The 72,089-nt window shown below is 39.5% G+C and overlaps 2 protein-coding genes across 5 annotated transcripts in view; one reads left to right on the top strand and one right to left on the bottom strand.

The window, feature by feature from the left end:
• trappc2 (trafficking protein particle complex subunit 2) overlaps positions 1 to 10,998 on the top strand; it is a 12,520-nt gene extending 1,522 nt beyond the window's left edge. For both annotated transcript variants that reach the window (XM_051927287.1, XM_051927288.1), the window contains exons 2-5: positions 5,516 to 5,617; positions 6,658 to 6,806; positions 7,893 to 7,974; positions 8,370 to 10,998. In XM_051927287.1, the coding sequence (XP_051783247.1) occupies positions 5,525 to 5,617; positions 6,658 to 6,806; positions 7,893 to 7,974; positions 8,370 to 8,468 (423 nt within the window). In that variant the 5' untranslated portion in view covers positions 5,516 to 5,524 and the 3' untranslated portion in view covers positions 8,469 to 10,998. The remainder of the gene's footprint in view (positions 1 to 5,515; positions 5,618 to 6,657; positions 6,807 to 7,892; positions 7,975 to 8,369) is intronic.
• Positions 10,999 to 22,366: 11,368 nt separating this feature from the next.
• rab9a (RAB9A, member RAS oncogene family) lies at positions 22,367 to 66,857 on the bottom strand. Of its 3 annotated transcripts, none has more exons than XM_028800833.2 (3): positions 66,737 to 66,857; positions 26,674 to 26,704; positions 22,367 to 23,646 (listed from the first exon to the last, which is right to left on the bottom strand). In XM_028800833.2, the coding sequence occupies exon 3, from the start codon at positions 23,605 to 23,607 to the stop codon at positions 23,002 to 23,004; it is 606 nt and encodes a 201-aa protein (XP_028656666.1). In that variant the 5' UTR covers positions 23,608 to 23,646; positions 26,674 to 26,704; positions 66,737 to 66,857; the 3' UTR covers positions 22,367 to 23,001. The 3 variants fall into 3 exon arrangements, with proteins under 3 accessions (XP_028656666.1, XP_028656667.1, XP_051783244.1); XM_028800834.2 differs by lacking the exon at positions 66,737 to 66,857 and adding an exon at positions 65,981 to 66,692; XM_051927284.1 differs by lacking the exon at positions 66,737 to 66,857 and adding an exon at positions 63,206 to 63,229.
• Positions 66,858 to 72,089: the final 5,232 nt, after the last annotated feature.

The raw sequence follows: 72,089 nt of genomic DNA, 5'->3' as shown, positions 1-72,089 counted from the left end.
GGTGTCACCTCTTCTAGCAGCTTTGCGTAGTCTGGCAAACAAGGAGGCAGCTGCAGGAATTAAGACTCGCCAAATAATGCTACGCACAAACTAACGACCACTTTCCAGGCCCTTACTTTATATGGTCCCAAAACACTCAATTACATATCACCTTTTACCACAAAGTGGCATAACCCTTTCAAAAATATTTCATCAGTGTCCATTAACTGCAGTATAAGAGCAAAAATTGAATTCCAGCAGATGAAATGCTGCACTCATCAGTTAATTACATTCATTGCAGTGCACAAATGAGCAAGACAGGCGGGTGAAGTTTACCCGATATAAAGCTTTGGAACTTCTACTTTAATTCCCGTACCCGATTTATTATTTCCATATGTGATGTTCATAATTTGAGATTATATGCGTGTACCTGGTGCGGGTGTCTTCGGTAGAGGTAGTGAGGTGGGCTTGATCCCACCTTGACATGATCACAGTTAAATCACAGTTGCTTGAGCAGCAGAGGTACTTGGCATTTATTGTGTCCGAACTTGTTAATAAACTTGAACCGTTCATTCTTATGCTTAAGAATGTTAGTTAGTGAACACATCACGCACGACCAAATAAACATGCATGTGTAATGCACACTTAAAAACACATAATGAATGGATATGATGTTTAGTAAACTAAAATTTAAAAGATTGGTTACTTACCGACTGAAAAAATGAACTGCATTTTGTTGGTGACAGAAGGGAATGGCGGAGGGGCAGTTACAGTCTTTTTGCTCACGTTTTTGGTAAACATTTTTCATTTAGTAATAGGGCAAAAAATCAAACGCAGAACACTTTTAAACAATGAGAGCACCAAACATTTTACATTTTTTTAAGATACAAATTCAGAATAGCGGGTTTTGATATGAATAGTGAACTATGGATGCAAATATAACAATAGTTCTTGGATATAGTTACTACAAATTGCAAATCATTAGTGTACAGTTAAGCGGTAAAAGCCCGCAATGCAAAGTAAAAGTTGAACCCGCAGTGTAATGAACTCTTTCAGGGCTGAATATTTTTTCGGCAGGAATGTGCCGCAGAGCAGCTGCCGGCCACCTGAGCTAAAAGCGGATCTGGCGAGAGAGCGAGGCGAATGCGCAAAGCAAAATTCTCCGTAGACAACGTTTTGCGCGTTCTCGATGAATCGGATTTATCGCACTCCGATTTTGATGCAAATGAGCTGGCAATCGAAAACAAAAGTGATGTACCAGCATCGTCTGATCGGTCCCCAGCTGATCGTAGTGTCGAATGTGTTCGTGTAGCGGCCAGCAGCTGCGTGAAGACCTTACCATACGCCATTATAATTCGACACCGCCTCGAAAGAGTTAATAGTTGGTCATGGTAATTCCTGTACAGATCCACTAACGCAAAGACAATACTGAAAAAAAGAATGTAACCTGGATTTCCCCCCTTCATCCCACGCTGACACGTATGCACATGATTAAAACAGACATAAAATACAATACCATTATGGTGGCACAGTAGTAGCTGCGTTACACATCCCGTGTGCTGGGTGGCTGTCCTTGTCCAGTTTACTGATGGCTCCTTTACTTGTGTAGGGATTATCTGCCAATGTCCCAAAGGATTTGCAGGTGTCAGCTCACTTGAAATCAACAGAGGCCTCTGGACCAGCCATCTCCAGTTTGGTTCATATGTTATGGAAATAATGTTGTTGTACCCAAAAACGAGTGTGCCCAACTTTAGGTTATTATCTGTATTAGTTTCTGTGATGTGGAGGATTTAAAAAAGAAGGCGTGTCCCTAATTTTACTATAAAAACAAGTGCTTCTAAAAAATAGCAGTGGTCTTTAAGTCATACCTCTTAAACTGTTAATGTTAGATGTGTATGACATTGTTGGAATTTCTCAGTTGAATTAGAAGTTCTTATACAGTGCATCCGGAAAGTATTCACAGCGCATCACTTTTTCCACATTTTGTTATGTTACAGCCTTATTCCAAAATGGATTTAATTAATTTTTTCCTCAGAATTCTACACACAACACCCCATAATGACAACGTGAAAAAAGTTTACTTGAGGTTTTTGCAAATTTATTAAAAATAAAAAAATGAAGAAAGCACTTGTACATAAGTATTCACAGCCTTTGCCAATAAGCTCAAAATTGAGCTCAGGTGCATCCTGTTTCCCCTGATCATCCTTGAGATGTTTCTGCAGCTTAATTGGAGTCCACCTGTGGTAAATTCAGTTGATTGGACATGATTTGGAAAGGCACACACCTGTTTATATAAGGTCCCACAGTTGACAGTTCATGTCAGAGCACAAACCAAGCATGAAGTCAAAGGAATTGTCTGTAGACCTCCGAGACAGGATTGTCTCGAGGCACATATATGGGGAAGGTTACAGAAAAATGTCTGCTGCTTTGAAGGTCCCAATGAACACAGTGGCCTCCATCATCCATAAGTGGAAGAAGTTCGAAACCACCAGGACTCTTCCTAGAGCTGGCCGGCCATCTAAACTGAATGATCGGGGGAGAAGAGCCTTAGTCAGGGAGGTGACCAAGAACCCGATGGTCACTCTGTCAGAGCTCCAGAGGTCCTCTGTGGAGAGAGGAGAACCTTCCAGAAGGACAACCATCTCTACAGCAATCCACCAATCAGGCCTGTATGGTAGAGTGGCCAGACGGAAGCCACTCCTTAGTAAAAGGCACATGGCAGCCCACCTGGAGTTTGCCAAAATGCACCTGAAGGATTCTCAGACCATGAGAAAGAAAATTCTCTGGTCTGATGAGACAAAGATTGAACTCTTTGGTGTGAATGCCAGGCGTCACGTTTGGAGGAAACCTGGCACAGGATGGGAATCGAAAACCGGTACTTGTTGAGAACCGGTTCCCACTGTTTCAATTCCTTGGAATTGTTTGCCATTTTTGCAAACGATTCCCCTATCGATTCCAGTCGCCTCGAATGACGTCACCACGTTGCGTAGCGTCATTTACCCAGCAGGAAACATGGTGCCTAAGCGGCACAAATGCTCAAAAGTTTGGTTATACATACGAAAAAGGATGACAACAGGGCAACTTGCAATACTTGCAAAGTAGATATTTCTTCAAAGGGAGGAAACACTACGAATATGCAAAAGCATTTGCTCACAAAACACGTGATAACCTTAAATGAATGTCGTGTTTTTGATCTGCTCCGGACTAGTGAATCTCAACCCAGCAGCAGCGGTAACGTTTGCACGTCCTCTCCCGTTAATACGGCAGGTAACTAATCAACTAACATTGCATATTATGTGAGCGCGATTTGCCTTATTGCAAAACCTGCTATTACTGTGCACTGCATTTAGATGACCATGACGAGAGAGACAGACAGAGTCTGGCTGTCTCAGATGCCAGCAGTTCTCGCTGCAGTCTACCGGTAGCTTCTTCTTTTACAGAGGCGGGGAAAAGTAAAATGACACGGCAGGATAGACGAATGTCACCGAGCAGTGACTAAGTTTGTGGTAAAAGGCTTGCACCCATTTGCCACAGTAGATGCCCCCGATTTTCGGTAAGTGAATGTGTTTAATTGTAGGCTAAGTCAGGGAATTTCAAAGTTGCATGTTGTCCTCTTACCAGATGTTTCATCCGTTTCCATTTATATATCTTTTAGAGAAATGACAAAGACTCTGAACCCTAAGTACAAAGCCCCAAACAGAGACAGTTTAACCAACCACTTGATCCCTGTTTGGTATGCGGTCGAAAAGGCAAATCTGATTTCTGAGCTGAAACATGTGTTGAAGGCAGCCGTCACTGCAGATGGATGGACGAGTTTTAGTCAAGATCATTACCTTACAGTAACGCTGCATTATGTCAGGAATGGCCAGGCTTAAAAAAAAGTCCTCAAAACCAAACCAGTGTACCAGGCCCGGACAGGGACAGCTGTAGCAGAGGAAACTGATGAGATCTTGGAGGAGTATGGTATCAAAGACAAGGTTGTCGCAGCCACTGTTGATAATGCGGCCAACATGGATGTAGCTGTCAAAATAGTTGATGGTTGCAGAATTGCACAGTGCACAGTTCCATTGGACTTGAGTTGATTGTATTTGTTGCTGGCTGATGTAGTTTTATTTTTGAGTGCTCAGCTCATATATACTTTTAAAAAGGAGAGTGTAAATGTTACTGGACATTCTTGTGTAATTGCCACAGAATAATTTATGTTATACTTTGTTATTGCTACAGAAGAATATTTATTTTATTATTATTTTACATTTACAATTTTTTTTCTGGGGACCCCGTGGTACCCCATCGAGAAGCCGTAGGCTGTGGATCTCTTAAGATCTCACTGTTGGGTTTGTAAGGTCATGCTACTCCTAAATTTCTATCTTGTTCAAAGATAAGATATAAAACAAAGTTCTAAGCTAATTGACCTGTGTGTTCTCCTTTTTTAAAAATAAGAATCGATAGGAGAATCAATACAGAATTGAAAATGGAATCGGAATCGTGAAAATCTTATCAATTCCCATTCCTAATCCCTACAGTGAAGAATGGTGGTGGCGGCATCATGCTGTGGGGATGTTTTTCAGCAGCAGGAACTGGGAGACTAGTCAGGATAAAGGGAAAGATGACTGCAGCAATGTACAGAGACATCCTGGATGAAAACCTGCTCCAGAGCGCTCTTGACCTCAGACTGGGGCGATGGTTCATCTTTCAGCAGGACAACGACCCTAAGCACACAGCCAAGATATCAAAGGAGTGGCTTCAGGACAACTCTGTGAATGTCCTTGAGTGGCCCAGCCAGAGCCCAGACTTGAATCCGATTGAACATCTCTGGAGAGATCTTAAAATGGCTGTGCACCGACGCTTCCCATCCAACCTGATGGAGCTTGAGAGGTGCTGCAAAGAGGAATGGGCGAAACTGGCCAAGGATAGGTGTGCCAAGCTTGTGGCATCATATTCAACAAGACTTGAGGCTGTAATTGCTGCCAAAGGTGCATCGACAAAGTATTGAGCAAAGGCTGTGAATACTTATGTACATGGGATTTCTCAGTTTTTTTATTTTTAATAAATTTGCAAAAACCTCAAGTAAACTTTTTTCACGTTGTCATTATGGGGTGTTGTGTGTAGAATTCTGAGGAAAAAAATGAATTTAATCCATTTTGGAATAAGGCTGTAACATAACAAAATGTGGAAAAAGTGATGCGCTGTGAATACTTTCCGGATGCACTGTATATACTGGTTTTGTGATTGTTGCTATTTAAATTTATTTTTCCACTCTCCTATTATTTTACTAGTCATCAATAAAAAACAATTGTCACAGGAATTTTATCAGTCACAGTAATGCTTTCTATTTTGCCTTTGTGCTGATGGTGGTTGTACTGCCTTACCATACAATAAGGGATAATTAATAAGTAACATTTAAATGTAATTGCAATATGATTAGAAAAAATACTGATTGACCATACAAAAATCTTTTTCAAGAGCCAACTCCAAGTAGAAGTACATTATATATTTTTGAGTAATTTTTTTAAATTTATTATATTTTGCACTGCAGTGTTTCATCATGTCAGGAAGTTTCTACTTTGTTATGGTTGGTCATCATGATAACCCCGTGTTTGAATTGGAATTTCTTCCAGCAGGTAAAGCAGAGTCAAAGGTGAGTGCATTGATTAGAAGTACACATTTGTAGATCTACAATGTGAATTATTCTTTTTTTTGTTGATGTTATCCCATTTTAGTAATTCATTTTGAAAGCAATACCTGTATAACAAGCATAAAAATGCAATCCCCAGCCTTTTTCCTCTTTCCTGGAATGCCTATCCTCCTATCTCCATCGCATATTAACACAATTCTGCTTTGAAACTGTTATTAACTTGTCCCTGTAGACTAATCTTTGCTGATACAAAAAAAAGTGTCTCCTTTTTCTACTTTGCATGTATCTGCGGTCCAAAACTACAATGTGTATTCCACAGATTTTCACTTAGACATAGGCCCTGGCTCTGACCACACCACTGAGGGATGTTTAATGTGTTCGTTTTTGTCACTCAATGAGCAGCCATCATGTTGAAAATTTATTTTCCTTCCTAGTCTCAGCTTTCTTGCATAGAGTGACCCATTCTTCAAGAATATAATTTTAATCCATCTGCGTTGTTTTCAGTTATGACTAGTGCTTCAATCCCAGCTAAACAGATATTACAGAGTTAGAGTACAGTTGTGCTTGAAAGTTTGTGAACCCTTTAGAATTTTCTATATTTATGCAAAAATATGACCTAAAACATCATCAGATTTTCACTCAAGTCCTAAAAGTAGATAAAGAGAAACCAGTTAAACAAATGAGACAAAAATATTATACTTGGTCATTTATTTATTAAGGAAAATGATCGAATATTACAGTTTGTTTGAAATAAATTTTTGAAATCTACTCTTTCATTTTGAATAGCCCTGTATTTCATGTTAAGTCAATAGATGATGATGATTAAAAACATTCTACAATTTCTTTTAGTTTTCTGATCTATACTGAAAAAGCATTATGATTGAATACCATCAAACCAACATTTGCTATGAACAAGCCTGGAGAAATTATGTCATAATATATGAATAAACAGAGCCTGATACTTATATTTCTCTGTGAAATCTGTCATGAAACTGTTTTATTGTGTCTGATTATTAATTCTTTTATTGCATGACTAAAAACAGGATGATCATCGGCATCTGAATCAGTTCATAGCACATGCTGCTCTAGACCTGGTGGACGAGAACATGTGGCTATCCAACAACATGTATTTAAAAACCGTGGACAAGTTTAATGAATGGTTTGTCTCTGCTTTTGTGACTGCTGGACATATCCTTTTCCATCAGATATTATTATTTATGAAGTTTTTAAAGGTGATTTGTATTTTTTCCCTAACATGGCAGAATATTTTTTTTTCTGCAATTATTTTATATTTACAGGTTTCACTAGAGAGAACTGCAGTTAGATATGTATGTATTCAGCTTTTTCGGCTGACAAGTATCGCTTCTGATTTCAGTAAGGGTGTAATTAGACCATACGAACTGTATGTAAATATATATATATATATATATTTTTTTTTTTTTTTTTAAAGATTTTTAAGCACAAAAATAGTTAATTATACCATAGAAAGCACAGTGTAATAGTAAACGCAAAAACATTGTATAACACTGAGAAAACCTTGAACAACAGAGGAAACTAACCTTGCAAGAGTTCGCGCTACACCCTTATGAACTGCTCGCTGTAAACACTTTTTTTTTATGAGTTTTAAGCACAGGGAAAAAAAAGAAAATTTGAAAAATCCTTAATTTCTACAAAAACTAACCATAAACAACCAAGAAAACTAGCCTTGCATGAGGTTAATAATTTCTTTCTTTAATTTGATTTCAATTTTCTTCAAACCTTTCTTCTCACCAACACTACCACTCTTCACTTGCTTAGAGGCCATGGTTAATTGCAAAATTAAGGCAAAAGCACATGAAATAGAGCACAAAGAGTTCACAGCGAATACACGCACGTCTGACCGAGAACAATGTACAGGGAGAGATTGAACACGTGCGGAAATCATTGGCGTGTACGAACTGGAAGGGAAACTGCCAGTGTTTTTGTTCGCCACCCGAGTGTGTGGTCGTGAACAGATGCAAAAGTTTGGCAAACTTTTTGATCGTAACCCGATTTGTACGTGTTCGGAAACGTTCGTAACCAGAGGTTTTACTGTATGTGGATAGGCAAAAGAGAAACTGTGCTTATAGCTGCGGCAGAATTCAGCAACAAATACTACATTAATAAAAACGTTCACTGTGAAGGGATAAGAAGGGAATGCCGATTTTGTTCACCCTACTCATTTTAAGAGTATAATTGAAAATAAGGTATTTAACAAGAAGAGATTTTGGAGTTCCTTAACTTTGCTCTGTATACATATTAGATTTATTATGCTTCATGATGTAAGGCAAGAAGATGGGATAAAGAATTTTTTTAATGAAGTCTACGATTTGTATATAAAGGTCTGTATTTTTTTCATTTTTTTTTTTTTTTAACGATTTTATGGTACATTTTAAAAGTTAACTATATGATTACTGGCATAGCTCTGTGAAGCAGAAATTGTTTAGAAACAAAAGAATGAACCACACAATTCTGCACCACAACACTAAATATAAAGGAGTTATTATAGTAACTGCAGACAGATGCCAAGTCAGAGTTGGGCAGCACTTTCCTATTTGTCGAAACTACTTTCATCCTATGAGGACACAGCTAAGCATTCATTCTACAGCCCACCAGTTGAGAACCTCAGAACTGTCCTAGCAGCGTGGGGCACCTGGCAGGTCCAACTTTACTGTTGTTTACGGCTGCACTAAAATGGCTTAATTTTGAACTTTTGTTTTCTTTTTCTTTCTTTCAGTTTGCAATGAACCCATTCTATGAACCAAATTCTCCAATTAGGTCAACAGCATTTGATAGAAAAGTCCAGTTTCTTGGAAAGAAACACCTCCTGAGTTAATTACGCTATACTGTCTTAAGAGGAGATTTATGGTTTGTTTTGGAGTTTGATGATATTTTCCTTTATAATATTTATGTTTTGAATTGGAATGTCTTTCAACATTTGGATTGTTCATTAGGCATTCTAATGTTGTGTAAAATGTAAAACATTATGTCATTACAGAACACGTTGGTTTACTTTTAGTTCCATTCATGTAACGCAGTGACACAGTGATTTGATATGCTATGTTTGTAGTTGAGGCCATAGAAGAACACAAGCTATTTAATACTAAGGCAGTGAGGCAGGCAGGCAGGGTGGATAGCGTATTGGCGAAGATCCTGCACTTTAAAGCACAAGGTGGCTGGATTGATTCCCAACCTACAGCTCACCACATGAACCTGAGTAGGTCACGTAACCTGCCTCGGCTCTGCTGTAAAAAAATGTGAAGCGTTCTGTGCTTAGACTTCAGGCATAAAATATTGCCGGCCAATATTATAATCTGTGACACTGTGTTGCAGGTAGACCAACTGTGCAAAAGAAAAACAAAATCATCATCACTGTGGAGCAAAATCTACTGGAGGGATTCTGCTCAAAATCAACTAGCGTCCACCATTTTACACTGCTAATAAATGTGCCCAGTTTCATTTGCACTGGGTGGTTTGCTTTTTAGTTATCATGTCCACAGACTCATCCTGAAATGTCATTTTGAAAGCAGTCCTATTATGTTCAGCACTGCCTGAAATATGTTAAATCATTTTAACATTAAAGTTGTAACTTTGATCTTGACACAATGCTTCTACTGTAACCATTTACACCGCATTATAAACCTGTATGCCTCTTTGGATAAAGGCATCAGTCACATATTTAATAATTATTTAGATTTCGGTTCATTCAGATTTATAACCCCTTCTGTTGTAAAACAATCTGCACCATTTGTTGAATTCCCGGCTAGTGTGGAAAGAAAACTACAAACTCTGTTTGGGTTATGATTTTTAGGCAATGAACCTGTGGGCCTGCATTCTGTTCAGATTTCCCCAAGTATCTGTGATTTTGGTAATGTCTTGTATGTAAGGAACAAAGAGTTCAACTTTTAGGTGAACTCACTTTTACTACAAGAATTCATTTCACTAAGTTTTATTGGAACCAAAGTCTCAGCTGCCAGGGAAAAAATGTAAGCAGTTGCAGGGAGCTCCATCTGAAGTTAGCAAGAGTATCTATCGGTGTACATCGAGAGAAATGCAAACTTGATCCTCATCGAGCAGAATCGGCATATGGAGGCACAAGGGGTCTCTGGGTGACAGCTACATGTACAGCCCGACACTGTCAGGTGTGACAAGAAGCCACGCGTTCGGACCCCAGAGGTTTCACTTTGAGTTAACAGGACCAAAGCCTGAGTATTGGTGGTACCCTTAGCTGTTCATCTCAGTCCATGGAGGAGCACAGGCTTTCATTCTGGTCAGTGGCGTAGCTGGGGGAGGGACTAGGGGGGACATCTGTCCCCGGGCACAGCATCCAGGGGGCGTTGAATTGATGTTCCCCATTGCATTGTGGCAAACAGTCAACAGCAACATCTTCAGTTGTCCCCGGGCGCTGAAAACCCTAGCTACGCCTCTGACTTTTATCTGGACTCCCATTTTCATTAAATATACTGTTATTGGGGAGTTTGCATTTTTAGAATGTCAATCAGAAGCTTCATGGCAGGGCTAATGCACTTTTTAAAGTATGACTGAGTTTTACTTTATTTTTTTCTTTACAGTTTCTTGTAAGTGGGAATAAGATTGCAGTGTCATCTCTTTGTTAATGCAGCTGACACCGAGTGTGCTTAATGATTATAACTTCAAATTAAACACTTTGCACATCTAGCTGACCTATTCCTGCTGTTTTTCTGTAGTCCGGAAAACAATACAAAGTGCTTTTTTTTTTCATTTTATTTCACTTTTTATAGTTCAGTTTGCACAATGACAAGTGAAGAAACGAACAATAAAAGCGAAAGATAAGCAGCATCTCAGTAACATTTCCACGTAAGAAATCACTACAAGACAGCTGCATGAATAACCAAAGTCTGTCTAAAAAAAACTAAACTTCAAGATCTGGAAAACCTTTTCTTTTTTTTTTAATTTATTTTGAAGGTATATAAACAATGTTTGGAGTTTCTGCAATAATACAATAGCCCTCCATGGACTGAGTTGCCTTCATAGTATTAAAGCAGGTCTTGTCAGATAGCAATAATACGACAGTGAGCTCAGTCTGTGTTAGTCCCAACTGGCTTTGTTCTTTTGTTAGCATTCCATATTTAAACTTGACGGGGATGAGGCCTGCCTCAGAGGAAGAGAGACACCATAGGGCCACATGCTGAAAATGTGTGGCTTAGCGAAAGAGAAATGGGGACATAGACAGGGGCTATTACAAAGTTCTGACTCAGTGGATCATGGAAAAGCTTGTGACACGGACTAGTGGTTCATGTTGTTTGCCAGCCAATAACGGCAGAAACACCTTAAACCATTGCTTAGCTCTTTAACAGTCAAGATTGAATGTTTTATGTGTTTTTATAATTTCTTTTTCTGTTTGTATCTTATAAATCTACTTAGATGTTCTAATATCTGTATATTTTTTTGTGTTACTTAATAAATTATTGTTCCTTGAAATCATTTTGGCAGAGACACTTTGTAATGTGAATCCAAAGACTGGAGACTCCCTGATTTTAGAAAGAGACAAACGTTAAGTACATTTCTAAAACTTATAATTAACCTAAAAGCGTTTCCCATGACCACCCTTTAGAACTACAGGAAAAATCAGGTGGTAATAACGTGAAGGTGTAACAACGTGATGGCCACTGTGATCTTCAGAATAAATGGTGGAATAGGATCTGATACAGGCCCTGGCCAGCAGTGCTCATTGATTCCTGAGTTAATAATACATTTTACTAGGGGTCTCTGCCCCCTGCTCGCTTCGCTTGCCAACCCCCGTGTGGGCGCTACGCACTAGCCCAGGGGTCGGCAACCCGCGGCTCTTCAGCCTCCTTGTAATGGCTCCTTTTGGCCTTGACAAAAAAAAAAAAAAAACATGAAACTGAATAACGGCAATTTCTTAATTTAATTTGTATATAATATATGTAATATATATAATGTTTATTTACTACTACTACTGTTATACACTTTAACATCTAATTTTTATTTATAATTTGTCAACTAAAATATGCGTCACATCTACGTCTATAGCCCTCGCCTTTACCTGCAGGTGGCTTCTGGAGTGTGCGACCCCTGCACTAACCATGAATAAATCCCAAAAATGAAAAATCCCAGAAGAGAACAGAGAGTTTAATTCTGCGTGGACAGAAGCATTTGCCTTCACCGCCAACGACGCTGGCTTACCGGTGTGCTTAATATGTGGCGATAATTGATCGAACAACAAAAAATGTAACGTTGAAAGACATTTTCGAAACAAGCACTCAGCATTCACTGAAAAATACCCAAGTGAAGATGAGCGAAAGAGAGCAATTTCGGAACTGCAACGGAAAGCTGAACAGAGCAAACATACTTTCAAAAAGTGGATCACTTCTCCACAATCAACTACAGCTGCTAGTTTTGTGGCAGCTCAAGAGATCGTAAGGAGGGGTAAGCCGTTCACAGACGGAGAATACATGAAAGAATCGTTCATAAAAATATCAGAGCATCTATTCTCTGACTTTAAATGTTTTGGTGTTTGAGCGCATGATGACAGTGTTTGCCAGAGATGTACAGAAAGGTACACTCTCTCACTTCCCCTCCCTGAGAGAGTTCAAAGCAGTGAACATTCACATAAATTGTGATTATTTCCACCGTACAATTATTGCAATGCAAGCTGCATTTAGAGAAAGATTCAGTGAGTTCAGAAAGAAAAAAAACACTCTCTCCTTCCCTGGACATCGACCCATCCCTGCTGAACACATCCGCATTCACAGGAGTGAGTAAGCCCGATCTAGAAATTGAACTGGCCGCATAGCGGATAAAGATTTATGGGTGTCCAAGTTCAAATGCCTGACAGCGGAACTTGAAGAAGAAGCCCGTCAGAAGGCTACTCTCGCTAAAGAGCACAAATGGACTGATATTGAAAACCTCCCCAAACCCGACAAACTTGTTTTCAATACATGGAGTGCCATTCCCGAAACATATATGAACATGAAAAAATATGCATTTGGAGTCCTGTCCATCTTTGGCTCAACATACTTATGTGAGCAAGTTTTCTCAAGAATGAACTTCATAAAGTCCAACTATCTCTCCCACCTCACACATGAGCCTGCAGTCCTGTGTGAAGGTCAAAGTCACATCGTATAGCCCCGACATAGAACAACAACAACATTTATTTATATAGCACATTTTCATACAAAAAGTAGCTCAAAGTGCTAGAGATGATCTGCAGCGAACTTCAGAAACAGAAGTCACATTAAACAGGTGAGAACAATAGCATTTAATAGGCTAATATTTAAAAAAAAAAAAAAAAACACATTTATTTCGGACCCGGAGCTGATGTAGGTTTTTTTGTATGTTCAGGTGCTTCAGTTGATTCAGCACACTGAAATGGAATTTTATGTTTACTTTTTTAAAGCTGCTAAGCTACAGCTAAATGTTTTATTTATATTAAAGTGGGCTAGTTTTTATTTTAATTTTACACAGGTATAGGAAGGACTCAAATAGGCCTGCAGAGTTCAGTTAAATTTATTTCAAAGTAGGCCTACACATGCACACTGCACTTCTGTTTGTTGTATTCCGTGGTTGTAACATGTAAAATCTAAAAAAAGATTAAAACTTTTAAAAGTTTATAAGCTGTGTTATGTTTTGCGGCTCCAGACTATTTTTCTTTGGAGGAAGACGGAGCAAAATGGCTCTTTTGATAGTGAAGGTTGCAGACCCCTGCACTAGCCACTTCACGGCTCTGTCGCTCGCGTTTGGGGAAGCGGATGTACAATTTAAACAGATTGTTATTTTCATGAGAATTGTTACATATGTATAATAGACCTAACTATTTTACATTACAGTGAGTAATTAACCATAGTAAAACGTAATAAATTGAAAGAAAATTGTTTCATGTTGCGTTAGAGGTATTCGTTGCATTGTACGTTTTCGTTCTGTTTGGCTTTGAAATTAACACGCAAATACTTTTTAAACTTTTACTGTAAAACTTCAGTAAAAACAATATTTGGAATCACCTTGAATTTTGATTCTGTGTTTGGAGTTGCATTGTGACAACGCAACATATAACTGCCTGTGAGTGAATATCGTTTCTTTCCCTCTAATAAATAAACCGACTTTTTCAAATGTTTGTCCCTGTGATTTGTTAATCGTCATAGCAAAAGCTATTCTAACGGGAAACTGTAAACATTTTAATATGAATGGCATATCAAGATCTCCTTTGGTGTCTAAGGTTATCCACAGAAGATGTACTGCATTACCTTTCTTAAAATTTTACATCAGAGTTGTTTGACCAATTTTGAATACAACTAATCCTGTCCTATTGCATAGCCCATCGCTCATACATAAATTACACAATAACGTAATTCATCCTTCTTTCAACAGTAATTCAGCCGGTGGAGGACCGGACAGTGTTAACGGTTGTAGATATTCTACTGGGTATTGTAATTTGATGTTTTCATCTTTCGCAGAGTCACCACCAAGTGTTTCAGCATAGTCTATTGATATGCATTTAACCAATTTGCCATGTAACCGATCAACGATTTTGTCATAAATTCGTTTGACTTCATCATTTCTCTGTGCTAGGATTGCCTGTGTACTCATTTCTTCAGTTGACAACCCTTTGAGATGAAATTCTTCATTAAAATTTGGACATAAGTCTCCTTTTATTGGGAACTTAAAGTGAGGAAAACAAAAATTTATAAGAGTTGAGAGTGCAGGAACTGACAAAAGCATTCACATGAGTGAGAGGACCGTTAACTGGAAATGGTTGAGAGGAGGGTGGGACTTGGTAAAATTTCTTGGCAATAGTCTTGTCATCTAAGATTTTTAATTATAAAAGAGATATTTATTTAGCACCTTTCTTGTGCTCGAGTTGCGCACTGTGGGAGCAGCCCCTCGTGATCAGTCCTAGAGATGGTGAGCAGGTGAAAAGAGAAATTTGCGATGACCAAATGTGTACGCATTGCCCACCAACATTTGGGAAGGGCCCAAATTTGATAGTAAGTTCATTTTCTCCCATGTATTAGAATAAAAAGTTGTATTTCTATTTTAAACAACTACGTGGGCAATTGTTTTGTCTTAAGATGTTAACCCAAACATCATTCACTGTTATGCATCTGCGGGAAATGCTGTGCCTTACTGACCAGGCACATTTGTACATTAATGAAATTTTGAATTTCAGAATGATTGTACGCGATAACTTGACTGCCGCTAGAAGTGACATAGTATCCTCTGCTCCTGTCTGCACGCCATACATTTATAATACATAGATGATAATCCCTAATCTACTGGAGGGCACAAACATAAGCTTGGGGGGTTGAAAACATGAAATAGTTGACCCGAGAAGACAACCTGGCAGCTTTTTGTTTTTCTAAGCCAACTTTCTGCATACTCGTACTTCTACATTTAGAAAACCGTGGCAGTTTGTGCAGCTTATTAGAAAAGCACAGTCGATGGTGGGGACTGAGCTGGCAGATAGTGGCATTCATTCCAGGGATTCCTGGGAACTCTGACTAGCCTGTTTGGGGTATGGGACGTAGCATCAGTGCTGTGGGCTGAAATCAGGTTAGGTGTCTGCAGCAGGAGGATGAAACTTCTGAAAAGCAGCTGGGATTGGTAGAGGAAACAGAGAGTCTTATTGAGTCATACTGTCACAGGTTCAAGAGCAGGACAATCATTCATTTACTTCAAGGATGTGAGTGGGTAAGATGTTGGTTGTGTGGTAGAAGTAGCCTGAAACTTCAAAAATGAATGGCAGTGGTATTAAAAATGAAGCCATGCACACCTCCACCGGCCATATCACTGCTTCAGCATTAGGCCACACCAATTAGCTGCATTATAAGAAACAAGCCATTCAGTCAGAAGAACACTTCGTCTTGTCATTTCAAACTGTTAAAACACTGGAAAACTCTCAAGGAGACACTTTTGATCACACTCCCTGCCCCTTCTCTGTGTGAAGAAGTCTTTTCTAGCATTACTGCATATGCATTATATAATGTAGACCCAAGGGGGCAAACCTCTCACCTTGGTAACCAACCCCAAGCCCAGATAAATAAGAGAATGTTAGTGTGAAGAAGGGCATACGACTGTGAAACCTTAGCTAAAACCATTAAATCTGCCCAGTTAGCTTTGGAAAATGTAAGGACGTACCCAGTAGGGACACACAAGGGGGGCTTGCCTGACCCCTGCGGGGAAGTGAGTGAGTGAGGGCTTCCAGGCCAATGGCTGGGCTGACTTAAGAAGTTAATCAAGGAGAAAAAGAAGATGATGATGGGGATGGAGATGGGTGAGAGTGGCGGCAATGACGGGGAAAGGAGGAGAGTTGGCAGATTTCAATGACAGGAGGACGGTGGGAGTGTTGTGTGTGCAGGAAGCTGAGAGGAGGGGGATAAGGCAAGAGAATTTGAAGAAGGTGTAAGGTGTAGTGTGGAGCAAATGATCCTGGAGAGATCCTGTAGGTGCAGTATTATCCTAAGAACGTGAGGATAGTCATATCAGTGTAAGCAGGAGGAGTGATAGGCTGATATGTGCCAAGCTGGGCTGTGGTGGGACTGGGGGACTCCTCAAGTGGGCTTTGAGAAAGAGGAGAAGGTTGCTTCCTGGGCTCCAAAGGATAAAGAGGTTGTTGGTGGTGATCTAAAAGGGCACATGGGAAAGAGTAGAGAGAGATAATAGAGTGGGTAACGTTTGGGAATTGGGGAGGGCAGTAGATGTTTCATTGCCATTTGCTTTGGTAAACGTTGAATATATTACAGGAAGAAAGTAAATCTAATTGTGACTTACAGTAATGGAGGAAGAGGAAGTCAAAAAGACTATTTCTTTCAAATTAGATCTTTGAAACGTTTGAAAGAATCGAAAATGTGACAGCACTGAAGTGGTGAGACTTGGGAGATCAGAGTCAGTAAACCAGAGCAAGCAGCACCAACAATAAAATGGTGGAGAAAGCTATAAATGAAGTGCAGTCATCTGAGAGTGCAGAGGAATGGTGGGAGAAGAATAGCAAACGCGTAGTGAGAGTAGACGAAGAGGTCTGGGGTAGGACGACAGGAAAGAGCCCACCTTGGTGGATGAGAGAGGTGCAGGAGGTGATAAAGGCTAAGAAAGAGGAAAAGAAGACAATGTGGTACCAATCAGGGAGCGAGGAGGAGAGAAACGTGCAGGCAGACAAACGAGGAGGCAAAGAGGGCAACAGCCAGGGCTCCGGCTTTGGAGGAGGTACAGTACGTGACAAATTGGAGAGGGAGAGACATGGAGAGTTAGAATATTGAAGGCCAAGAACAAGATTTTAGTCAGATTAAGCAGACGAAAGACGAGCAAGTGTGATCTTGTGTGAGAATGATGGGAACAAGAAGAGAGGGAAGAGGTACTTTGAAAAGAAGTTGAATGAAGAAAATCCAAGGATCGTATTTGGGGATGGAGTCCTAAATGAAGGACAAATACCAAGAATAAGGAAGGAGGAAGTAAAGGAGGCACTGAAAAGAATTAAAAATGGAAAGACAACAGGACTGGATGAAATACCAGCAAAAGTGTGAAAGAGTTTAGGAGAAGAGGGGAGCAGATGTGTTATGGGATCAGAGAGAATACCAGAGGAGTGAGAGAACAGTGCAATTGTAGCCATTTCTAAGGAGAAGGATGATATTCAGGATTGTAGAAACTATAGAAAAATAAAGCTGATGTCACACACAATTTGAGAAAGGGCTATAGAGGGAAGGCTTGGGGGTGAGACCACCATAGAAGAGGAGCTGTTTGGTTTTATATCAGGGAGAAAAAAAGAACGGATGCCGTCTTTGCATGGGGACAGCTGATAAAGAACCATCACGAAAAACAGAAAGGATTGCACACATTTGGAATTTGCTGATTTGAAGAAGACTTGTGATAAAGGGGCACATAAGACAGAATCAGAGAAGTGTGTGAGGATTGTCCAGGATATGAATGAAGGAGTGAGGACTCGGGTTAATAGCAGTGTTGGGGTAACACACATAATCCCAGTTAGAGGAGGTCTGCACCAGGGGTCTTCTTTATGTCCTCATCTTTGATCTGGTCCTGGATATGTTGAGTTGTGGGGAAAAAAGACCAATCCCTTTTGAAGAAGGCTTTTGACTGATGATATTGTGTTGTGTAGCACCAGAAATGTGCAAGTGGAGAGGAACTGGAAGAAAAGAGAGGAGCTTTAAAAGATAGAAGACTGAAAATAAATAGAAAGAAGATGGAATACGTGAGGTTTAATGATGATCAGGATTGAGAAGTTGGCCTGCAGGGAGAACAACTGAAAAGATCAGATCAGTTTATTAAATATCTACAATAGGATCAGTGGAATCAAGGAATGGCTGTACAATGGCTGACCCTGCGCTCTGATACCAAGGGGTATGCGAAAACTACCAAATTCCTAATACAAGAAATTGTATAAGGCGAAATAAAGAACAAAGACTCACTGAGTAATTTCTCTGTATGACCTTGATACGTTTAAATAATTAAAGTGCCGGCTCCCAGCGGGCGCAGGTGTGCATGACTGCATTTTGCTGCACCATTACATGAGGTGCCGACTGATCGCGCCACATACACATATAGAGGTGGGCACATCAGTCAGGCACCTCAAGGGTGTTGCGGAGGAAGGGGCTCATCACACCTGCGCCCAGTTAGGTAGCCGATATAAGAGGAGCCTGCACAGCAGAGGGGCTCAGACAATGAAGGAAAGAAAGAAAAGACGACAGAAGGAACGGAGATTAAAAGAGAAAGAGACCCTGGCTGAGGTGAGTCACAGCAGGTGGTCAGGGGTCAGACTCGGGGCTGCAGGAGCCCGAGGATGAGGAAGAGGCACCCCTCGCCAGGGAGTGGGAGCAGCCTGACATGCGGTGTCTCCTGCAGACGCCAAGGGACAGGCGGTGGGAGATGCGAGTGGCTCAGCGTGGCACCCCACGATTGCCAGGGCCCGGCTGTGGAGACCCGAGCCTAAATGTAATGTTGGACTGCACCTGTCAGTTAGCAGGTCTCCTCATATGGGATAAGGGAGCAGTGGGGCTCCTGACAACTGTCTTGTCTGATTTGTTTTAACCTCGTCTTTATGGAATGTTTATTTAATTGCTTTTTAACCCCCACAAGGACACAGACAGTTTTTATGGTCCATCTATTTATTGAGTTATCGGTGGAGTTGGAGAACAGCACTATTTATTTGCACACCGTTTGTTTTTATTAAAAGCACTGAGCACTTGTTTGCACCTACCCCTTGCTGTATGTGCATCCGCATTTGCTCGGCTCATCTCAGTTACGGTATCGACGATCGGGGAGGCATAGGTGAAAAGGAGCATGGAGCCCACCCGGAGCTTACACTCCACTTTGAGTTCTATTACAAATACCTTCAATGAGGCTCCCTTAGTTCCAAGGTTTCTTTTCAGATGTTGCTCATCCAGAGGACGAATATCCTAGAAACACCAGTCGTGTACAATATAGCATGGACTTCCACATGTCCAGTTCCTTTCTCAAGTGTCTCTACACCTGTAGTCTCACCGTCCACAGTTTTAGGTTCACCTCTCCAATGCCAGAGAAGACGCACTTTTATAGCCGGAATGCTTCAAATCCTGGACTCAACATGGCGCCAGAAACATTGCTTAGGGATTCTTGACTACATCACACAGTTGTGCAGATTTTTCCACTGTAATGCTATGAACATCCCCCAAACCGTATACCTCTCAAGATACTCCAAAGGAACCCTACTGGCTTCAAATTTAGAGAGAATGTGGTCATCAAAACAAGCTCAACACTTGTAGGATCAGAGCGAGAGGACATGTGCTCTGTGACACGGCCCATTCTCCAGCTAAAATATCCACTTGATAAAAAACTCAAGTGTGTCCTTAAAGTGATGCACATGGGTGGCAACAAGGCCCAGGTGCTTGTGACTTTCTAATGACACTCCATTGTCATCAAAGAGCCTAATATTGCCATAACCAGCCAGCCAGTTCTATCAAGACAAAGCAGGTTGGATTCATGGATTTATGCAAACCTGTAGCCCTACAATCTGCATGTTACGTCACACCAGGTGACATTTTTGCAATCTTTAATCATCCAAGTCTTGGTGATCTGTAGACTCATCCTCTGGTTCTTGGCTAGAAGAAGTGGAACGCAACGCGTTCTTCTGCTGCTGCAGCCCTGTTTGCTTCAAGATGGGGCACATTGTCCATTCAGGGATGCCGTTCTGCACACCACTGCTATAAAGAGTTGCTACTTGAATATTTGTAGACCTTGATAGTTGAAATGAGCCTGGCTCAGTTACAAGGGGCTCTCCCCCCAAATGTTTTTCGTTCATCAGAGTGTGAGGAAATGCCTCCATATCGGTAGCTTTGCTGAAGTTAGTGAATTAGGCGTCATAAAAGGGCACTTCAGAATGGAAGGATTACCCCTCTGGCTTGTGGAGTGGTCCTGTGCCAGCACAGACTTACAGACAGCCCACAAGTGATCTGTTTGTTTCTCCTGTGTCCGCCTCTCTCTGTGCTGCAGTGGTCCATGACATGGCTTCCCATGTTGTTGATTTGGCATCAACAGGCACTCGGCCAGGACACACGCTTGCAGCTCTTTGTCAGTGCTGTTTAATTTGAAGTGCCACGCAAGCACACGATGCCAATCACCAGCCAATGAGGGGATGAAAGCCAGCGAAGGGCACTTGCACCGTTGTCTTCTTGGGTTAAACTTCACTGTACGTTTGCTTACAGCAGATCTCGAATAAAAAGAAAAGGGACGACAAACTGTACTTTGACGGGCTGCATGACGTCTGTTTAAAGCCTGCAGCAAAGAGAGTCATCTGACTGAATTACTGCACTGGACTATATAAAGCACAATTGTGCAATAATAGATGAATGTGGATGGGAAATTTTATTGTGATTTATTTTTTCCAATAATGCATTTTTAAAAAGTCACTTATCACCATTTACTATTAACTTCTTCATGCGCGCACTGAACGTTTTTTTAGATTTATTTTGTGGTCCGTCTCCAATTACTGTTCCACTCGTTCTTGGTCCTGTTGCTGGACAGCGGTGTCCAAGCCGACCAGGGCAGAGGGAACTGAAGCTTCCCCAGACCCCCCCCATTTTATTTATTTTATTTTATTATAGGCCCGGTCTTTGATATTAGGTGGAAGTACAAGTGAATGTAGGATCTCTCTTCACGTTCTTATAAACCTAAAACAATTCAGGGTGTTTTCTTTCTGCATGAGTTAATAATGAAAAAATATATTTATATAGTGCCTTTCCCATACTCCAGGTGCTTAATTTGCATTGCAATCACTAAAGTATGAGCCAGCAATATGAAAGCCCCTCTGTAAAGTGAATTTTCAAAACACAAACACCTACTTACAATTTCAAAGTAAAACATTAAATGGTCTGTGCACCCCCCCCATTCAAATAATGCAGAACTACATAAAAATGATTACCATCAGTCATCAAAACACACCCTAATAAGGCATACAGCGCTTTACCTACTTTATCAGATCTCGTTTCACATTCAAAGGGACTGCCTTTTCGTTGTTCTTGGGTGTTTCCCAATCTATTTTGGACCAATGATCTCCCAGAAACTGTGAGAGGACGTGGGAGCAACACATCTGACGAGGTAAGTGAACCACAGCAAGTCGACGCACATGTTCAGCTCGCTGCTGCCTCCTGACCAACCCCACCTGTGGGCAGCAAACAGCCCACCTTCAGCTGCAGAAAGGAGCAAAACTGAAGCTTTAAAATAACAAATGTGTCTAGAAATATATGTTGGAGTAAAAATAACCATTTGAGACTAAAAATATAATGAAGGAGAAGTGAATGTAGACAAAATGTTACAGACAAATGAAATATTCTCAAAACATTCCCAAGTCCAGTAATGGAGTATTCCTAATCTGTTACTATACAACACTGAACGCCCTCTGACAATCGGCCGAATCGGAGCACCGGCCGATTAAAAGGCTTTCTGTAGTCAAGTGGCAAACTAGAAGCGGGCACTGAACCAGCAGCCCAAACTACCATAGAGAATTCCTTCAGGGACTACAAACCAAACAAAAGCCACTGAGGAGGCCCGTTAGCATTGTGGCACCTTGGTACCTGACTCTGCTTCACTACAGGTCGCTCTCTCCAGAATTTGTTTCGTTTCTATTGTTTCTTCATAATATTCTGTTATCCAGTTTTTAACTGTGCTCCTGCATCCTTACTATAGGACCTGACAGTTGATTCCTCCCACATCTGAACGACTTGTGTCATGTTTCCTCTTGATGTTTGCTATGATGGAATAGGTGGTGGCCAGTTCAACCCTTGCCACAGGCCTCTCTGTGCGACCCTGAACAAATTATTTAACCTGCCAGGACAGCATCTGCAGAAATACAGCAACAACTGAACTTGGCACTTACTGTACGACTTGCAAATTACACAGACACACAAGTAAATCTAACACGTGTTATATGTGCCCTTCATGATATGATCAAGTGATATTAACAGTTTAATCATGAAAAAAAATATCAAGTTGATAACTTAGATGGAGAGAGAAAAAAAAAATCCGTAACCCCTCCGCAGCTGTCCTTAGGAGCACAGCACCCCAGACGCAGCTCAGCACATTCTGTTTCAAAATCATTAAACATTCAACAGTTGATTTACGATTACCTCAAATAGAAGAAAAAAAAAAAAAAAAGAAAATAACTTCACACATTACAAATTGTCAGTCAGCCATACAAGAGGCACAACAATGACACTTACCTGCTTTAGGAAAGAAAGAGTTAGAAGAATAGCGTTCAATCAGGCACCATGTTTAATAATTGGTTTAGATGTCTGTTAGAGTTTTATACAATCAATTAGAGAAGATCACCATTTCGTTCATTTACAAGACTTGCATGAACAATTCACAGACCAAAAGAATGTAACTGTCAGTGTAAGGTTATCAATTTGCTCTTAATCTAACATATCTATTACAGAAACTGCAAATAGTGGTTATTTTCTTGTGGTACATAAAAGTGCATCTCTTTGAAAATCACCATTGCATAACAGGACTAAACTGGAAAGTGCGGCCTCTTTTAAAACGTATTACATTTGTTCTATTTGGCACTTGTGCTAATTTTTCTTTCAGGTTTAGGTTTGTTTGGTAACTACAAGGTTTGCCCTCACACTGCTTTCATTAAAATTAGAATTCCTTTTGCCAGCACTCTCAAGATTCACAGCAGTAGTTTGATTAATAGAGTTGTCAGTAATTGGTGTTACGACTGCTAACTAGCAACGCAGGGCTTTCAGACAGACATTCTCCAGGCATATGCAATGGTACATCCATAAACCCGGAACAAGTGGGAGAATTTTAGTTCTTCAGTGTGTATGTCAAGCTCTGTTTTTAATTCAAATTTCCAAGCCAAGCCATGACTGACTTCATCAGTACAATCAACAGCAAGAAGAACTTGGCTTGGGTTTCTTGTGCAGGTTTACGGTATCTGTAGGAATCAGATGGTCTGTCCTGTCCTCTGTGGCCAAGACTCTTCGGACTGCCTCCTCAAAAGCTACTGCCACATTAATGGCATCCTTTGCACTTGTTTCAAAATAGGGATGGTTCCCATTTTCTTTACACCATGCCTGGGCCTCCTCTTTTGATACCTGCCTCTCAGCAACATCTACTTTGTTACCTAGGACCACAAAAGGAAAGTTTTCTGGTTCCTTAACATCTGCATAATAGATGAACTCTTTTTTCCAGTTGTTGAGATTTTGAAAACTCTGGTTATCATCCACGCTGAAAGTGAGAAGGCAGCAGTCAGAGCCACGATAAAAAGGAGTCCTGAGGCTTCGGAACCTCTCCTGACCAGCAGTGTCCCAAATCTGCATGGTGACAATGTGTCCATCTACTTCCAGCTCTTTGTTCAAGAACTCCACTCCAATGGTGTGAAACAGGTGGGTGTCAAATTTGTTAGTAACATATCTGTTCATGAGTGAGCTCTTGCCTACTCCTCCATCGCCCAACAGGATGACTTTCAATAAAGATGATTTTGTTGCCATACCTGCTGTGAAGATATGTTCCCAGAAAACAAAGAAATCCTGTATGAGAATGAAAAAAAAAGGTAAAAGCATTAACAGCAAAAACATTTTACAAATGAAAAATCTAGCACCTTTACATTGAACTCACTGAAAAGTCTGAAACCAAATAATAAAAATTTAAATCATGTACATGTTTACTCCAAATTTACATTTTCACTCTATGTACACCTTGTTTATTAAGAGAATACCTTAAACATTAATGTTAATATAAGGAAATATTCTGCTTCTGTATGCATAGTCCTTAGCTTTAAAATGAGATTTGACAACATCTACATATGAAACAAAACATTCTCAAACAAGCTTAATCCAATTTATTGTTGCTAGGGAAACAGTCCATCCCAGCGGTAGGAACAAAGCAACTACAGTACAAGAGGGAAACCAGGCCTAGAAGGAGCGCCAATCCATCCTGGGACAGTGCTGTGAAAAAGTATTTGCCCCCTTCCTGATTTCTTTTTTTTTTTTTTTTGGCAAGATTGTCACACTTAAATGTTTCAGATCATCAAACAAATTTAAACATTAGACAAAGATAACCCAAGTAAACACAAAATGCAGTTTTTAAGTGATGATTTTATTAAGGAAAAAAACCTATCCAAACCTACATGGCCCTGTGTGAAAAAGTAATTGCCCCCCTAAACATAATAACTGGTTGTGCCACCCTTACCAGTAATAACTGTAATCAAGCGTTTGCGATAACTGACAAGGAATCTTTCACATCGCTGTGGAGTAATTTTGGCCCACTCTTCTTTCAATTCAGCCACACAGGGTTTCTGAGCATGAATCGCTTTTTTTAAAGTCATGCCACAGCATCTCAATTGGATTCAAGTCTGGACTTTGACTATGCCACTCCAAAACCTTCATTTTATTTTTTTTAAGCCATTCAGAGGTGGACTTGCTGGTGTGTTTTGGATCATTGTCCTGCTGCAGAATCCAAGTGTGCTTCAGCTTGAGGTCACAAACTGATGGCTAGACATTCTCCTTCAGGATTTTTTGGCAGAGAGCAGAATTCATGATTCCATCAATCACAGCAAGTCATCCAGGTCCTGAAGCAGCAAAGCAGCCCCAGATCATCACACTATCACCACCATGTTTGACTGTTGGTATGATGTTCTTTTTCTGAAATGCTGTATTACTTTAACACCAGATGTAACAGGACGCACACCTTCCAAAAAGTTCAACTTTTGTTTCATCAGTCCACAGAATGTTTTCCCAAAAGTCATGAGGATCATCAAGATGTTTTTTGGCAAAAATGAGACAAATTATGTTCTTCTTGGTCAGCATTGGTTTTTGCCTTGGAACTCTCCCATGCATGCCATTTTTGCTCAGTCTCTTTCTTATGGCTGAGTCATGAACAGTGACCTTAACTGAGGCAAGTGAGGCCTGCAGTTTTTTAGATGTTGCTCTGGTTTCTTTTGTGACTTCTTGGATGAGTTGTTGCTGCACTCTTGGGGTAATTTTTGTAGGCCTTATGTAGGCCACTCCTGGGAAGGTTCACCACTGTTCCGTCTTTTCTCCATTTGTGAATAATGGCTCTCACCATGGTTCACTGGAGTCCCACAGCTTTAGAAATGGCTTTGTACACCTTTTCCAGACTGATAGATGTCAATTACTTGGTTTCTCATCTTTTCCTGAATTTCTTTAGATCGTGGCATGATGTCTTCCTTTTTGGGATCTTTTGGCCTACTTCACTTTATCTGACAGGTTCTATTTAAATGGTCTCTTGATTCAACAGGTCTGGCAGTAATCAGGCCTGGGTGTGGCTAGTGAAATTGAACCAAAAAAATGTGATTAACCACAGTTACTTCATGATTTAACAAGGGGGGCAGTTACTTTTTCACATAGGAAAAAGCTATCCAAACCTACATGGCCCTTAATAAATAAAATTATCACTTAAAAACTGCATTTTGTGTTTATTTGGGTTATCTTTGTCTAATATTTAAATTTGTTTGATGATCTGAAACATTTAAGTATGACAAACATGCAAAAAAAATAAGAAATCAGGAAGGGGCAAATACTTTATCACAGCATGGTACACACATGTGCTGTATATGTACAGGTATTTATGAATCAGTCCTAGTTGTTCATGAATTGTGTTCTCTGGTTTTAAAGTCAGTATCTGTAACAGTATTTAGAAGACAATTTATGGCATTACAAGAAGAAAGCGTCATACTTGTATTCTGTTTTAAATGAGCTAGCTCCATAATAATGATCCATGGCCTGAAAAACTGGGCTTTGGTAAGGAGACTGTAACCTCTGCAGAATAAAGTCCACAAAATTTTTAAAAAAGAACAAAAATAATCAGGAAGGCAATATTGTCTAAAATGAAATGTTCTTGCTTCAAATATGCAAACATGTATTAGGGGGTACCAAAATTCCCAGAACTTTTTAAACAAACAAAAAAAGCCTTTATTATAAAACGTACAGCAATTCACTTTTGGTCACCTTCAAAATATTCTCCTCGAGACATAATACACAAGTCCCACTGTTTCTCCCATTCCTGTTAAAATTTCCTGTACTCATCTTTTGGTGCCATGTTTAGAACCATCTGCATTTTCTTCTTTCACGGTAGCCAATCTTCTTCCCTTGAGTCTTAATTTTAATTTCAGGAATAAAATTAACTCACAAGGAGTGAGATCTGGTGAAGCAACAACCTCACTGTTTTTGGTCAAAAACTCTGATAATGACTGATAATGAGGTGGGTTGTCATGGTGCAAAATGATGATAGGTCAGAGTCTGCTGCTTTTGATGAACCATATCCTTCTAAAATGTAGAAAATTAGTTTTTTCACTGACTTTTTACACAAGTGAGGTGGTCAACTGACAACAACAGCATACGTTTGGCATAGTGGTATAATCGACTGCTGTTTGAGCATTTGGATCAATATTAATGGAATTGCTAATGGTTTTCCATTTTTTCTATGGATTTTCTATTGGACTATATATTCTACACAGGGATTTCACACAAATATGATTTGGAAATTAGCTCCACTGTTAATATTTGAAATGATCACACCAAATTAAATGATCTTACCTAATGGTCAATGCAAATCATCATTCAGTATCTGCAACAGAAAGAAAAGCATAAATTTTATGAACAACATTGACAAAGTGAATTCACAGTAAAATGAAACTTTCTATACAAAATGAAAAACAGAACTGATAGCACTTATGCAGATTTAGGAAGATTCCCCCTGTAGCCATAAACTGTGGGGATTCTGCCTTGTATTGCTTATACTTTACCACATTGAATGTTATAAACCCAATATTGCAGAAAGGAGTCTTGAACAGTCTGTCACAAAGCTATAAGATATCTTAGATAAAAGCAACCAAAAACAAAAATAAACATTTTCCCTAGTACAAATTAAAGTTTACTAATTATTAAACCAAACACTCAATTGACAGAATGCTTTTATAAATGGCAGTTATGTTAATGTTTTTGGTCTCAATATTTAAAAAGCCCAATGATATGGTACCAGCATTGGATTGAGGTGTTACCATTTGTTTACATTTCTTAATTTGCCAATACAACTTTTGTGAACAAAACAGTGTTATTTGTTGCACAAGACAATATACTAGCTAATATGGCTGAGGATGCTTGAGAAATACATATTATATACTAGCCAACCCGCATAATTATGTATTGATGGGTGAACACTTCCTGAAAGACACAGTTGTCCAAATGGGGTTGGTTTTGAGGATACAACTAAGTGAATGAAAAGATGTAACTCTGGAGAGGGCAACATACAATACAGTGTTTTACACGCTGCATACAGCGATTCACATCCGCAACAAATATGATTTTCTTAGATGGTGCTGTCGCGTCCACCCTCACTCTCGAAGCATACTCACTGCCTGGTCATGTGCCCGCTCACAAGAGCAACTAACAGAGACCCGCCCACCAACTGTAAGACCATGGGATACCCCTCGCAAACTGTTCTACACGCCACATACAGCGATTCACATCCGTGACAAACATGCTTCTTCAGAGGTGCATGTGGAGTGTAGCAGAGACGAACGTGAATGACGCCCTGTTTTGTGAGTTGCTGCGTCCGAGTTGGTGGGCGTGGCTCTGCGAGATGTCATCGTATCCAATGACGCCGTGTTTTCTGAGTTGCTGCGTCCGAGTTGGTGGGCGTGGCTCTGTGAGTTGTCGTCATAGCCAATGGTCTTAGAGTAGGTGGGCGTGGCTCTGTCCTGCATGCTTCCATGGGTGTCTTGCTTGCGCTGGCAGCGGCTTAGTGAATTTATATTATTATATATATATATATATATATATATGATAGATAGATGTGAAATGCACTGTATAACTAATAGATAGATAGATAGACACACACTTTCTTTTTCTCTATATGCTTTTCTAAATCAAAATGGTCATATGGGCTTCACTGGCCTACCTGTAGAACAAAAGATAGTCAGTATTGTTGGAATATCTTTACTGTTCACAAGCATAACAAAACCTGGAAACAAATACACTGTCAAACGAGGCAAATAAGTCATATTAGTTCTTGTGTGAAATGCATTTCAGTTTTTGTCTGAAACCACAAACAAACTGCTGTTAATAAAAATTGAGCCAATTATTTAATAATTCTACATTGTTTAAGGAAAAAAAAAGCATTTTTATTGCCATTTTTATACCACAATGAAATTAGTTCTAAGATACAAATACATGATTTGTGCAGGTTTTGAGAGTACAGTAATGTGACCCATCAGCTCAGCTGTGACTTATAATCTTTTTTTTCAACTTATAAAGTACCTGAAAAAGGAAGTTAACAAATGACAGTAAGAATAATTGTCCATTCAACAACCCACCCATCTTCTAGCCAGCTTATCCAGGTTGGGTTATGAGGAGCAGGTGCCAATCCCTGCTGCACAGGGTAAGAGGAAGTAAAAACTGAGACAAAGTGTGCCTAGTCTGTATACAGGCTTATTCAAAATAAATGAACTTGGGGTTTCTAAACTGTCATACTGCATGGATTTGTGCATTGTTCACCTCATATTTGAAGTACAAGGCACAGCCAACGATATGCTATGTATTGAAGGCACTACCCAGAAGCACATAATCACAGAGATACACAGTTAATAGAGCCACTAAAACAGCATACATAATTGCTGAAAACAAATCAGCAAACTTGAAAATTGTGTTGTTAATTGGGTTTTTGTAATCAAGTAATCTTCACTAGCATAATAACTAAAAAAAATGTTACTAACATTAGGGAAGTATGTATATACAGTGGAACCTCGGTTCACGAATGTCTCGGAACACGTACAAATCGGTTTACAACCAAAACGTTCGCCAAACTTTTGCATCTGTTCACGACTACACACTTGGTATACGAATAAGCCAGTTTCCCTTCCGGTTTGTATGTGTTCAGTCTCTCCCTGTGCAGCGAGTGAGAGAGTGCGACACAGTATAAGAAACAACACAAAAATAAGGACAGAGCTGAGAAGAGCTGTCTGAGGAGAACTGATACACTAAGGAAGGCATATGTTTTACATTTAAAAAAATACAACTGGAAAAGAATTGTACACAAACCGTCAAGTCTTTCCTGTCCATTATTGGGGAGTAATATTGATGGAAATATTACATCAAACTCTGAAATGATTAGGCAAAATGGTAAAAAAAAATTGTTAAAGACTAAACATTACAAATATTAAATAAATCAAATGAATTTGAGTTACTGTATATGTAGTGGCATATAAATATGATGGAGCAACTGTTACAGAAAGCTGGCTAAATATTAGAGAGTCTTCAGGTACACATTTAGAAAGAACAGGCAAAATCGAAAAAGGTGGTTTGGTGGTCATTTCTAAAGGTAGGAAAGGATTTAGGCAACACTTTACTCTAGGTCTTGCAAAAATTTATCTATTACTCATTTCCTCTTATGTAAAAAAGATCTTAAAAAGGCTTCTTTTGGTGTTCATAACACTTACTTACAAACCATCAGTAAAATGGTTATTGATCTCAGCAATGTGGCCCAGTGAAATAAGTTCACTTTGGAACAGTCAGAGGTGGTCTAAGTGAGATATACATCTCTTGATATTGCATACTTCCATATAAGAATTGTGAATCCCTTATATTCGTAAGTAATTTTACCAGTGTGAAAACATAAAAAGATGTAATTGAACAAAATGCATGTGTGTATAGAAAATAGGACAGAGTGATGAAACTTGTTTGTGTTTGGCGTGCGTGACAAAAAGCATGTATACTTTCTGGAAGTTTCTTTTGATGATGTGTGTGACAAGAAAATATACCTTTAGGGTAATGACTTTACAAAAACTGGAAAAGTACAATGAGTCAGGATGCTATTTTTTGCTTACATGGTCAACGATCAGGAGATTAGAAAGGTATAAAAGAACAAGGACATCTGCGCTCGAGGCAGATGAAGCGCGGTGTCCTGGGACTGTGTTTCTCTGACATTTTACCCTTGCCTGGTATGTATTAATAAAAGGTTTTGACTAATTTTAATTTTCTTCTCTGTCTTCAGTCACAAAAAGTGTCCACAGTTTTGGCGCCCGGACGTGGGGCAAGAGACGGCCGGTCGACTCCTCCGGCGAGACCATTTCAGTGATCCGTCTTAACAGCGGACTGCCGTTAACTTGAGATATCCGGCAGCAGAGCATGCAGCTCCGGCAAAAGTTAGGACTGCCCTGTCCTGAAACAGTTCTTGCGTGAGGAGCCCCTGGTCTCCTCTTTGCTACATCCACGGTGACTGAACGGATTTCCAGACAGAGCTTGCACACTTCCAGGCTGGGGTAAGCACCGGGGGATTTCCGAATATTTTTTATTTTCTAAATAACGGGAGGGCGAGTTTCCTGTTGACCGTCTAGTCATACTCATATCTCAACGGGTTGCTTAAGGTGATGGAGACTTGAACCGAATCGGACACGAAGTCACCTGAGCTGGAATCCAGGGATGTGAGCGGACAGGCTAACGGGACGAGTAACGGGGTGGTATGGAAATAAACCGAAAAGAGCACAGATTACAGGATTGCTGTTAGGAACGGAATGACACGTAGCGCTATGGAAGATATGTAGCTATGGAAGATATGTAGCGCTATGGGAAAATAAATAAATCTACATACGGAATAAGCAACAAAACCGTGTTCTCCTGGGAACTGGATCAGGACCGATAGTTAGGTGTCTCCCCTTGAAACTAAGAAGGGAACAGTTTAGGTTTAGTGAGTGGCACACTTAATGCCTTGCTGATTCATACGTACAAGGGATTAGGCGAATCAGTATATAGTTGGAAAATTAAATACAGAACCCGGGAGAGCAAGGGGATATAATGGGAATTTATAACAGTAAGCCTGTTAATCGCCGCACAGGGGGATCAAAATCATTAATGCTGGAAGGATTATTTTCGGAGGATCAACAGACGCCCCGTAAAAATGGGTCTCCTAGAAAATTAATAGAAAAGAAGACAGGTTTAGATTTATCCTATTATTTTTTTTTCCCCTCCTCAGAACCGACCTCAGACACCTCTATTATCCCCTCCTCTATTCCCCATTCCGACTGTCCCCCCCCCCCTGCACTACAACTAGCAGAAGTTTCCCCTGATGAATCCCCAGGCACAGATCACTATGACTCACCCTGTACTACACAAACCCCCGTCTCTAAATGCATTCGAAGTCACAAACCAGCTCCAACTTTTTTCTTTTCTGATCTTCCACATTCACTTACTAGCCCTTTAATAGAAGTTCCCAATCCCCATTATAACCCTGCCCATCCAGCTGGACCCCAAAATCCCACAACAGTTATGATAAATCGGAATTGGGACATCCAAGAACTAAAAGATGTCGTGAATGCACTTCCAGATCCAAAGGAAGTAGGAGGACTAAAATTTGTTGAACAACTTGATCAGTTAGATAGCATGTATAAGCCTAATGCTGCTGAATGGACCCAGGTACTTCGTCGAAAGTTTGGGACCACATGGGCCACTGTTAGCAGGGGTGTCCGCAATGACATTCCATGGGTATGGAACCCAGCTTTAACTCGAGGACAGGGGATAGGTGGAGAAGGCGAATTTAACCCACAATGGGAGGCGTTGAGACAAAATATTGCAGAAAAATATAAAAAAGAAACGGACTGGTCCTTTATTTCTGCTGCAAAACAAAAGAAAGACGAGACGGTTGATGAATGGGCACATAGGATTCAAGACCTTATGGCTAATCACTCGGGCTTGGGAAATGCTGATGACCGCACCCGAGCTGCAGTTCCACCTTTTGTTTCCGGTTTGCACTTTGATATACAAAACAAGGTCCGCACTTCCTGTATTGAGTGGGAAAGTGCCACGTTTGATGAAGTCAAACGACATGCTGAACAGGCCGAATCGAACTCTCATGCCAAATTATTGGCAGCACAGATGAACTATTATACCAGGAATGCTCCTGACTAAGGTCGAGGATATGGCTTTAGAGGAAGGGGACGAGGACGAGGAAGAGGACGAGGTGGTTTTAGAGCTCCTCCTGTTGACCACACTAAGAATCCTTTTATTCCCTCTCCCTTTAATTCCAATGCTAATTCCTTCTCTTGCTACGCCTGTGGTGAAACTGGACATTATCGTCGGGAGTGCCCTCACAGACAGCAACAGCCCCCACCTCCCCTTATTCCATCTGTTTCCTCTGACACCCCTGACTAACAATACTGGCCATAGGAAAACGCTGGGACCTCCAGCCACTCTTTTCAACTACCTTTGCTCACCCATAATTCAGAGACTGATCCTTTACTGACATTGTTCGTTGATGGCACTGAGACTGTTTTCTTAATCGACACTGGTGCCACTTGATCTACTCGCTAGCTGGCAAAGGTCCCTGCTTCGAACGAAACTGTTACTGTGCTTACTGCTTCTGGACAACCTCATCTTCTTCAAGTATCAAAACCTCTTCAAGTCCAGTCACGTCCTGGCGGACATACTTTGTTCAACCCTAAAGTTGTTGTGTCAAATTACCCCTTATCCATAACCCTCTTTTGCAGCATGGACTTTAGATATTTCCCCACACACCATTCTCCTCAAAGCCCTACACTCTTTTTCCCCTTGTTTTTTCCCAATTTACAGGCCCCTGACATTTTACACTGTACTGCCCAATACTTCCCTATAGAAGTAGACACCACCTGGCTAGAATCTTTCCTTACTTCTGGTACTTGCCCCGAAACCCTTCACATCTACTGTGTTTTTATTTCATCCACAAAGGCAGCTGCTTCTGTTCATTTTACATGCTCACAGCACATATATTATCTTGGCGGCATAGTGCCTCATATTTTTCCTTAGCTAAATCACACACTGTTAAATGGGGGGAAATAGGACCATGGGTGGAAAAATGCCTTGAAAGAACAGACTGGTTACAAGTTACTCCAGGTATTTTTGATACTCCTGACCAAAGGATAGCCCACTGTGAGCCTCTGGTGATCCACCCGAAATCCTCCTTCCGCCCGCACCGTGCCCAATATCCTTTGTCTCCCGAAGCAGAGGCTGGCATCTCCGCCGTACATCCCGATCTCGTCAAACGCGATACCGCCGATGGACATGGACCGTCATGCCTCAGGGATACAGAGAAGCCCTTTGTGTTTCTGGTTAAGCTCTTGCCCAAAATTTTAGAAGGCGTCTGGCCGGAAAAAGGTAGTACATTGATACAGTATGTAGATGGAAATAATATGTAGCGCTACGGAAAGAAGATTGTACAATAGATACTCAGAAATTGTTGCTGTTTCTGGGGGAAAAATGGCCATAAAGTTTCTAAGGTTAAGCTGCAGCTAAACAAAACAACAGGTTATGTCTGTTTTAGGTATTCTGGGCTACTACAGACAGTGGGTTCTAAATTTTACTGAAAGAGCACAGCCGTTGCAACAACTGGCTGAGAAGGCTCTCTGTGTACCTCAAAGCTACTCTTTTATCTGCGCCCGCGCTAGGTTTGCCTGATCATTCTCGTCCATTCACTTTGTTTCGTGGACGAAAAGCAGGGATTTATGAATTCAGTACTGATGCAACAACATGGAGATAAACAAAGACCGGTGACTTATTTTTTCTAAAACAAAACTGGATCCAGTGGCCGCAGCATTTCCTCCGTGTCTTCGTGCTGTGGCTGCAACAACAGAAGCTGTATTAGCAAGCACGGATGTAGTTCTCATGAAATTTCTTCTGTCCTTTTCTTTTTTCTTGTGACGTGTGTATTGAGTTAAGAGTCCATTTGTTTCTGTTTCCTTTGCTGCATTGTTTCCAAATATAGTGTAAATATAGAATAATACTGGGGTGAAGTGTGTTGAAAATGCTTTGGGTGATTTTGTGTGTTATAGAGTGTATTAAAAGGGATCCCTATGAGTATCAGAATGTACTCTGTACTTTGTCAAATGTTACAATTGAAAAAATGGAGCACCCTCAACCAGTTACGCAGTGGTCCAAGGGGACCGCCTGCTGGAAGCAAATCAAATTTCATCAAGCTAAGTGCACAAAACAGCTGAACTCGTAGCACTCACTCAAGCATGTCAGCTGTCCGAAGGGAAGATCGTAACAATTTATACAGATTCCAGGTATGCTTTTGGAGTCTGCCATGATCATGGAACATTATGGAAACTAAGGGAATTTAAGACCAGTCCTGGAGAGCTCTAACTAAAAACTGAAAAAGATAATTATCGATTTGTGTGATTGGTTTAGCGCAAATGAATGTCTCCACTTTTGTTTAAGGCTTGTAAATATACAAAAGTATTTTTCCTTTTAAACCCTGATCAAGTTTGAAGGAAAAATACTCTTTTAATAATATTACATGAGAAGGGAGACAAGTTTTTTGGCGATAAGCGGAATGTGTCTAATTGTGATATGAATGTGTGTGTCTAATTGTGATATGAATGTGTGTCTAATTGTAATATGAATGGAAGTTGTATATTTTAGGTACTATAAAGGAAGAGCATGGTGACGCAGTGGTCAGCACACTTGATACGAATAAAGGTTCAAGCACGTATGTTTTCCTTGTTAATAATAAGCATGAAGGAAAAGACGCGTTTAAGTATGTTACATAGATAACTTTTAAGCACAACTTAAGACCAGTACTGGCAAACCCATCCAACATCAGAAATTGATCGAATCCCTTTTAGAAGTTATAACCAAACCATCGGAGCTAGCGATTGTTAAATGTCAAGCTCACACAGGAAAACAGGATCCTGCTAGCAAAGGGAATGAATTAGCTGACCACTTTGCTAAAGAGGCTGCATATAATAACACACCAATTTCTTTATTCCAACAGAGAAATGACCAGGACCCTGATAATCAAATTATTTCTTTACAGAATGCAGCCACGGATATCGAAAGGAGAAAATGGTCCAAAGAAGGGTCCCTCTCTGATGGAGTCTGGACTCATAAACACACTAACAAACCTTTTCTCCCAATGATTTTCTCTCTAGTCTTGCAGGTTTGCGAACCTCGTTGAAGGAAATCCACCAGCAGGTTGATCAAGCCTGGAGGACCAGCCCCCTTTCCAAGGATTTACCAATTCCTTTGGGCACCTGGATCCTGGTTCGAGATACTCGGAGGAAAACACTGGCATCAGCCTAGGTGGAGAGGATCATTCCAAATTCTTCTATCCACACCACACGCCGTGAAAGTTGAAGGACTGCCTGCCTGGATTCACGCCTCACATTGCAAGAGATGGCACCCTTGATTGCTGTGCTACTATGCTTTTCTTTTCAATTGTCTACTGCCCTGGTCACCTTGACTTTCCCGTTGGGAATTACCACATCAGTGCAGTTTGATTTCTGCTCTATTATCAACTGTGGGACTGGTCGACAAGCCCAGTGGACCGGATCTGACAAATACGTGTGTATGAGGGGAAGTGACTGCGACAACTGGCAATGGGTTTTTGCTAACACTGGAACTGAGGACTGGGGTTATCAACCTTTTGAGGCCCAAAAATACGGTTTGAAAAATCGGTTTTCTATCATAAAAGGACATGCCTCTCATTGTATGTGCTGACAACCATTGTAACTCAGGTATTTATGTATTAGGGGTATATGTATCTGGAACAGACCCTTTAGGGAGATTTCTAATTAAGATTGACGATCCTGTTACTAACACCCCTCATTCTCTGGCACACACACCCATCTCCCCAACTTTTGGTTCAGATTTTTCTCCTGTTAAGATTATGAATATTTCCACCTTTTCATCCATTTTTTCAGTAGAAAACTGGTTATGGGGATCAGAATAGATGGTTGCAGTGGGTTCTCTATTCAGCTAAGCAAGTTAATCGTTCTCATTGTTATGCGTGCGCTGCAGCCCGTCCCCATTTAGCTACAGTCCCTTTTCCATTATCTAACATTTCTGACCCCGTGGGGTTGCCCTGCCTTCTGTATTTATTCACTACTTCCAAGAAACCCCTCTCTAGTTCAAAGTGTTCTAATCTATCTATTCTTTTTTCCCCCACCCGTCACATGGATACCCCTATGTTTCAAACTCACGAAGGAGCGACATGGGTAGGTGAATTACCATTTTCTTTCTGTTCTCAAACTTTTCAGGTTAACTTTTCTCTGAACATTATTTGCCACCTTTCCCCCTAATTGGTCTGGTACCTGTGCTCCAATCCAATTAGTTATGCCTTTTAGACTTCTATCCTTACCTCCCTCTCCTTACATGGCCCTGGAGTATACATAGATGCTATTGGAGTCCCTAGGGGTGTCCCAGACAGATTTAAAGCTAGGAATCAAGTCGCAGCCGGTTTTGAATCTATCATACCCCAAATTACTATTAATAAGAATGTAGACTGGATTAATTATCTTTATTATAACCAGCAACGTTTCCTTAACTTCACCAAAGACGCTATTGAAGGCATACATGAACAGCTTGATCGTACTTCTCTGATGACTTGGCAAAATCGTCTAGCCCTGGACATGTTACTTGCCGAAAAGGGAGGTGTTTGTGCTATGTTTGGTGATGCTTGTTGTACATATATTCCAAATAATACCGCGCCAGATGGATCAATAACTCGTGCATTGGCAGGCCTCACTGCTCTCTCTAAAGAACTTTCCACTAATTCTGGCATTACAAATCCCTGGGATCAGTGGTTTGCATCCTCCTTCGGATCCTGGGGACAATGGATAAGATCTGTTTTTATTTCTTTGGTTGTGACATTTTGTCTCCTCCTCCTGGTTGGTTGTTGTATTATCCCTTTGTTTCGCTATGTAATCTCTAAGTACTTTACCGCCTCTATGGAAAGGGCATATGTGCTACATGATGAGCGCATGTCTCGTATAGCTTCTTCCATTTTCTCTCCCCCTTCCCCTTCATCAACCATTTCAAGATAGAATTATATAGGCCCACATCATTTTTGTTCAAAAAGGGAGGAGTGTGAAAACATAAAAAGATGTAATTGAACAAAATGCATGTGTGTATAGAAAATAGGACAGAGTGATGAAACTTGTTTGTGTTTGGCGTGCGTGACAAAAAGCATGTATACTTTCTGGAAGTTTCTTTTGATGATGTGTGTGACAAGAAAATATACCTTTAGGGTAATGACTTTACAAAAACTGGAAAAGTACAATGAGTCAGGATGCTATTTTTTGCTTACATGGTCAACGATCAGGAGATTAGAAAGGTATAAAAGAACAAGGACATCTGCGCTCGAGGCAGATGAAGCGCGGTGTCCTGGGACTGTGTTTCTCTGACATTTTACCCTTGCCTGGTATGTATTAATAAAAGGTTTTGACTAATTTTAATTTTCTTCTCTGTCTTCAGTCACAAAAAGTGTCCACACCAGCATATTAAATATACTGCACAGAGATGAATATACTCTTTACTGATGCTGTGTAAATGCAATTAACAACAAAAGAATCTGTTAAGGTCTTATTACGTATTACGTAACAGTATATGAGTATAATAGATGCATTACCTAAACTAAGGTGTTACCCATATTTATATTCAAATAAAAAGCTGCAAAGATAGATGCCTGACATTGTGAGTTAAATCTGCAATCCAAAATAATGAAGCAAACCAAGAGAAATTCATAAAAAAAGGTAAATAAAACCAGCAAAGCTGCCTTTTTGGACTTGGCATTTTATTATGTTCTTGATCTTATTTATTCCAATTTAGCTTTGCAGGAAACTGGAGCCTATGCAGAGAGCACTGAATGCAAGGCAGGAAATAGTCCTGGACCAAGAACCACATGTTCAATTTGGGATCACCAATTAACTTCACATGCACGTCTTTGGGGATGGGGTGGAAAAAATCAGAGTACCTGTAGGAAATCCAGTCCGTCACAGACAGAGTATGCAAATTACACTCAGACCAATAGATATTTGAACCCAGGATGCTGGATCCATAAATTAGCAGTGCTAACCTCATTATGACAGAACATGGACTGCAGAAATTAACGGACCATTAGATATAGTGATCATAATATAGGTTACACAGTGTTGCTGTAGAACAAATATACAAGAGCTAAACTTTTAAAGACAATTTTAGTAAAACAGATTTTAATAAACAAACTGGGCATGGACTTTCAATTAGATAGCATTAACTTTTAATTAATCCAAAATATAGGCGCATCATCCAATTTTAAACAAATCCTCAATGAATGCATAAGGAATAAAAAAAAAAACTTTCATAGAAAAGTTGTTTTATTATACATGCAAGTCAAACAACTCTACTGCTAATGCTAAGGATTATAAATTTATAAGGGAAATGATCCCAATTATTTTTCTGAAATCATCTTTTGTGAAGTAGCTGAAAATATCTGAATAATCCATCCATCCATTTTCCAACCCGCTGAATCTGAACACAGGGTCACGGGGGTCTGCCGGAGCCAATCCCAGCCAACACAGGGCACAAGGCAGGAACCAATCCTGGGCAGGGTGCCAACGCACCACAGTATCTGAATAATTACAGGGAATATTAATAAAGCACAAAATCACTCAGCGATTACAGATTGATAAGCACTGGTGAAATCAAATTAATCTTTAGGTTTAGATAATATTTATCCATAATTGCTCAAGCAGCCTGGAGATAATAATAATTCTTTAATAATTCTTTACATTTATATAGCGCTTTTCTCACTACTCAAAGCGCTCTCCACACAGGGAGGACCCAGGAAGCGAACCCACAAACTCCTTACTGCAAAGCAGCTCTGCTCATGCTCTATTTTATTTGGTGGTCTTTACTCTTAGAAGAACAGAGCACTGTGGAAATGGTTCAAGTTTCAGCCAAATTGAAAAATCACACTGTTAGGTTAACTGATGACTCTCAATTTGCCATGCTTGTATGAGTGGGCATGTTCATGAGTTACATCTGTGGCACACTGGTGGCCCCCATTAACTTGAAGTACATTAAGTGGATTTAAAAATGTGTTTTATCTTTAAAGCCCATTTAGACAAGCAATTTGATTTTCTTCTGTTACTATGCTACTAAGTGCAAGCATTGTTTAGTAATGGAGGAGTGTAAGAAACCAACTATTCCTTTCTCACAGCCTAGTAACTTCTATGTATTTTCCTACCTTTATTACTTTTACAGGAATACATTACAATACCTATAGTGCAGACAAATTTAGCATACAATAAGCAATGTGATATTTCTTATCAAATTCAACATCATCCACACAATTTCCATGTATTGTAATAATTTGTCAGGGATAGTAAACCAGACTTCTCATCAGATTTCAGCAAATTGCCCCAGGAATTTTAGCAGAGGACTGCTGCAGGAAGCCATGAGTGGAGAATGTGGGGCTTCATTTGATTGATTGTATATTAGAAGATTGCTGATAAATGGCACATCCTAGGTACTGTCAATGCTGGTCTGTAATACTTTCTGAAGCTTTTTTTATTATTATATAAAAGAGTGCGTCATGTATTTGGCTTTTCTGTTTGGTAGAAAATATTTCTTTAAATTACACCTGCTTAACTTTTAATTTGCACAGGTAAGAAGCAAGCATACTGTGGAAGACATAAAACATACAAGAATCCCCCAACCAAATTAATTGTGAAATGTTAATTCCCAAATATTTATTAATCATGATCAAGTAGTTCATGAAACACATGCTTACAAAATAAGCAGCTACATGAATTTTTTGTTTTCAACTATGCCAAAATTAGATATTGTGCCTAACTCCTCAAATATATCTTTAAAAAACAGCAAAAAAAACTAAAGTTTTAGAACACCAGTTTGTCCTCAGATATAATCAACTGAAATGCAATGAATGACAAAAAGTATGCATTAAATTGCCAAAACTAAAAAGAAAAAGAAAAGCAAAAAGGAAATATCAGACTATTACAAATGGGCATTCTTCAGGGAACAACTAACATGTTAAAACCTACAGATGTTCTGCAGCAATTAAAGTAGATTAAGCCTTTCAAGATGAAGCAAAAAATTTACACGGACAATATTTTAGTGACTGGTAGTGTGGGTGTGTGTGTGTTATATATAATTATATACATACATATATATATATATATATATATATATATATACACACACACACATACTTGCATCTGCAGATCCACAAAGGGAGAAAAATGAATCACGTATCATAAAGTAGTTTTTATTCCTGAGCTTTCAACCCCTGCCAGGGGTCTTCATCAGAGGATAATGCTTAGACTTACAAGAATCAAAGGCAATATATAGCAAAAAATTACGTGGAGGGGGTGGCTAAGTCAGTGTGATCGGGGGTGTACAGTTTATTTATTATGAACATGTTCTTCTTAAGTTTGCATATGCTGGATTTATGTCCAAGTGTCTGTTGATGGCATTCTCATTTGATAGCCAAGAGTCGGACAGCTCTCTGGCACTTTTAGTACTTGCCTTAAATTTTACTTGTACATTGTCCCAGTTAAATGTATGTCCTGTTGATTTAGTATGCGTATAGATCAATGAAAGTGAGTCCTTTCTTCTTTCTCCCTTTGTGGATCTCCAGCTGCAAATATGCACACCGTATCACAGACCTTCTCTTCCATATACACATACATACATACATACAGTGCATCCGGAAAGTATTCACAGCGCATCACTTTTTCCACATTTTGTTATGTTACAGCTTTATTCCAAAATGGATTAAATTCATTTTTTCCCTCAGAATTCTACACACAACACCCCATAATGACAATGTGAAAAAAGTTTACTTGAGATTTTTGCAAATTTATTAAATAAAAATTATATATATATATATATATATATATATATATATATATACACACACACACACACACACACACATATTATATATATATATATATTTATATATACACATATATACATATATATACATACACACATATATTTACATACATACATATATAGACACACAATCATTGCAACTGAGGAAGCCAAACTCATGTATAAATCCAAATAGAGTCAAAAAGTTAATGACTTAATGGCAAGAAACTAGCATATATGCAATGTTTATTAAAATGTGAACAGTATAATAAAAAAAAAAACAACAAATTGCACCTCTTTTTAAGACTGTAAAAACTGTAAGCCTTTGTTTTCTTTTGCATAGGCACTGGGTGTACAATGTGTTAAATACTAGGAAGGTGGGCGATCTCAGATGAACAACATCTGCCTTTAACCAGTTTGGATACAGTGTTCCTGTCTACATTGATCCCAAAATACAATTCTCCCCAAAAAAACAAAGCAAGAGCAATAGTTTGTGGAGTGGCTTACAGCAAACTGCTGATTTTGTGTATTTTCATTTGTCATCAGGTGAGCTACAAACACTGTTCAGCTCCCCCAGATTCCCTAATGGGTTTTCTTTTACTGGATATGGGGTGATGTGATAAATGTTTAATGCTTTGTACTAATCCTCACAGACGGTGGGTGCCTACAGAGCTGCTTAAAGCACATTGCTGATTATTTTATTCAACTATTTGCTTCCAGTTACTCTTCAGCTTTATTACAGCTTACAAATGTAGGGCCCAATGATTTCCACGATGCGGAAAACATGGACAGAATCACGGAATTAACACTTAAAAAAACGGATTTTAGATTTAAAAATGGAAATATGCGGAATTTAGAGACTGAAGGGGTGACTGTTACAGAACCTCTCAATAAATTAAATGATTGAATAATGCGTAGTTCTATCATTCAGATACTATTTTCTAGTTTATTGTTTTTGAAGCAAACGCAATTCTTCATAGAAATCAGTCGTGCCTCGGTTTGTGCGTGTGTTTCCAGTATTTTTCTCGTTAAAGGCACGCAAATTAGCCAGCTGCATGAGACAGAAATGTCGAAGCGAACAGTATCAGATACCCTGACTACGTCAAATAAACTAAGAAACACAAGCTTAACTGCAAAATAGAGGGCACAACAATATCCCGGTGACTTTTACAAATCTGGACAACTTTTTTGCAAGTTTTGCCAGCATACCAAAGACTGGACACAAAAAAATACTTGCAATGACCACATCAAATCTAAAACCCATCTCAAAAACAAGGAGAAATTAAGATAAAAAAAAGTGTTCCCCTTCAGGTATCAACAGAGGAAACAACAAAACTGTCAGATGCAAGACGCCAGTTTGTGTCCATGTGAGTCAGACATACCGCTCAAAAAAATAAAGATGCGTCCTTTCTTTAAGCATTGTAAACAAGGAGGCAAGCTGCCAGAAAATGAGAGCAGTCTTCATCAAACTCATTTGCCTCGTGTCTTTGAACAAATATGGACGCCGTTCTTCGAAAGATTTGTGGCAAGAAAATATAGGTTGTAGTTGATTAAACCAGGGGTCCCCAACCACCAGTCCGCGACCCACTACCGGGCCGCAGCCGTCTAACAGCCGGGCCGCGAGAGAACTGCCGGCAACGGAGACTCAAACAGACTTTTCAGAACGCTTGGCGGGCGGGGCTTTGCAGCAGCGGAGAGAGAGGAGAGAGACCGAGGTGAGAGAGCATTACAACAAAGTATTGTTACGGTCCCGATAGTTTCCCCATATGACACGAGTCTATAGAAATCGCGTTACTACAAAGTACATTCAGCAGATGCTTTCATTACAACGAAGTGACCTTGAAATGCCTGAATGAATCATCCACAGAGCAGTTAGTTCTGTGGTCGCAGCTCAGTTGTGCACATTTGCACAACGATCCCAAACAGAAGCATTGTAAAAAAAAATTTCTTTCTTCGAACTTTCCTCGTACTGTTTTTTTTTTTTTTGCTGTTTTTGTTTTCTGTGGTTTTCAGTGATACCTTTTGCTTATTGCTTGTCAACATTTGAAAAACATCCATTGGAATTTAACTCATTGTCACCCTCCTATAGAAACGGCAGACACGAAAAAAACGATAACAGTGTTAATGTTTGTGATGTGCAATCTTTTGGAACGGCAAATGCAAAGCATATGTCTTTGTTATATGAAAAAAAAGAAGAAAAATCTCAGGTATGCAAACTGCTTAATAACTTAATAATAAAAGAAATGTTATGTAAATTGTGTATAAAATTGCCCCCCCCCCCGACCGGTCCGTGGAAAAATTTGCATCTAATAAAGGCCAAAAAGGTTGGGGACCACTGGATTAAACCACTGATAGCTGAGACCACATAGTGCTCATCATAGTGATAAGCGAGTAAACATTCGACTGTATGGTAATTCTTTTATGTAGGGAATTCTAATTGTACATGATGTATTTACTGTGAATCATTTAACAGATTAAAATTATAAAAGTATTTAACCGGTATTAAAAATCTTTCCCGTAGAAAACGTTATTAGTGAACAGCACTGGTTGTTAACGGGTTCCCTTTTAAAAATTAACGACAACATTTCAGGATTTAATAAATGTTTTGCCTCCCGGTGATGAGGCATGCAAGGTCCACATTTGACTCTTCTGTTATAAACTTGGTACCTACAAACCAGGGCAGAAGAGCAAGCTTTTCCTCAGATGCAAAGAGCCCTTAAAAGCCGGTCACTCTTTCTTTATTCTAAAAGTGAAGTTAACCTTCAGAAGGATGCATCAAACTAGTAACAACTCTTACAATTCTGGAGGGCACTCACTGTCCTACAGCAATATCTGCATGCAGCATCATGGAGGATTTAGTTGTGCTAGTGTGCTGTTTCATTAAAAGGAATGTAAAGTGCCATTTCATTATTGTTTGTTTTGTTGTAGCTGAAAAAAAAAAAACAAACAAAAAAAAAAAAAAAACCTTACAAACCCAAAAATCCAAATCAAGGAAACATAAAACAATGAAAACCGAAAATCAAAAAAAATAAAATGGAATTTGTAAAAAAAAAGTAAAATGGATTCTATAGGGCAAATGGAAAAATGAAAAATAAGGCAAACAAAATTAGAATGGTGGTCAATGCAGACTACACTGCGTCTTAGTTTGAAGTCACATGCTCTTGATGTCCAATTACAGGGAGGTCTATTGCAAATAATGGTAACCTGTGCATGAGCAGGTCTGCTTTGAAAATCAGCAGCACGTGAAAGACAAAAAATTCAAAATTCACAGGCACACTCTGATTCAGATCTGCATATCTAGTCTCAAAGGACCTCCGACAGGGTTGACTGAGGCGGTGGGGTACGGCCTTTCATGCTTGCAATTTGAAAACAGAAAGCAAGCAACAGAGAAGGAAATTATGCTTGTTCTTTAGGGGGCAGCTTTTGCTCTCACTGTCTGAATTTCATGGGTATTTTTAAAAGCAAACAGGAACATTTTACAAAGTACAGTGGAACCTCGGGTCACGAACGTCTCAGACCACGTACAAATTGGGTTACTACCATAAAGTTTGCCAAACTTTTGCATCTGTTCATGACCACACACTTGGGTGACGAACAAGCCAGTTTCCCTTCCGGTTCGTACGCGCCGATGATTTCCGCATGTGTTCAGCCTCTCCCTGTGCATTCCTTGTGCAGCGAGCAAGCGAGCCCAAGCAGAAGAAGTAAACATTACAGAAGAATTAAGTAAACATTTACTTTACTATTACACTGTGCATTCTATGGTATAATTAACTATTTTTGTGCTTAAAAATCTTTAAAAAAATATATATTTACATACAGCTCGTACGGTCCGGAACGGATTAATTGTATTTACATACAATCCTATGGGGGAAATTACTTCGGGTCACAACCAAATCAGGTTGCCACCAGAGTTTTAGAACGAATTACGGTCGTGACCCAAGGTTCCACTGTATACCAAACAATCAGGAGCACCTAACAGTGGCTAGAGTAGGAAAAAGTGCACATGTGCTCACAAAATTCCTCTGGGAAAAATTTTAGTCCCAAAAAAGTTTTGCTGGTTAAATCAATCATAGATGGCAACTCTGCATACCTGTGCCAAGCCCCAAAATTCCTCCTAGTCCCACTTTCTAACTTAAGTAAAGGTTTTGATCTAAATCAAAATAAAATGGAGGTGCTTATAGTGGGTCCATCAGCTAAAACCCAAATTGGTCTTGGACTTCTCGGCTCGTTCTCTGTCTTTTCCAAACCTCAAGTCCGCAATCTTGGTGTTACCTTTGACAGTAACCTCTCTTTTGAGAAACAAGTAAATTCTGTAGTCAAGAGTTGCTTTTTCCAACTTCGTCTATTAGGTAAGATAAAGCCTTTTTTATCTTCTAGGGATCTTGAGATAGCTACTCATGTGTTTATTTTTTCTCACCTCGATTACTGCAACTCACTGTATTCTGGGATTAATAAATCCCTGATACACAGGTTACAGTTGGTCCAAACTGCTGCCACTCGCTTTCTGGTTGGGGCAAGAAAGTATGACTCTGTCCCTCCTATATTAGCTTCTTTACACTGGCTGCCTGTCAGTTTTCGAATTGATTTTAAAATCTTGCTGCCTGTTTTTAAATCTACATGGGCTTGCTCCTGCCTATTTATCTGAACTGTGTGTTTTACACCAGCCATCTAGAGTGCTTAGATCTTCTGGTCAGCTGTCTCTGGTTGTCCCTCGTACCAAGTGTAAAACTAAGGGGGACAGTGCTTTTGCAGCTGCTGCGCCTCGCCTGTGGAACTCTTTACCTCGTCATATAAAGGAGTCGTCTACAATTGAACTGTTCAAAACGAGACTTAAGACTCATTTCTATTCACTTGCATTCCATGACCTTCAGTAATACTGATGGTTTCCTCTTTGTGATTATATAACATTACTTCTATTTATTATTATGTATTTATGTTCATATATTTTATTCCTATTTATGTTTTATGTTGGGCGGCACGGTGGCGCAGTGGGTAGCGCTGCTGCCTTGCAGTTGGGAGATCTGGGGACCCGGGTTCGCTTCCCGGGCCCTCCCTGCGTGGAGTTTGCATGTTCTCCCCGTGTCTGCGTGGGTTTCCTCCGTGCGCTCCGGTTTCCTCCCACAGTCCAAAGACATGCAGGTTAGGTGGATTGGCGATTCTAAATTGGCCCTAGTGTGTGCTTGGTGTGTTTGTGTGTGTCCTGCGGTGGGTTGGCACCCTACCCAGGATTGGTTCCTGCCTTGTGCCCTGTGTTGGCTGGGATTGGCTCCAGCAGACCCCCGTGACCCTGTGTTCGGATTCAGCGGGTTGGACAATGGATGGATGGATGTTTTATGTTAATTTGTTTCGTTTTTCTTTTATTCTTTTATTGTAAAGCACTTTGGCCACAGCATTACTATGTTGTTTTAAATGAGCTATATAAATAGACATTGACAACTGAAACATTTTTTTTTTTTTTTTTTTTTTTTTTTAGCAAACACAGCCTATGGTCTTCTGTTGTACAGATTGGGAAATATGTGCGAAAATTTGGCTTCACACATTCAGTTTCATATATAGATAGCAGGTGAACCTAACGCAGCCTAGAGTGGGGGCACTAACTATATTTCAGAACTAAAAATAACTTATGGTGTTCCCCTGTGCAAATGGGGCAGAGATTGGTTCAACAGTGTGAGTTTGCACACTGTACAAACATACATGTAGCTTTATGTGTTAGATAACATTTTACCTTAATATAATTGAATAATTAGGGTCATCAGTAACTGAAAATATTACAAATCAACCATTGCATAGATTCAATATCCTGTTATTAATTAAATTGTGAAACCATAAGCAATATACCAATCCAATCAAAAGAACACATTTTTCATGAGGGAAAAGTGTTTCAGAGTGTTTCAGACTAAGGATCAATTTGTTAAATTTAAAGATACTGCACATGACCTATGGCAAACAGTCACTTAATAGTGTAATCTCAAATACAATTACCATATTTATTTTACTAAACTTTTTTATGTTAAAAATACTAAAATTCTAATCCATTGTTGCTGGATCTTATTTGCTTTTCAAAGTCCTAGATTTCAGCCAGTGATATGTAAATATCCTTTGGCCATGAAGAAAGCATAAAATGAGCCTTTCAAGTAGTTGTTATCCTTTATGTTGAAACATTTTTGCCTTTAATATCATAAAAAGGCAACATTAACAGTAAGCAACAACAAAACCCTTTGGTGCTAATCCCCATACCTCTTTCAAAATATTTTGTTAATCTAGATACGTCACAATTAGCACACACAATTGAAAATGCAACCAAGTTAGATATGAGTTTCCCCAAGTTCAGACCCATAGAACAATCAGGATGTCATTTTCCCTCTAATTGATCTTATCTTCATTTAGCTAGTCTTTTTCCTCTTATTCTGCACTTACGAAAGAGCAGTAGTAGGAGAGTAGAGACGAGTAGGAAGAGGAGTAGGTGCATTTATAGTATATTTAGTAATATTTGCATTTTTCCATAATTTTAAATGCTCAAGTCTTCTTTTATCCATCCATCCATCCTCTTCCGCTTATCTGAGGTCGGGTCGCGGGGGCAGCAGCTTGAGCAGAGATGCCCAGACTTCCCTCTCCCCGGCCACTTCTTCTAGCTCTTCCGGGAGAATCCCAAGGCGTTCCCAGGCCAGCCGAGAGACATAGTCCCTCCAGCTTGTCCTGGGTCTTCCCGGGGCCTCCTCCCGGTTAGACGTGCCCGGAACACCTCACCAGGGAGGCGTCCAGGAGGCATCCTAATCAGATGCCCAAGCCACCTCATCTGACTCCTCTCGATGCGGAGGAGCAGCGGCTCTACTCTGAGCCCCTCCTGGATGACTGAGCTTCTCACCCTATCTTTAAGGGAAAGCCCAGACACCCTGCGGAGGAAACTCATTTCAGCCGCTTGTATTCGCGATCTCGTTCTTTCAGTCACTACCCATAGCTCATGACCATAGATGAGGGTAGGAACATAGATCGACTGGTAAATTGAGAGCTTTGCCTTGCGGCTCAGCTCCTTTTTCACCACGACAGACCGATGCAGAGCCCGCATTACTGTGGAATGCTGCACCGATCCGCCTGTCGATCTCACACTCCATTCTTCCCTCACTCGTGAACAAGACCCCGAGATACTTGAACTCCTCCACTTGGGGCAGGATCTCGCTACCAACCCTGAGAGGGCACTCCACCCTTTTCCGGCTGAGGACCATGGTCTCAGATTTGGAGGTGCTGATTCCAATCCCAGCCGCTTCACACTCGGCTGCGAACCGATCCATTGATGAAGCAAACAGGACATCATCATCTGCAAAAAGCAGTGACCCAATCCTGAGTCCACCAAACCGGACCCCCTCAATGCCCTGGCTGCGCCTAGAAATTCTGTCCATAAAAGTTATGAACAGAATTGGTGACAAAGGGCAGCCCTGGCAGAGTCCAACTCTCACTGGAAACGGGTTCGACTTACTGCCGGCAATGCAGACCAAGCTCTGGCACCGATCGTACAGGGACCGAACAGCCCTTATCAGGGGGTCCGGTACCCCATACTCTCGGAGTCTTCTTTTACACATTCCTATTAATTTACCTTTTTCTGTGGAGTCTGCTCCTTACTTATTAATTTAAAAGTGGAAATTAATAAAGAGCAGAGGAGGAGACACAAGGGCAAATGACAATTAAAGGCTACTGCTGCTACTACTACTGGAAAAGGATATAATCAATAAATAATATGTAATTTTAGGCAGTTATTTTCATTTGCAGACTTTGTTTAGCCAGTCGGATGTAATCAGTGACTTGTTCCAGTGAAGCCGGTCACATAATGCAACATGCACAGCGACTTACTCCAACTAGTCTAATGCTCGCTGCAATAAAGTAAAACAGGTCTGATTAACAAGCAGACTTTGCATTGACAGATTTTTGTAGATCAGAATTGATCATGGAAATTACAATGGGTGTTCATCTAGAATTGAGATTATACAGTATGTATAAACAATACATATTTTCTGGAAATCACTGCCTTGCAGGGAACTGCAACCTTTAAAATGTTCAAAAAGTACATAAAAAAAAGGGTTATCCACCGATCCCAGCAACTATAAACCACTTATCTTAACATGCACCATAAGTATATTAGTACAAGCAATTCATGAAATTGAGAAACATGCATCAAGTACAGTCATATATAGTATCAAATAATGAGCAAATGTTTAGATAAGGGAGATGGAGTTTCACAAATGCTATATATTTAATTTCACAGGGAAACACGAAAAGCATTTGGATTAAGTACACATGACATTTACTATGATTTTCAAAAAGCTTTTCATGAAGTAACACTTTGGAATCTAATAATTAAACAAAACTCTGAAATTTATAATTCACTATTCAGATGGGTGCAAATGTGGCTTAAACACATGAAAAAACCCACAGTGCAATCTGTTTTTTCTGAATTTAAGAGAGGCTAAAGAGAAGTAAGTAGGAGTCTTTGTTCTTTTTTATTTATCACAGTGATCTAGATATCAATGTCACAAACAAGCTGCTTAAAATTGCAACTGACACTAAACTAGGTTGACTGGCAGATAAAGTACAATCAAGCAAATTGTACACAAGAGGATCAGGAGAAAAAGCAGAGTTGGGCAAGTATGTAGCAGATGAAGTTTAATGTAAATAAATGAAGTGTTTCACACAGTAGGTAAAAATGTATCTAATTACACAATGTGGAGGAGTTGAAACATGAGACAAATGTAAAATTACATTTCCCATACTTGCAAAGTCCAAATTTTGGTTGCAGGAGATCAAAGCTCAAGGGAGGAAAAAGTCCCGGAGAGGTCCATTATCGGGCCCACTCAAGCATACATCCACACTAAGCAATTTGGAATCAGAAATCAACCAAACTTAGCATGTTTTGTGGGATGTGGGAAACCAGCATCAGAAATAATGGAGAGCAAAAGGCAAAAATGCTCTCAAATAAAACAAATTCACCTCTTAAAGGATTAAGTTTTTTTATTGGTTATTTTTCCATCATTGTGACTGTGAGATGGCAGTGTAAGAAGAATCTTTCCGCAGTGGGTTCCACAGCACCGAACCCAGTCTATCCTTGGAGATAATGCTACTAACTGGACTCAACTTGTTGCTGTATACAACAAAGTGATGTACTATTGAGCTTGTAAAGGCTAACACAGCATGCTGTGGTGAACACAAGTCAAGGAAGATTATGATTATGCTTAAGCTGTGTAGCTCACTTGTAATGCATCATCTACAATATTGTATGCAGTTATATTCTCCATTTTTTAATAAACAAAATGCTATAAAAAGTTCAAGGAAAACCTATTAGACTGATCCTGGGACTGAGGGGTAAATGCTATTAGGAGTAATTGAAGAAATTGAATATTTTCAGAGGGGTTTTGAACTTTTAAATATGCATCTGAATATATGATATTCATATCTGAATGCTGAGGCCTTACTAAGATCATATTGTTCTGTTATTGTTGTACTACATATATGTTGCATAAATTACAGATGTACATTCCATTAATTAAGGGACAACGTCGTAGCATTCTTTAGTTCTTTCAGCTAAAAGCAAAACAGTAAAACACACTTGTTTATGCATTAGTCACAACAGAATCACAGCAGACAGGACATCCAGGATGGGGAAAAAAAAAATCAAGAACAAACAGTGAATGGCATGAGTTAGATAGGATAACAGGCTTTAAAGTTGGAAGCTGAACACTTCAAAGTAGCATATATTTTGACAAGAACATTTCATAATTTAACCCATGAAAATCTTGCTGGCTGCTCAATGATCTTAAGCGGCAATGCAAATGGGACCATGTTAAGCTACACAGACTTTATTCAAGGACAGGTGTTACAGTAATTTAAAGCTAATCTTTGTCATATTGAAGATGACACACTCAGTTTTACTGTTTTGTTTTTAAGTGAAATCGATCATTTAAAATAGTGCCTCCCAGTTTAAAAGCCTAGCCTGTTGACAGGCCTGCCATCTTCCGAGGGTTAAAGATGTGAATGAACACTTGCAAGACATGTTAATAGAAGGGTCAATCAAAAAGTAAAGGCAATTTGAAAATTGCATTGTAACCGCAATGGATAGAAGCAGACACAATACAACACATTCGCAATGGGTAGTGTGAATAGTTCAAACACGCACAATACAATGCTCTGCCATTAGTCAAGATGAGGCCAAGGTCAAATAAACATGGCTCCACTGTGAGATAACAGCATTGTTGAAAAATGCGCTCTAGTGAGATTTCTTTGGGCACAGGGAGTGAAACCTGCTGAAATTCACCAAGGATGTTGGTTCAGTATGGAAGTGAGAACAGGACGACTCAGGTAAATGTTTATAAGAAAGATTTAACCGATGAAGCTTGATCTAGCTGACCATCAACAATGCAGCACATCTATATGTCGAATGCCTTCATCAGAGAAGACCGACAGATTATGTTATCCGCTGTTGCTGCAACATCTGGATATCAGCAATGGACCTGCACGTGACAGAGTGTGATGATTTAGAATACCAAGAAGTTAGCGCAAGATGGAGTACCCAAACAGCTTACTGATCTACACAAGCAACAGAGCAAGGAGGTTGAAACTTTGGAAAAGCATCTGGGAAAATAAAGGCACAGTAACAAATAGTGATGCACCAATATGGAAATTCTGGGTAATACTGATAACCAATATGTTTTTGTCCATCTTTGCCAATAATGATAACCAATGAACGATAATTTTTTTTTTAATTTACTTCAGGTTTGAATGTGTTAATTATGCTGAAAATGTAATTACCATCATCAAAGAAACAATAGTAGCATGTTAAACAGAGATTAACTTATTTTTATTAACTTGCTGACTTTTGCACTCTTCTTTGCTATAGATATAATCAACCAGTACTTTCTGTAAGGAAAAAGAGCAAGATGTGGCCCTTCTCTATAGAAAAAAAAAAAATACTCCAGGTCATGTACAAAAATCTGCTTAAGATACACATCCTGGTTAACTTAAGCACATCAAGACACCATGCCATTACAGAACATGGCATTGGGTATATTAACAAAAAAGTGAATGCATATACTTTGTGCCATAATCAGACATATATTACTTTAAGTAAAACTAAAATTAAAGGTACAATGAGGCAGTAACACTGGCCTTAGGTTGGCTTCTTTAAAAGCACAAACAAAAAGAAACATTTCTACCCTTTCACCAGCATGTCTGTTTTTCTTTTCATTTACTATATTTGACACAGCTGAAAAAAGGCGTTCACCGTCTACACTGGTACAAAGTGCTAATAGATACTTGATCACTGCCTTGGCCAAGGTTGGGAAACGGGCTGCATTGCATTTCCAATACTGGAGGGCACAGTTATTTCTGGAAATAGGGGGGGCTTGCTGAGATAGGTATTCAGCTGAAAAAAAAAAACAAGTTTACAAACGTTTACCTGTTTTATAATAAAAAATAATAAACTATTATTAGATATGACCAGATATGTGGAAAGAAAAACAGGACAACCCCTGTACCAACCACCTCCATTAATAGAAACTTGTGACGTTGAAAGTTTGACGTATAATGATTTGGGTCATATACAGTGGTGTGAAAAACTATTTGCCCCCTTCCTGATTTCTTATTCTTTTGCATGTTTGTCACACAAAATGTTTCTGATCATCAAACACATTTAACCATTAGTCAAATATAACACAAGTAAACACAAAATGCAGTTTGTAAATGGTGGTTTTTATTATTTAGGGAGAAAAAAAATCCAAACCTACATGGCCCTGTGTGAAAAAGTAATTGCCCCCTGAACCTAATAACTGGTTGGGCCACCCTTAGCAGCAATAACTGCAATCAAGCATTTGCGATAACTTGCAATGAGTCTTTTACAGCGCTCTGGAGGAATTTTGGCCCACTCATCTTTGCAAAATTGTTGTAATTCAGCTTTATTTGAGGGTTTTCTAGCATGAACCGCCTTTTTAAGGTCATGCCATAGCATCTCAATTGGATTCAGGTCAGGACTTTGACTAGGCCACTCCAAAGTCTTCATTTTGTTTTTCTTCAGCCATTCAGAGGTGGATTTTCTGGTGTGTTTTGGGTCATTGTCCTGTTGCAGCACCCAAGATCGCTTCAGCTTGAGTTGACGAACAGATGGCCGGACATTCTCCTTCAGGATTTTTTGGTAGACAGTAGAATTCATGGTTCCATCTATCACAGCAAGCCTTCCAGGTCCTGAAGCAGCAAAACAACCCCAGACCATCACACTACCACCACCATATTTTACTGTTGGTATCATGTTCTTTTTCTGAAATGCTGTGTTCCTTTTACGCCAGATGTAACGGGACATTTGCCTTCCAAAAAGTTCAACTTTTGATTCATCAGTCCACAAGGTATTTTCCCAAAAGTCTTGGCAATCATTGAGATGTTTCTTAGCAAAATTGAGACGAGCCCTAATGTTCTTTTTGCTTAACAGTGGTTTGCGTCTTGGAAATCTGCCATGCAGGCCGTTTTTGCCCAGTCTCTTTCTTATGGTGGAGTCGTGAACACTGACCTTAATTGAGGCAAGTGAGGCCTGCAGTTCTTTAGACGTTGTCCTGGGGTCTTTTGTGACCTCTCGGATGAGTCGTCTCTGCGCTCTTGGGGTAATTTTGGTCGGCCGGCCACTCCTGGGAAGGTTCACCACTGTTCCATATTTTTGCCATTTGTGGATAATGGATCTCACTGTGGTTCGCTGGATTCCCAAAGCTTTAGAAATGGCTTTATAACCTTTACCAGACTGATAGATCTCAATTACTTCTGTTCTCATTTGTTCCTGAATTTCTTTGGATCTTGGCATGATGTCTAGCTTTTGAGGTGTTTTTGGTCTACTTCTCTGTGTCAGGCAGCTCCTGTTTAAGTGATTTCTTGATTGAAACAGGTGTGGCAGTAATCAGGCCTGGGGGTGGCTACGGAAATTGAACTCAGGTGTGATACACCACAGTTAGGTTATTTTTTAACAAGGGGGCGATTACTTTTTCACACATGGCCATGTAGGTTTGGATTTTTTTTCTCCCTAAATAATAAAAACCATCATTTAAAAACTGCATTTTGTGTTTACTTGTGTTATATTTGACTAATGGTTAAATGTGTTTGATGATCAGAAACATTTTGTGTGACAAACATGCAAAAGAATAAGAAATCAGGAAGGGGGCAAATAGTTTTTCACACCACTGTAAAAGGCATTCTATAAAGTGTGATGCGGATCAACTTTTAAGTGATGCAGCACATGCTGTTCCACAATGAAACACTTTCTAACACAGGTGTGCCTTGAAATATTGAGAGACTGCTGTATATTTTAGGGTGATTGTTTTAAAGTAATGCTTACATTAAAACTGGAGTACATCTTGCCTTAAAATCTTTTACAGTTTAGACACATCAGACACATCTTTCACAAGGTACAAAACTTGAAGCTGCATTCTAGCATGCAGGCCAACCTGTTCCTCCTTTTTAAGTACCCACTAAATTAAATTCCTCCAATATTTTTCCACAGCGACTCGACTAAAATGGAAAAAAACCACAAACTGCGCTGCTGCAATAACAGCTTTGTAGGCAATCTGGCAAATAAAGTGTAAAAACCTGCTGAAAAAGGCGAGGTGATGCCATTAACATGTTCCTTTTTTTCCTCAGCTAATGTTTGCAGAGCAGTTTGCCCCTCACTCATGCACTGTCCCAGCAAGCCGCCTCTCAGTGGAGACTGTTTCCAGAAAATGTACAAGGATACGGATTAGATATTAGGAAGCTGCAGTGTATGGCTTTTTTGTTTTTTTTTTGTTTTTTTAATTCTGGACGTATGATAATACTAATTACTATGATTATTGTTAATAATTTTATGATTGTTATTTCACCTCTGTGGCAGTTGAATGTGGTTTTGCAGCCACATACGAATTTTCTTCATACATCTCCAGCAATGAAGCAGCAACATCTCTCTAAGCGCAAATCTTTTTCTCTTGTGGTACGCTGTTGCTCTTTATTATCTCCTTCACCAGGTGACTTCTCGACCAGTTGTTTGTCAAGTGCTTCTTGCGCTTGATTTTTGGTATCTCAGTCACAAAATTGATCTTTGTACCATGGATCAAGGACAGTAGATTGATAGTATAGAGGCTTGGAGAATGCACCACTGAAGCGTTTTGTGACAGTTTCCAAAAGTGTGATTTTCGCCGTCTGAACTCCAGAATCTGTCTTGTCACACTTGCTAAGCATACTTTTAAGCATTTCAACAGACGGAGTCACATTGGCAATTATAAATGAATGTGCGCTTACTTCAGCGTGTCCTGCTGAAGCATTCTTGCTGGGGTACCAAGGTCTGTTTGTTTTTCTCTCAGCCACATACTTAAAATGAGTAACTATTCGCCTCCCAATGACAAAACAGTTGGAGATTCTCTGGCTCAATAAGCCTTCATTTACAGCAAGCTACAAAGTGTGAGCCATGCAGCTTAAACTTTTAATGCCACTTTCTTCCATAGCATTTGCCATACTGCGAGTGTTGTCACGAAGCACAACATGCACATTACTGTTTTAAATGTTCCACTTCGTTAACATGAATCAAAAGCTTGTGCAATGAAAGTTGCAAAATGAGAACTCTTTTTGCCTCAACATTTTCGTCAATCCAGTGTGCCATTAGACTCAACATACTCATGGGGCTGACTGCTGAACTCCACATATCTGTAGTGAAGCTAATGCTGGTGACATTGTTTCTTAAAAGCTTGTGGATATGTGTAGCAGTTGCATCATATAATACAGGCAGTGAGACATCTGCAAAGTATCCCCGGCTTGAAAGAATGTACCGAGGTTCTGAATGATGTAGTAGCTGGCAAAATCCCTCATCCTCATCTTGGGGGGGGAAAAGGTTGGTCAGTAGTTATGCCTTTAGCTCTGGTGCGGTCTTTGAGGAAATGTCTTCACATTCTGAAGGGTTTGCTGTATGAGGCTACCGCTAGCATCTGACTTAACGTTCGTTTTGGTAGCATTAGTTGCTAAAAATTCCATGTATAATTCGATATGGTGGTTCTTCAGATGGGTAATTAAATTTGTGATATTGAAAGATTTAATTTTAAAATCTCTTCGCATAATCTCATTTTTGCAGGCAGACCAGATAGCAAATTTGTTGTCTTTATTTTTCCACAGAAAAATATGACCACACAGCAGACATGTTGCTTTACTAACGATATCTGCCACATTGAGTAAACAACGTGTGTAGTACTCCTTTCAGCAAAACTAGGAAACCCTGTTTTTTTTTTTTGTGAGCGCATGTTTTTCTGCAGCTTAATATTTGCCTCACCGAACAATGAAACGAGTATTTAATTATTTAGTGAACTGATAATGTTAATAAGCCCGAATTATATCAGTTGGCAGTACTGGTTTAAATGTACACATCTGACCAATTTCGATGTCGTCATTTTCAATGAACATCGGCCGATAACAATACAGTTTCCGATATATCATGCATCTCTAATAACAAATGCCTCGAAAGAATTAAGCTTGGCCTTAAAGATAGTAACAAGACTTGTTTCTATGCACTTTTTGTGCAATGAGATTTTAAAGAATAACTGTACTGTTATTATGAAAAACAGCACTGCAAGAAATAAGCATTTTATTAAAAAAATTTTAACCAACACCAATTGATTGATCAAAATAATAAACCAACTAACTAATCAATTAGCAAAATAGTTGTTACTGATTCCTGAGCTACATTCATTTTCCCACATGAGGTAAATGGAAGGAAGCCATTAAAGTGCTGGTTTTTCTGTATTTATTAAATGTTCATAAATTTTTTACTTTTTTGGCACTCATATTAAACAAGCAAACAGTGCTGTGTGTGTGTGTATATATATTTTAGTGCTGGGCATATACCGGTTCATAGGACAGAGTGGTGGCTCTGAGGCTAGGGATATGCCCTGGCAATTGGAAGGTTGCCGGTTCGAATCTCGTAAATGCCAAAAGGGACTCTGCTCTGTTGGACCTGCAATTGCTGAGCGCTTTGAGTAGTGAGAAAAGCACTATATAAATGCAAAGAATTATTATTAAAGAATTACTACCGAAAACCGTTTTTTATTTTTGTCATACCGCAACACTGGTTTAAATAGCCTAAACTACGTTCAGAATGTCGCGCAGCGGGGAAACTGTTTAAGGGTACTTTTTCACTGCTACACCACTAAACACATACATAACGGAGTACATGCGTCATTGGAGGTATTGAGCGGTGAAAATGGACAGAGAACATTACGAAACTGAAGCTGTAGCAGATGATAAAGCTGAACATGATAACACAGAAGAACCTCTGCTGAAAAAAGGAGTCATGTCTGTTGTCTGGTGATACTTTGGTTTTAAAAGGTCAGATGTGGACCATTATTATGTTCAAATATGTTAATACTGTTTCTATATGACCGAGATGAGGTGACAAATCTCATTGAAGCCAGGGGATGGTGGAAAGTGCTCAAGTGCTTTTATTAAAAACAGTCGAAAGTAAAACCAAAAGTGCACATTGTGCAGTATTAAAAAAAAAAAATACCCAAATAAAAAGCAAATCCATACAACCAGTGAAACGTGGGGATAAAATCCATAATAAATAAATCCGTTAAAATTGAGGTTAAAATGCAGTCTCTCTTCTCACCCGATTGCAGCCCACCACCTTCTGTTTCCCCGGCTCACCCATCACTGGCATTGCTGACGGAGCCTCTGCAGCATGAACTCCTTTCTGCTGACCCCCCGTCATGGCTGCCGCCACACTGCGTAGCCAGGCCATCCAAGGTCAGCACACCTCCTGTCTTCCTTCGCGCTCACTCAGTCACACCTTGGATCCATTGGGGGGTCTTACATCTCGCTCGCCCCACTCTACACGCTTAGTCAGTGGGGCGAACCAGCCCCTAGAGCGCCTCAACCTGTGCTCCCTCACGGAGCCCCAGCTCGTGCTGCCTTCTCCTTCCTGGTGTCTGGGTCATCTCCCATGACTGCCTTTACCCTTCTTTAACCTCCTTCTGTTCTATCTTCTCTTCTTTCCTTTCCCCCTATCCTGCTGGCCCATAAATTTACGTCTCTGTGGGTGCACCACCTTAATCACACACCGCAGGAAACAGATGAAGCAATTGAGAATGATCGCACCAGCACGTGCGCCCCAATTACCTCATCAACTCCCTGCAGTTGTGCAATCGCGCCCAGAGACAGACACAGCTAACTGTATTTTAAAACTGGCCATATTTTTTTTTGAAGCCGCGGACCCGCTATACCACAAATAGCATTATAAATGCAAGTTGCAGGTTTATTACTTATGTATATAGCTTAGCTTGAAGCAAGGTCCACATTAATGCAATTTGCAATATTATGGTTCAGTTGGTAAAGATGTCATCACCAAGTTGCACTTGTTTTATTTTATTTTTATTTGGTGAATACTGTGTAATGTAATGTAATTGAAGTAATAGTATTATTACTGGAAGTTGCACTATTATTTATTTTATTGTTATTATTTATTAGTTTAAATATTACGCAGTTTAATGATGGTAAATTTGTTCAAAAAGTCACTAACGTGTCAGTGGACAGAAATTGTTAACATTAACAGAAAGTGTAGTTGGTTTACAAAAAATATTTACTATTTATTCCTTTTCTAAGACATGTTCAGTGCAATGCAACTTTTGACAAGCACCTCTGGATATTTTACGAATTCTAAATGCTTCTTTGGATGGTTGAAAATGTTGTGAAAATTATAGTTTAGGGTTGTTTGCAAAATTTGTTCAATTAAAAGGTTCTATATTTTGACTACAACTGTCATGCAATGTGATTCCTTCTCTTCATTGGGGCCACCCCCTTGAAAACTATTCCCCAAAGTAATGACACGATATATTTTAAGTCTCACATACCATCTTCTGTGCTTTTTTTTTTTTTTTGCACCTTCACAATACCACCAAAATGTACCGCTGCGTATTTGAGCCACAGAGAAAGAAAAAATAAAGACATAATGAAAATGTCTATTTTGTGATTAAAGTGGAAATTTCGGCTTTAAACTCAATGTCCACTTTAACCTCATAGTTTATCATTAAAGCAGGCCATCGTAAATGTCATTTTAAAACCGATCCAGTTGTTAAATCGCTACGCGCTTCTGGGGCTTCCCCCTGACCTGACAACAGCAGCAAGCAGCATCGTCACACAGAACACATTAAATTTATAATATTCCAGCTCTCTGCACATTTAGAATTCTTAGATTTATACTTGATATCACTTTCATGATGAAATGCATTAAAATATGTACAGTGCATCCGGAAAGTATTCACAACGCATCACTTTTTCCACATTTTGTTATGTTACAGCCTTATTCCAAAATGGATTAAATTCATTTTTTTCCTCAAAATTCTACACACAACACCCCATAATGACAACGTGAAAAAAGTTTACTCGAGGTTTTTGCAAATTTATTAAAAATAAAAAAACTGAGAAATCACATGTACATAAGTATTCACAGCCTTTGCTCAATACTTTGTCGATGCACCGTTGGCAGCAGTTACAGCCTCAAGTCTTTTTGAATATGATGCCACAAGCTTGGCACACCTATCCTTGGCCAGTTTTGCCCATTCCTCTTTGCAGCACCTCTCAAGCTCCATCAGGTTGGATGGGAAGCGTCGGTGCACAGCCATTTTAAGATCTCTCCAGAGATGTTCAATCGGATTCAAGTCTGGGCTCTGGCTGGGCCACTCAAGGACATTCACTGAGTTGTCCTGAAGCCACTCCTTTGATATATTGGCTGTGTGCTTAGGGTCGTTGTCCTGCTGAAAGATGAACCATCACCCCAGTCTGAGGTCAAGAGTGCTCTGGAGCAGGTTTTCATCCAGGATGTCTCTGTACATTACTGCAGTCATCTTTCCTTTTATCCTGACTAGTCTCCCAGTCCCTGCCACTGAAAAACATCCCCACAGCATGATGCTACAACCACCATGCTTCACTGTAGGGATGGTATTGGCCTGGTGATGAGCGGTGCCTGGTTTCCTCCAAACGTGATGCCTGGCATTCACACCAAAGAGTTCAATCTTTGTCTCATCAGACCAGAGAATTTTCTCTCTCATGGTCTGAGAGTCCTTCAGGTGCCTTTTGGCAAACTCCAGGCGGGCTGCCATGTGCCTTTTACTAAAACTACTAGGTTTGTGCTCTGACATGAACTGTCAACTGTGGGACCTTATATAGACAGGTGTGTGCCTTTCCAAATCATGTCCAATCAACTGAATTTATCAGAGGTGGACTCCAATTAAGCTGCAGAAACATCAAGGATGATCAGGGGAAACAGGATGCACCTGAGCTCAATTTTGAGCTTCATGGCAAAGGCTGTGAATACTTATGTACATGTGCTTTCTCAGTTTTTTTATATTTTTAATAAATTTGAAAAAACCTCAAGTAAACTTTTTTCACGTTGTCATTATGGGGTGTTGTGTGTAGAATTCTGAGGGGAAAAAAAATGAATTCAATCCATTTTGGAATAAGGCTGTAACATAACAAATAGTGGAAAAAGTGATGCGCTGTGAATACTTCCCGGATGCACTGTACATACAATTTAATGCTGCAAAAATGCATCAAGTGTAGTCTGTCTTTTGTTTTTGTAAGTTTATACTTTGTCCTTTGCAGTTCGTCTTTTCTGTAATGCCCATTCCTCACGCAGTTGATTTTCTTGTTGTAAGAGACGCACTATGGTATATTTTGGTACACCAGTTATCCTAGCGAGCCTACGATGGCTTGTATTAAATGGTGGGCTTTTAATTTTATCCGGCAAAGCAATTTTACTTGAAAGTGTAAAATAAATTCTTGGCATCTTGGCAAGGGTTATAATTTTATAAATACAATTGACAAAAAAAAAGTTTGCTTATACGTTATACATACATGCGAGGTGGTGTAGGGGTAACTGAATACGGTTCGGTAGTGGTGACGGTAGACTATTAAGCAGACATGTGCTACTCCACTCTAAGATTATACTATCTAAACTTACCAATGCTTTTTCGACGGGCGACGATAGATGACTGACTTGCAGCACGCGTCTGCTACTGTCCCAATTTCTTAGTTTATTATTTTGGTTTTCATTCCTTGAGATTTGGCCCAAATAAGCGGCTGCCCCAATTAACCGGTGGCCCAATTAAGCGGAATCGACTGTACATACATACATACATACATACATACATATATATATATATATATATATATATATATATACACACACACACACACACACACACACACACACACAGTAGACCCCCCGAAGTCACGGTTCGAAGTCGCGGACTTTTCCTTAGAACCTAACTATTAATTGTTAGCAGAAAGCGCAAATATCCTCCGCAATTTTTTATGGCTTTTTTCGTGGCAATACTGTGCCGTAGAGAGACCAGGAAGCAACTGCTGAGGGAAACGCGGTTTGGGATGGTGAAAGTAGCCAATCCAAGAGCGTTATTCATTTCTCCTTGATGCTGATTGACTGCTGCCCTGCGACGCGTCTCCAGCTGAATGTTCTCGTGTTTTCCACTTTGTTATTGTATTCATTGTTATTCTTAAAACGCACAAGATGACGCCGAAACGCTGTGCACCTTCCAAGGCTTCTGGCACTGAGCCTAAGCGCCAGAAAAAGTTTAAAACACTCCAGGAGAAGGTTGAACTACTGGATTTGCTCCAGGAACTAAAAAGTTATGCTGCAGTAGCGTGCCACTATGGCATTAATGAAAGCACCGCACGCTACATAAAGAAGAACGAAGCAGCGATCTGGAGTACCGTATCTGTAAGTTTCTGTGATAGTGCCAAAAAGGTAACGACCGTAAGGAATAAAAATATCGTCAGGATGGAATCTGCCTTGGCATTGTGGATCACCGACTGCAGGAAGAAGAACATCCCCTTGGATGGTAACATAATCCGTGAGAAAGCACGGAAATTGTACCAGCAGTTCGCTACAGGAGACAATGTAGCAACTTCCCATCACAATGTTCTTGAAACCTATAAAGAAAAGCCAGCACGAAGCCCCACCAGAAGAAGACCCGTTCAAAGATACAACTCCTCCTGAAGAAGAGGCGCCACCCGAGGAGTTTTAAATCCTCTGCATCGTACTGCACAGCTACTTCATCATCATCATCAATATCATTCATCACTGGTGAGTACCCGTACATTTTACTATATTTTAATTAAATTAAATTATTATGTATTTACTCTACTTATAACAAAGAAAACTTGCTTGCATGAATTACAGTACGCATAACAGTAACATCGGTATTTTACATTCTAGCACAACGGGAGACATAGCGGTACAGTACTGTACAGTATACGGGTTTAACTTTACATTCTGTTTTTAGGTAATGTATTAAGATAATTTTTTAGGTAATGTATTAAGCTGAGTTTGCAACAAAATTAAAGTGCTTTGGGGGCATACTGTATTTATCCTCAATTTTTCTTTACCAGGTCTAATACACCACTTGTCACTCCAGTCTCACAATCTTATTTTTCATTCTCCGATTTACAACAAAATGTGGTGCCTTAAGAACAGAGGAATGTGAATTTGAAATAGCGAGAGATAAGAAAGGGAGAGATTCCATTTTGAAATTCAAGCCATGAAAATACCCCGCACACAATGAGCTTTTGCATGGTATTATTTCTGGCAATTATTTTTTCTTGCTGTATGTAATATTAATAGTTTAGTTTTACTTTTAGCTTGCACAGATTTTAATACAGCCTCCATTCACTAGTTCATTTATTGAAAACGAATATCACACTTTAGGCTATTGGTGTAACACTGCCTATCCCATCAGTATTTAGTACAAAGATACAACAAATGCTAGATAGCAGACTAGTTCATCATGATACAATTTATCAATTACAAAAACTGGAATGTACTGTATGTAAGTACTCTTTCAAATATATAAACTGAATTACTGAATTATATTAAAACAGGTTGTTCTCTGCCTTATGTAAATGGTTGCCAGGACAGGCTCTAGCTGCATGTGTATTTAAACTGGATATGTGTATTAGAAAATGTATAATTATATACAGTAACACTATAAAATGTAGATGTTCTTTAAAATACTAGCAGCTCTTAATTAGGTCAGAAAGGAGTCTGGGTTAAAAATAAAACCTCTATAGCAAATGCATATCGCTCCAAATCATTTTTTTTCAGGATCTGACACCACTGTGTATTTTGTTAAGAAGGCTCGACAGCACCTTCACTTTTAGTGGAAGCCAAAAAGTCAGTAAATTTCCCCAGATCCTCACTAACATTTACAGATGCACAGTGGAGGGCAAACTGACTTGCTTCATCTCTGTGATGGCACACAAAGCCCTGCATAAATTTAATTTTCTCAAATCCTGTAAAGCCCAGCAACAACAAAATAATAATTACACCCAAAACACCCCACCTCCAATAAACAACTTCACAGCTTACAATAATTTAGCAGAAAACTCAAACACAGCTTACCCACAGGCCATTACGAAATTATCTGTCTGATCTGTAGTAAGACACCAACATAAACAGGGCCTAAAAAAAGTATTGTTCCACCCCCCCCCCCCCCCCAAAAACACTGAATCAAAATCGATTTAATTAGGCTTTTTTCACATTGAACAACAGAAAACAAATCTTAAATGTCAATGTAGAATACTCTTTAAAAATTCAACAACATTTATTACAATCATTAAACAATAATTGACTAATTAATAATCAATTGCCCAAGTATTCAACTCCTTCAAGTCGGTATTTAATAAAAAAAACAGACAGGGGGTAAAGTGGAAACTCATTATACATATACATTGGGCATGGGGAATTAAAACAAAAGACAGCCACACTAACCACTATGCTGCACATAAAATTCAGTATTAAAATAATAATAATTGCATTTTTTGCCACATAACACTAAAAAAATACACACAATTTGTTCTTCCACTTCTGTTTCACCTGTATCACATGCAAACTTACACAGAATGTAAAAAGTAATTGCCAAAAACACAACTCAGCAAAAAAAGGAAAAAAGAAATCATTAGTCCTTAATAAAAATATAATGATCAATAGGTACAAAATTTATATAAACTAGGAATACTAAATGAGCCTTTATACATGTCAATGTATAAATACTCTTACAATAAATACATATTTATTTTTATTCATCTTGCTCTGTTTTCCCTACACAGATTTGTGGTGTTCAGAATGTTTCTGTTCCCCACAGGAAACACTTAAGTAAATGAAGAACGACCTGATAATTATAAATTAAAGCAAACAATGGTTTTTGCAACACTGTCACTGAAAAGCCTTGGTGTCTTGTCACTTCAATAGGGTTTTAGGAACTTGTAGATGCCATGTCAAGGTATACAGACCTTGTTCTGGCACATCGTAGTTGTAAAAGGACAACTTATTGGGGAATGAATAAAGGAAGGAGACATGGTTATAAAAATGGGAAGATATGTCAATCCAAAAAGTTCTACTGCTCCACAGGAAAGCACTTTCAGGGGCTGATGTTCGCATCCAGCAGGCTGGGTGGCTTTCCCAATATTTCAACATAGTAAAACCAGCAAGTGCTCTTCTTCTCACCTCCTGTAGCAGCTCTTTCAACCCCCCAAACTCTAAAATCCATATTGGTCTAGCTAGCAAATTGAGACCATTAAAACCACATTTAACATTTACTTCCAGGTTCACGTACGGATCAATACAGTTTGACCATCACCTAGTAAACCAGCACCTCTAAACCTGCCATTAAATAAATACTGTCTCAAAGCAGATTTCATGGAACCTACTCCCTACACTTGGGCAACAAGGTCACATCAGTCTCAGGTTGGAGATCTCCACTGTCATATGCCAGCCTTGATAGGTCTGACTAGCTTTTATCAACACTATACTTTGTTCTGAGTTATCTATCCTCTATGACTGTTGACAAAGCATTAACCAGCCAACATTATGGGCAGACTATTGTATCTAGATGGTCTACAGCAGTGCTTCTCAAATTATAGTCCACAAAGTGACAGACACTGTATTTGTGCAAAGTGACATTTTAAAAGCTCAGACATTTTTGCTGTCTGTTATGTATTGTGTACTTTATGTACTTGAACATTTATTTATAACAATCACGACTGCTTTTAGATGTTTAACTCCCTAAATGGACTTCTTTGCTGTTGGATCCATGGGAAAAAGCTCTAAAGCTATCACCATGGACCACTCGGACCCTCTTTCGGTGTGGATATTAAAAACTGCCTACACTCTTGTTCATATGTAGCAGTAGCTTCCATCCTTCCCACCCATTAATTTTTAAACTTTCAGTCTATCCCTCCTGCCCTAAAACTAAAAACCTTGTTCACTGGACTCCCTTTTAAATCTACCTTTATGGCCAAATACATGTCCCAAGTCTTTGCAAAAGCACTTCCTCAACTGGCCAATTATGCACACTGCTTCTGAAAGTCACACTATTATAAAGGTTGATGGGTTTTTATTTATCACTGGCTGAAATCAGAGACTTTGGGACACAATTATATACACATATGTTGTAAAAATAAATGAACTATAATGCAAACTTTACACAATAACATGACTAATGTGATTGAGTTAAGCACACAACCAGCCATTGGCGATTCTTTAAAACCCTTTGTAACCAGTCTTGATCGGAGAATAAATTCAGAATGGTGTGTTGATGGACTCAAAATCTCAAAACCTGGATTTTACTCCATCTGGCACCCTAGCACTGACCTCCATCACAACAAATCTTTTAGACAGTATTCTATTTCAGTACACAGTGTTCTTGTCCAATACTGATTAAAGATTTACACACAAAAATCTAACATTTTTCAGGAAAACAGTCCGTCGAGTCAAACTCAGATAATCTCTTCCTTTTTATCTTTTTCTTATTATAATTAAAGTTTTGCATCACTGCATATATAAAAGTAAGTATGTTTCAAATGTTTCGACTAAACATCATTTACATATACACACGATCGCTGTCACACTCAAATGAGTCCCGAGGGGTTGCCAGCACACGAGGATGTTCATGTATCTTAATGATGAAGTACTAAAATAGAGGCGGACAGGAAATAAGCAACCTTGGAAAGTCACAAGACTTTGTTTCCAGTGGAACAACATGGTGGCAGTTGCAATGGTTATTAACACTCTTTTATAATACGTTTAATACTATTTTGTTTACCTTGTTAAGAGACTGATGGATTATAAACAAACATTCTCATAATTCAATTGAGTAAGAAAATAAAAAAAACTAACCTGGTTTTATGATGTCACCAATTCGGCAGTCCCAAGACCGGCGGAGGAGCACAGACGGTTAATACCGCACCAAGTAGCTTAAGCAAACCAACACACGAAGGAGAAGCGCAGTTGTTAATGACGATGTTAAATGGGTGGCGAACAGCAGCTGATTAAACGAGGCTAAAGTTAGCTGCTTAAGGCTTCACTGAGTCCTTCTTCAAAGCATCAAGCAAATTAAGAAATAACAGCAGAAAACAAATGTCAGCTGACCGCCTGACCGCAGATGTCAGCGCAGCGCCTCGATGCTCACTGGTCAGTCATTACCGACGGCAATGAACACACGACTTCGTAGTGGCGCTGGGAAATCACTAACAGCTACGACACAAAAGTTAACTGCAGTTTCGACTATATGATGTAGAGGCTACAGCTTACAAACAAGAAAAAAAAATCACCAGCCAGCTGACTGCGTCATGACAGCATAAGGAGTTCCTTGTAAAGAAACGACCTCATCTTTAGCAGGCTGCGTGAAGAACTTTGCTTCACTGCTTTGTCGTCTGTACGCTTCCTCAATAAAATACTGTAACAAACATTATGACATCAAACCACAGCAAAGCTACCATCTCAAAGAACAGAAACCACCTGACGCGGCGAAAAAGGCAGCCAGACTTGAAAGAGGCGCCGATACACTCCTGCCTGACTGTAAACCGACAGAGTCTGGACTAAATGAAACTGAACATTTTCTTTTTGCAAAAAGCTGTGAACACATCCCATTACCTGTACAGGTCCAGCATTTGCTCTCGGCGCTTTACTAACATGGCGATACTCGGCAGAAACTGTTTAGCGCGGAGAGTCACGTGACGGAGCGCCACGCCCCCTCGGTCAGCAGACGACAGAAAGGAGAGAGGACGGGGAGGGGTGTGGGCACGCAATTAAGCATGGGTGATTCAGGCAAATTTAAAAAAAAAGAAGCCGCAAAAACGTTTTAAAAGGGAAAGTAACCTCTAAAACGACACTCGAGGAAGACTACGCAACATTAACTTCTCAATTTGCTCAACGTGGGTAGAATTCAGCTGGTAGGACAACGCGAAGAAATGTACTAAAAAACTAAAGTTATAATTTAAGAAAAAGTTATTTGTATCGATTAAGAATTCTAGCCACGGAAGTGTTTGTTTTTTTCGTTAAATGCGTTGCCTTTTTTAAAAACAATTATGGTATAGCTTATTTTATTTGCGTACATATACTGTACCTACTGGATTTTTTTTAATCCACCAATGCCGATTTTATCACGTGGCCGGCCGTCAAACTGCGCAGCCACTCAAGCACTACGAGAGTATTATTACTTCAGTCCGAGTACGCTTATGAGATGGAACAACGAGCAGTCTTAAATTCAAAACAACTGTACATTATATAGTGCCCTTCAGATATCTCTGGCTGGGCAGAGTAATGAAAGAATTATCGTTGTATCCTAATATTTATCCATCAATGCCTCCTTTCTTGGAGCTTTGCAGTAACCTGGTGCTGGTCTTGGCAGCATATGTCACAATGCAGGAAACCACCCTGGATAGGGTGCCAGTTCATTAATGCTCACACTCATTTGGGGCTAGTTTAGAATTGCTAATTAAGGTAATCTGCATTTCTCTAGAAATAAATAAGCACATATATGCATTTTTATGTATAAGCTATTCACCCATCCATCCATTAATCAACCCACGTATTGACTTCAGGGTCATGAGAACATGGTTTCAAACCCTGCAGCAAAATCTGTAAGGCAGGAGCCAAACAACCCTGGGTTAGGCTCCACTCCACTGCAATGCCTGTTTACTGTCAATTGCCTAAAATGACACATTTTTAGAATGCATTAGAAAGGCCAGAATACAATCAAATGAATCCACACAGACATGATAAAATGTCCTGGCTACATAGTGTTACTTGGCCCATGATTTCAATCTAGGACTGTGGAGCTGTGCTAACTGTTCCGTCATGTCACTGTATATATTATATACTGTACATGCACACTACATATACATAAAGTATTCAGACCTCTTCTGTGTTTTTTTTTTTTTAATTTTGCTATGTTGTTGCCTTGTGTTAAAAATCATCTAAATTATTTTTTCCCCACATCATCCAACCAGCTGAATCCAAACACAGGGTCACGGGGGTCTGCTGGAGCCAATCCCAGCCAACACAGGGCACAAGGCAGGAACCAATCCCGGGCAGGGTGCCAACCCACCGCAGTCCCCCACATCAAGCAACACTAAATATTCCAGAATGACAAAGCAAAAACAGTACACCCACACATACTGTATATACAGGATATACTTCATACATATCACATATACTGTGCATTAACTGTATACAGTACTGTATTTACATACGCTGCTTTAAAACAATATTGTCTCCCTTCCTGACTTCCTCTATTAATGTACAGTATATTTTTGTCAATGAAGGTTTTTGGCCTTCAACCAAACTATATTACCATATAAATGGAACATTAGTGAACCAAAAATGTTTTTTTATATCAACATCATTGATGCCATGAATGGACATGACTATCCATCATCAATTGGCAATAATGTGTGTGAAAAAGTAATTGTCCCTTAGTTAAATCAACCCAGTTAAAGGCATAATGAACACAGCCAGGCATTATTATACCCAGAACTGCACAATACAAACCTCACTTATTTTGACCCGTACCGTATGCTTTTCTAATTGCTTTCTTGTTATGGTGAAAAACTGACATTTTATCCAATCACTGTGTTAGTACTTCCCTTCATAAACATATTGTTATATATTGTATACTGGGCAGAAATTGGAGCCAGATGTGACCATGTAAACTCATGAGCTTTTATTATACACACAGGGGGACGGATACCAATAGAAACAATAAAGCAGGTTAAACAGCATATTGGTTTGGTGTATATGAACCCCCCTTTACAGAAGCAAGGATCCCTAACTAAAGGTAGGGCACAGACTCACAGCTTACGTGTTACCAGCCAAAATCTATGGAGGTCTGTTCCTCGTAACTTTATCTATTGTAACCCTCATGACCCTATCTGAGATTGATAGTAATACATAATTGGAATTTGCTTACACAGTAAACAATCAGAATGTTTTGGTAATGTGTACTATTAAGAAAGCTTAAAAGAAACATCTTGGTGCATGTCTACAGTGGGATCAAGAGTTAGTAGACCATGATAAAGATTAATAAAAAACAAACTGCATATTATATTATATTGCCAAAAAAAGGAAAACTACATATTTATTCAAATGCATTCATTACAAGAAAAAGTCATTTTGTTTCTTTAGAATACTAGGGGGCTCCGCCCCCTGCTTGCTTCTCTCGCCAACCCCTGTGTTTGTTTAATCAGATATACATTTTTAAAAGCTTTTTTTTTTCTTCTTTGGAATCGTTGCTTTAACTGTTGCAGGACCACAGAATCTCATAGCGCATGGTCCATAATTGTGTAAGTGCTGTATTCCGCCCTTCATCAATCGGACCTAACAGTGACTTAAAACAAAAAAGGCTTTCGAATTTTACTGTTTTCATATATTTTCTGTACTTTTCTCTGCATGTTTATCGTGCTATCATTTGTTTTTTATAATTCCACTGCTTTCATTATCTTTTATCTGCCTTTTTTCTCTCCCAAGGGTCTCTCTTCTCTGTGCTGCTCTTTCTTCTTTGCTGAGAGCACAGGATCTGTGTGTGCTACCGCTGGCTGTGCTTATTTGATAAGAAGGGCGTGTTTTTCAAGAATCTCATGTTCCACGTCCCCGCAAGATGGCCCTGGGACAATCTCTTGGCACCAAGTCTCATGTTTACGGTCCCCGCAAGACGCTCCGTGGCCAGTCTTTTTTGTCTCGTGTGTCTTTTAAATGTCTTTCAAGAACTTCCGAGAAGATCAAGTATCGTCGCCCTGGAAATTTCCTTTCCAGGATTTTTTTTTTATATATAGAGAGAAATAAAAGGAGTCAACAATTCCTGAGGCCATATGCCTCATTAGTAAATGTGGAGTAAAACTGTTTTTGAACATGACTGGAATATTTATTGCTCTAGAAAAGACAAAAGGCATATTAACACTTCAAACTCTAAATGCTAAGATTATTATAACAAGACTGCTTTATATAATGAACATAAATGAGCATAAAAACTCCTTGATGAATAAAACTATGAGTAATATAACAATGAAACTAATAATGTGTATATATTGTACTAAAAAATTATGAAAAAGAAAAATATTATAGGGTGGCATACTGAAACAATGATTAGTGGAAGCGCCTCATAAATCCACCATCCTGTATACAAATTGCACACCCAATCACTGTCCATGTGCAGTATGCTTGTACTGTTTGTGTCTACTTGGATTTTCATTGGTTTCTCGTTTGGGAAGTTTGGTGAAGCAGTGGGTAGTACTGCCACCTGGCAGATCCAGCGTCTCAGTCTCAAGTACTGCACTGTTTAAAGTTTGCAAGCTAATGTTGCGTCTGCATGGGGATTTGCCTTCACATCTCCAAATGCCTGATGGTTAAGGAAACTGGCACTTCCAAATTGGCCTGATGTGACTTTGGGTGTTTGTGTGGGTTCTGCGATGGATGGGTGCCTTGTCCAGAAGGAAAGAGTGTGATTTATTGTGCCCATCCAGAGGGACACCAATAAATGTAAAAATTGAATTTTAACTTGGTTAATTATCAGTTTTGCTTTTGGCAGTGCCAGTAAAATTAATCAAATAATTTGGCAAGGCTCCTACTCTTTCCTTTCTCTGTTGTAGGAGGGAGTCTCCAGTCTTTAGACTTGTATCAAGGTAACTGAAACACTCTCATGTCAAGAAAAGGAATAATAAAATTTATTGATAAACAAAAGGATTACAAAAATATACTAACAGCATATATATGTTGGCATATAAGACAGGATGCAGACAGACAAACATATTAACATAGAGAGGCTGGCTGTTTACTTGCTGTTTAGAGTTCTGAATTATCTTGGTATACCAATTCTTTAAAGATGTGTGATGTTTTGTGGAGTTGTTGCTTTGTGATCAACTGGAAGATTCTTCTTGTACTGGAGCACACTCTTTCTCTTTGCTGCATGATCCTTTGCCTGTTGTGTGCAGTGCTTTCCTCGGTTAGGCCCTTTGCTGTGTTGTCTGCAACTTCATAGCGAAAAGCACTCCTCTTTATGGTACAAGATCTTAGATGCTGAAGTTCCGTTTTTGAAGTGATGGCTACTTCTCAGGCTTCAGAATGGCTCACCGTTTGGCTTGGCAAACTGGATATCAGCTCTTAGGCTCACAAAAAGAGTAGTGTCAACTTCATCTCTCCAAGGAAGAGCGGCTCATAGCTTTTTAGTTTCAGAGGTTTTCAGTCATTTTGGAGAGTGTGCTCACGGGTGATCCTGGGTAGAGTGCGCTAAGTAATCAATGAGAGCTTCCTCAAAGTTCCGCCAGAGAGTGTCCCAAGATTCCCCAGATCAGATGAGTGGGATTAGTTTATAAAGAAAGGTAAAACATCTCATAATTGGATTAAAGTCACTTCCAGTTACAAAATCAGTGTCTCTTCATTGGCAAGGTCTTCTGTCCATCAGAGTTTTCATTCATTGATTTACAGTTCTTTGTTCTTACTTGAGCCCATTTTGTGCCTTCTGGTTCAAGAAGTCTGCAGAGGGGCCTCTGGAAAGATGTCAGCTCAACCTCTGATTTACAGATTTGTTATGATGAAGTGCGGGCAGATGTTGGTACAAGCTGGAGTTCAGACACTTAGTTTGGAATGCAACTGGGGGTTTCCAAAACTTGATGTCTGCTAAATCGGCTTGGTGTGACACTAAAGGAGATATTATAGTCATGGGGGTCTTTAATTATCCAAATATTAACTGGGATAACCTTGGAGATGGTTAGACATAATCAGTGACTGTTTTTTAACACAGCATGTTAAAGGACCAACATGGGGTGAAGCCTGTCTGGATTTAGTATTTTGTAATAATGTAGGGTGAAGAGGTGATTGAACCACTAGGGTCAAGTGACCATAATATAATGCAATTCTCAGTATTTTGTAAGAGTGCAGATGCAAACACTAAAATTGTTAAGTTGAACTTTGGTAGGGCTAATTTTGACCAGATGTGACAAAGTCTAAGTAG

This window comes from Erpetoichthys calabaricus, chromosome 4 (assembly GCF_900747795.2).
Source record: "Erpetoichthys calabaricus chromosome 4, fErpCal1.3, whole genome shotgun sequence".
NCBI lineage: Eukaryota > Metazoa > Chordata > Cladistia > Polypteriformes > Polypteridae > Erpetoichthys > Erpetoichthys calabaricus.
This window is presented reverse-complemented; position numbering and strand designations above follow the sequence as displayed.

Bases quoted from the DNA above. Each gene is read 5' to 3' on its own strand.
- rab9a (XM_028800833.2), bottom strand. From the start codon at position 23,607: ATGGCAACAAAATCATCTTTATTGAAAGTCATCCTGTTGGGCGATGGA.